Genomic DNA, 72,089 nt, shown 5'->3' with positions numbered 1-72,089 from the left:
GGTAGTGGGTTCGATCCCCGGGACCACCCATACACAAAAATGTATGCACGCATGACTGTAAGTCGCTTTGGATAAAAGCGTCTGCTAAATGGCATATTATTATTATTATTATTATATTACAGTTGAAGTCGGAAATTTACATACACCTTAGCCAAATACACTGCTCAAAAAAATAAAGGGAACACTAAAATGACACATCCTAGATCTGAATGAATGAAATAATCTTGTTAAATACTTTTTTCTTTACATAGTTGAATGTGCTGACAACAAAATCACACAAAAATTATCAATGGAAATCAAATGTATCAACCCATGGAGGTCTGGATTTGGAGTCACCCTCAAAATTAAAGTGGAAAACCACACTACAGGCTGATCCAACTTTGATGTAATATCCTTAAAACAAGTCAAAATGAGGCTCAGTAGTGTGTGTGGCCTCCACATGCCTGTATGACCTCCCTACAATGCCTGGGCATGCTCCTGATGAGGTGGCGGATGGTCTCCTGAGGGATCTCCTCCCAGACCTGGACTAAAGCAACTGCCAACTCCTGGACAGTCTGTGGTGCAATGTGGTGTTGGTGGATGGAGCGAGACATGATGTCCCAGATGTTCTCAATTGGATTCAGGTCTGGGGAACGGGCGGGCCAGTCCATAGCATCAATGCCTTCCTCTTGCAGGAACTGGTGACACACTCCAGCCACATGAGGTCTAGCATTGTCTTGCATTAGGAGGAACCCAGGGCCAACCTCACCAGCATATGGTCTCACAATGGGTCTGAGGATCTCATCTCGGTAACTAATGGCAGTCAGGCTACCTCTGGCGAGCACATGGAGGGCTGTGCGGCCCCCCAAAGAAATGCCACCCCACACCATGACTGACCCACCGCCAAACCGGTCATGCTGGAGGATGTTGCAGGCAGCAGAACGTTCTCCACGGCGTCTCCAGACTCTGTCACGTCTGTCACATGTGCTCAGTGTGAACCTGCTTTCATCTGTGAAGAGCACAGGGTGCCAGTGGCGAATTTGCCAATCTTGGTGTTCTCTGGCAAATGCCAAACGTCCTGCACGGTGTTGGGCTGTAAGCACAACCCCCACCTGTGGACGTCGAGCCCTCATACCACCCTCATGGAGTCTGTTTGAGCAGACACATGCACATTTGTGGCCTGCTGGAGGTCATTTTGCAGGGCTCTGGCAGTGCTCCTCCTGCTCCTCCTTGCACAAAGGCGGAGGTAGCAGTCCTGCTGCTGGATTGTTGCCCTCCTACGGCCTCCTCCACGTCTCCTGATGTACTGGCCTGTCTCCTGGTAGCGCCTCCATGCTCTGGACACTACGCTGACAGACACAGCAAACCTTCTTGCCACAGCTCGCATTGATGTGCCATCCTGGATGAGCTGCACTACCTGAGCCACTTGTGTGGGTTGTAGACTCCGTCTCATGCTACCACTAGAGTGAAAGCACCGCCAGCATTCAAAAGTGACCAAAACATCAGCCAGGAAGCATAGGAACTGAGAAGTGGTCTGTGGTCACCACCTGAAAAAATTGTCCTTTATTGGGGGTGTCTTGCTAATTGCCTATAATTTCCACCTGTTGTCTATTCAATTTGCACAACAAATCGAATGTGAAATGTATTGTCAATCAGTGTTGCTTCCTAAGTGGACAGTTTGATTTCACAGAAGTGTGATTAACTTGGTGTCACGCCCTGATTCTGAGGACTTGTATTTGTTGAGTCAGGGTGTGTATTTTCTGTGTTGTGTTTGCTATGTGTTAGATCTAGTATGTGTAGATCTATGTTGGCCTGTGTGGTTCCCAATCAGAGGCAGCTGTTGCTCGTTGTCTCTGATTGGGGACCATACTTAGGCAGCCTTTTGGCACCTGTTACATTTTTAGTCATTTAGCAGACACTCTTATCCAGAGCGACTTACAGTTAGTGAATACATCTTTTTTTTTTATACTGGCCCCCCGTGGGAATCAAACCCACAACCCTGGCGTTGCAAACGCCATGCTGTATCAACTGAGCTACATCCCTGCCGGCCATTCCCTCCCCTACCCTGGACGACGCTGGGCCAATTGTGCGCCGCCCATGAGTCTCCCAGTCGCGGCCGGCTGCGACAGAGCCTGGATTCGAACCAGGATCTCTAGTGGCACAGTTAACACTGCGATGCAGTGCCTTAGACCACTGCGCCACTCAGGAGACATGTTAGTTGTGGGATCTTGTTCCGTAAAGGTATGTTGTTTGTATGCTACCTTGGACTTCACGTTTCGGTTTTTGTTTTGTCGTGTGTTTAGTCGTTAATAAATATGAATGCATGTCACGCTGCGCCTTGGTCCTTCTCGTTCATGAACGATCGTGACACTTGGAGTTACATTGTGTTGTTTAAGTGTTCCCTTTATTTTTTTGAGCAGTGTACATTTAAACTCAGTTTTTCACAATTCCTGACATTTAATCCTAGTAAACATTCCCTGTCTTAGGTCAGTTAGGATCACCACTTCATTTGAAGAATGTGAAATGTTAGAATAATAGTAGAGAGAATTATTTATTACAGCTTTTATTCATTTCATCACATTTCCAGTGGGTCAGAAGTTTACATACACTCAATTAGTATTTGGTAGCATTGCCTTTAAATTGTTTAACATGGGTCAAACGTTTAGGGTAGCCTTCCACAAGCTTCCCACAATAAATTGGGTGAATTTGGGCCCATTCCTCCTGACAGAGATGGTGTAACTGAGTCAGGTTTGTAGGCCTCCTTGCTCGCACACGCTTTTTCAGTTCTGCCCACAAATTTTCTATAGGATTGAGGTCAGGGCTTTGTAATGGCCACTCCAATTCCTTGACATTGTTGTCCTTAAGCCATTTTGCCACAACTTTGGAAGTATGCTTGGGGTCCTTGTCCATTTGGAAGACCCATTTGCGACCAAGCTTTAACTTCCTGACTGATGTCTTGTGATGTTGCTTCAATATATACACATAATTGTCCTTCCTCATGATGCCATCTATTTTGTGAAGTGCACCAGTCCCTCCTGCAGCAAAGCACCCTGACAGCATGATGCTGCCACCCCCGTGCTTCACGGTTGGGATGGTGTTCTTCGGCTTGCAAGCAACCCCCTTTTTCCTCCAAACATAACGATGGTCATTATGGCCAACAGTTCTATTTTTGTTTCATCAGACCAGAGTACATTTCTCCAAAAAGTACGATCTTTGTCCACATGGCGGTTTTGGAGCAGTGGCTTCTTCCTTGCTGAGCGGCCATTCCGGTTATGTCGATATAGGACTTGTTTTACTGTGGATATAGATACTTTTGTACCTGTTTCCTGCAGCGTCTTCACAAGGTCCTTTGCTGTTGTTCTTGGATTGATTTGCACTTTTCACACCAAAGTACGTTCATCTCTAGGAGACAGAACGCGTCTCCTTCCTGAGCGGTATGACAGCTGTGTGGTCCCATGGTGTTTATACTTGCGTACTATTGTTCGTACAGATGAACGTGGTACCTTCAGGCATTTGGAAATTGCTCCGAAGAATGAACCAGACTTTTGGAAGTCTACAATTTTCTTTCTGAGTTCTTGGCTGAGTTCTTTTGATTTTGCCATGATGTCAAGCAAAGAGGCACTGAGTTTGAAGGTAGGCCTTGAAATACATCCACAGGTACAACTCCAATTGACTCGAATGATGTCAATTAGCCTATCAGACGCTTCTAAAGCCATGACATCATTTTCTGGAATTTTCCAAGCTGTTTAAAGGCACAGTCAACTTAGTGTATGTAAACTTCTGACCCACTGGAATTGTGATACAGTGAATTATAAGTGAAATAATCTGTCTGTAAACAATTGTTGGACAAATTACTTGTGTCATGCACAAAGTAGATGTCCTAACCGACTTGCCAAAACTATAGTTTGTTAACAAGACATTTGTGGAGTGGTTGAAAAACAAGTTTTAATGACTCCAGCCTAAGTGTATGTAAACTTCAGACTTTATTTTCCAATCGTTCTGTTCCGAACAGAAGCCATATTTTTGGTGGTTAGTCTGTTTTCATGTTATCTAGAGCGTTGACTGTAACTCTGCTGCTGAAAACAATTTAATGACGTTTTTTTTGCCGACGTTTATGTACACCTGTCATATTCAACGGGTGTTACACATTCGTAAATTAATCAGTTATTCTGTGCTCTGGCACACTCAGATGAGAGTGCTCTGAAATCGGAGTAGATAGCCAGAGTAAATTTACGAACACACCCAAAGTAACGGTTCATATAGTTCCTTTCCTTTCCTTTTTTTAACCTTTGAAATCAACATCGTTTTTACATTTAGCTCATTATTTTACCTCACCAATTAGCATGTTTAATTGGTCAGTTAGGCTATTACTAGCATCATAACTTCACTGAATTACAAAATTATATACTAGCCATTAGGAATATTTTTTGAACAAAAAATAACATTAGTAATCAGTTCTCTAGAAATAACGGTTATGTTCTGGAACACTAGATATCACTTTCATTCCCAGGTACTGTTTCAGTTCATCAAAAATGTTGTTCTATTTCAGACTTTCGGTTCTGTTCCCTAAACCGGTTCCAACCCCTGGTTGTAATTGCCATGTTGTCTGTACAATCTACAATGCCCTTGAACCATAGAGGAGAGGCAATGCAAATGTAACAGGTTCTGTTTCCAAATCGTACTGGAAAAGCTCACCCCATAGCATGATCTCAGCGATCATTGCCTTATTGCCTGCGTCCGTAACGGGTCCGCGGTCAAACGACCACCCATGTCACTGTCAAACGCTCCCTAAAACACTTTAGCGAGTAGGCCTTCCTAATTGACCTGGCCCAGGTATCCTGGATGGATATCGATCTCATTCCACAGTAGAGGATGCCTGGATGTTCTTTAAAAGTGCTTTCCTCTCAATATTAAATAAGCATGCCCCATTCAAAAAATTCAGAACTAAGAACAGATATAGCCCCTGGTTCTCCTCAGACTTGACTGCCCTTGACCAGCACAAAAACATCCTGTGGCGTACTGCATTAGCATCGAATAGCTCCCGCGATATGCAACTTTTCAGGGAAGTTAGGAACCAATATACACAAGCAGTTAGGAAAGCAAAGGCTAGCTTTTTCAAACATAAATTTGCATCCTGTAGCACTAACTCCAAAAAGTTTTGGGACACTGTAAAGTCCATGGAGAATAAGAGCACATCCTCCCAGCTGCCCACTGCACTGAGGCTAGGAAACACTATCACCACCCATAAATCTACAATAATCGAGAATTTCAACAAGCACTTTGCTACGGCTGGCCATGCTTTCCACCCGGCTGGCCATGCTTCCCCCCCCCCCCCCGCTTCTCCTTCACACAAATTCAGACAGCTGATGTTCTGAAAGTGCTGCAAAATCTGGACCCCTACAAATCATCTGGGCTAGAAAATCTGGACCCTTTCTTTCTAAAAATTAGCTGCCGAAATTGTCGCAACCCCTATTACTAGCCTGTTCAACCTCTCTTTCGTAATGTCTGAGATCCCCAGTGATTGGAAATCTGCCGCGGTCATTCCCCTCTTCAAAGGGGGTGACACTCTAGATCCAAACTGTTACAGACTTATATCCATTCTGCCCTGCCTTTCGAAAGTTTTTGAAAGCCAAGTTAACAAACAGATCACCGACCACTTCGAATCACACCGTACCTTCTCCGCTATACAATCCGGTTTCCGAGCTGGTCATGGGTGCACCTCAGCCACGCTCAAGGTCCTAAACGATATTATAACCACGATCGATAATAGACAGTACTGTGCAGCCGTCTTCATCGACCTGGCCAAGGCTTTCGACTCTGTCAACCACCGCATTCTTATTGGCAGACTAAATAGCCTTGGTTTCTCAAATGACTGCCTCGCCTGGTTCACCAACTACTTCTCAGATAGAGTTCAGTGTGTCAAATCGGAGGGCCTGTTGTCTGGACCTATGGCAGTCTCTATGGGGGTGCCACAGGGTTCAATTCTTGGGGCAATTATTTTCTCTGTGTATATAAATGATGTCGCTCTTGCTGCTGGTGATTCTCAGATCCACCTCTACGCAGACGACACCATTTTGTATACATCTGGCCCTTCATTGGACACTGTTGGACAACCTCCAAACGAGCTTCAATGCCATACAACACTCCTTCCGTAGTCTCCAACTGCTCTTAAACACAAGTAAAACTAAATGCATGCTCTTCAATCGAACGCTGCTGGCACCCGCCCACCCGACTAGAATCACTACTCTCGACGGGTCAGACCTAGAGTATGTGGACAACTACAAATACCTAGGTGTCTGGTTAGACTGTAAACTCTCCTTCCAGACTCACATTAAGCATCTCCAATCCAAAGTTAAATCCAGAATCAGCTTCCTATTTCGCAACAAAGCCTCCTTCACTCATGCTGCCAAACACGCCCTCGTAAAACTGACTATCCTACCGATCCTTGACTTCGGCGATGTCATTTACAAAATAGCCTCCAACACTCTACTCAGCAAATTGGATGTAGTCTATCACAATACCATCCGTTTTGTCACCAAAGCCCCATATACTACCACCACTGTGACCTGTACGCTCTTGTTGGCTGGTCCTCACTACATATTCATCGCCAAACCCACTGGCTCCAGGCCATCTATAAATCACTGCTAGGCAAATCGCCGCCTTATCTTAGCTCATTGGTCACCATAGCAACACCCACCCGTAGTATGCGCTCTAGCAGGTATATCTCACTGGTCATCCCCAAAGCCAACACCTCCTTTGGCCGCCATTCCTTCCAGGTCTCTGCTGCCAATGACTGGAACGAACTGCAAAAATCTCTGAAGCTGGAGACTCTTATCTCCCTCACTAACTTTAAGCATCAGTTGTCAGAGCACCTTACCGATCACTGCACCTGTACACAGCCCATCTGAAATTAGCCCACCCATAACCTCATCCCCATATTGTTATTTATTTTGCTCATTTGCACCCCAATATCTCTATTTGCACATCATCTCTTGCACATCTATCATTCCAGTGTTAATACTAATTGTAATTATTTTGCACTATGGCCTATTCATTGCCTTACCTCCATAACATGCTACATTTGCACACACTGTATATATATTTTCTATTTTCTGTTGTATTTTTGACTTTATGTTTTGTTTTACCCCATATGTAACTCTGTGTTGTGGTTTTTATCGCACTGCTTTGCTTTATCTTGGCCAGGTCGCAGTTGTAAATGAGAACTTGTTCTCAATTGGCTTACCTGGTTAAATAAAGGTTAAATAAAAATAAATGTAATATCGCCAATGGCGCAATTGACGAGGATCCTTTTCGGTTGCGCAACTGGTTTGTACGTTGTGAAGAGGGGCGGTCACGTGTGTTGAGGAACAGAGGACCACTGATTCGAGCCTAGTGGATAGGGACAGTCGAGGAAGCAAAGATGTTGACAGCACAGTCCCGTTTCACACACACACACGCACACGCACGCCACTTCTTTCATTGGAGATTAGATAAGACATATCAGATAAAACATATCACTATTATATTTGCTGTATAATAAATGCATTTGTTGCTGAATAATAAAATAGCCAAGCCTTTTTTGTTAAATAGCACAAAGGTCTTTACAGTCTTTATACTCTCGCTCCTTAAGTCCCAAATGGCACCCTAGTCCCTATATAGTGCACTACTTTTGAGCAAGACTGTCTCTCCCTCCCGCTCTCCCTCTCTTGTTTCCCTCAGTCAGATCGTGCTGGTGTTTCTAAATAATCCAGTAGGTGGCAGCACAAGTAAGATGTGGCCTTATCTTTACCCTGCAATTTGACACAATGTCCAGCAGAGATCAGAGTACTGAAACTTTTGACAGCTGAACAACAAGCATTATCGTAGCTTCGACAATGCAATCATATCACATTAAGATTACTTTATTGATCAATCCCACACAAGGTCCAACCGAAATGTTACTTCCGGTTTTAACCTTACCCCCTCCGAAAGACACACATACATACACAGGATTTTAGAGTGGTGCGGGGGCTGCCACACTGGGCGCCGTTGTCGTGGGTGGGTTAAGTGCCTTGCTCAAGGGCACAATGGATGTGGGCAGACCAGCGAGCAACTGCGGCCACTCATGATGTGTTAAGATTTGTTGTGGCCCTCACGTCCATCAAAGTTGCCCATTCATCGCTTAGCTAGGATAGGCCTATCTCTATACAGTCATCTATGATTTTGAAATCAACTTCAGTCGTTTGGAGAGGGGGAAGGGATCTTATTTTCCGTGGTCCAGCGTACACTAACAATTCCCCGCAGACAGTCAATCAAACATTTTGTAACGTGTCAAACATTACGTGCCATTTCTTTACCGTTCTATCCTCGGAGTGGCCGCATTGTTTGTATGAGCTAGCTAAACATTTATTCACTCGAGGTTTTCGTTGTTTCCCTTATTTAAGCAGTGCATTCTTTCTTTTCTTTCTCAAAATGGTTGGAGCGCACGTCTATCTATAATGGTACGCCGCAAAAAAAACGAATAACCTACAGTGGCACGTCACTGCAAAGGTGGAGCGCTTCATTTGACATCATCAGTGCGCCTGTGCAGACTCACTACGTACGCGTTCGACAGCGATTTCTGGGCACAGTTTTGAATTTGGTAGTTAGCTACTACGTAAGTTATTATCTATCTAAGCAGTCTATGTACACATGAAAATATATAGACTGTAGTAACTTGATTGTTGTTTGAGTTTTGGCACTTTAGGTAGCTAAATTAGCTGGTTAGTTTAGCTAGTTCCGGCCTTGTAGCTAACACGGGTATTTAAAGTCGAGCGACCCAGCTTTCAAAGGTAAGTGCATAGCTAGCTATTATATCTTATTTTTCAAGATACATAACTGTTTCACTGAGAACATAAATTATTGTGTTCATTGTTAGGTCAGGAAAGTTGTTAACTGGTTAGCGAATAGATAGTGATTCAGACATTAGCCGCAACTCTGAAAACTAGCCACCTGTTGCTAGCTAGCTATTTTGCTTGTAAGCTCCAGTACTTTTAACTAGTCTATCATATCACATAATTTTTGGGTATCAACATGCTAGCTAGCGTTGTCATTAACGTTAAAGTCAATCTTTATTCTGTCTGACTAATTGTTATTCTTATAGCTAACCAGCTAGCTAGCTGATAAGTTAGTGCAATTAGCTAGCTGGCTATCCAGCCAGGTGAAAGTCAGGTGCAGTGCACAACCCCATTTTCCAAAGCAAGTCGTTTGGCTATTCTTTATTGTCACTATAACGTTAATGACATAGTATTTAGTTGGCGCATTAGTTATTGCTGCTTGGTGATAGACCCAGTCAGTGCCCTGCTCTGGGTTGGCCCCATGTGCAAAGTGCCAGAACAACAATATCGTGTACAGAATTCCAGGTAATTGAAGGCCGAATAGACTTGACTTTTCCCACAATTTCAGACTATATTTCCATCTGTATGCCATCAAATAGGCCTAAAGCAGTTTTGCAGACACTCACAAAAGTACCAACAAGGCAGTTTTAAATGGGCTAGATCTATTTTGTCTAGTACAGTCATCAGTTGGATTGTTTTCAGGACATAGTGTGTCATCATATCAGCAGGTCAGCAAAAAAACTGATGGACCCATACAGTAACCTTGCTTCGTCCAGCAACGAGCCATTGTTTACAGATTTACATTTACATTTTAGTCATTTAGCAGACGCTCTTATCCAGAGCGACTTACAGTTAGTGATTACATATTTTTTTTATACTGGCCCCCCGTGGGAATCGAACCCACAACCCTGGCGTTGCAAACGCCATGCTCTATCAACTGAGCTACATCCCTGCCGGCCATTCCCTCCCCTACCCTAGACGACGCTGGGCCAATTGTGCGCCGCCCATGAGTCTCCCGGTCGCGGCCGGCTGCGACAGAGCCTGGATTCGAACCAGGATCTCTAGTGGCACAGTTAGCACTGCGATGCAGTGCCTTAGACCACTGCGCCACTCAGGAGTTCAGATGGCTCGTTACGGAATCTTCCGTAGCCTGGCGTCCTTGATGAACCAACCTAAACTATTCGGTTTCACCAAAATAACGTTTCCTGTCAAGAGGCATATCTAATATCTCTAGGAACAATACTTACGATTCACCTCATCCCCTTTCGTGAACTAACACTCGCACTTGACTTTGCTGATAGCTACTTTATTGAGTAAAAATGTACTTACTATGACTGACATGTGGTTGTCTCACCTAGCTATTTTAAGATGAATTCAGTCACTGTAAGTCGCTCTGGATAAGAGTGTCTGCTAAATGACTGAAATGTAAATGTTGGTTTGAAATGTCCTTCACTATCAAATAAGTGTTTAAAACCCGTTTTTAACCAGTAGAAGTGGGTGGTAACGTGGTAGCTTACGCTCACGTGACTGCATGGTCTAGAATGGACTACAGTGGCATCCCACAGGCAGAACATGGGAGACTCTAAATAAAAACATATTTTAAACGCTTATTTGATAGCGAAGGACACATTCAACATGACGAATCATAAGTATTGTTCCTAGAGATATTGGATATGCCTCTGTTGACGGGAAACTTTATTTTGGTGAATCTTAGTAGTTTAGGTTTGGTTGATCAAGGATGCCAGGCTGTAAACAATGGCTCGTTGCAGGACTAAGCAAACAGTAAAAACCCTTTGAGGTAAGCTCTTTTTCAGAAGCCCCATCTAGATGAACAACAATTTAGTTTGACTGTGTTACAAATACTTGCAACTTGAGCAATGGCTCATTCAACATTATTAGTCTCTGAAGTTTAATTAGCCTATGGCTCATTCAGTTTACTCTCTCTGGTTTCATTATGGTTGTGATTTGAATTGAAAAGAGACTGTTTGTGTAACTATATACAAAATATGATTAGGTTAAGTTGACTGTAATGTTGCTGGGCGTTTTAGTTTCCACTCATTGAGAGAGTAGAGGCGCAAATACCTCTCAGGCATTCCTTTACAGCCATTTCTGCTTGTTTCAACAAGTGTCAAGTGCCTTCAGTGCTGACTTGAGGTGGTAAAAAGCTCTGTAGAATAGGATACCTCAGGATTTGTCTGAGTTGTCAGGTTCTTCTAGAGAGAAGATGAAAGAAAGGGATTGTTTTACTACTGTTTTATCAGATCGAGATACTCCATTATATGCAAGTCAGTCATTTTAAAGGTACGGCTATTGTTTTTCTTTGTTTTATATAGGCTGCTTTAATACTTCACTACAAAAGGTGATGGAAATCTGTAGTCTAGGTTCAAGTCCATGGTTTTAGTGAGGAGATTGTAATGTATTTTTTCTGAACAGAAAATGACTGATTTCTGCACTTTCCAATTCAGGGCATGTCATCACATCCATGCTACCCGATTTAATAGGCCGACATTTAGTTAATTAGGTCCTATTTGATTGAAATGTAAAGTTAATGATGTGTTATTAATTATTGTTTGACTTTTAATGGGTACTGCACTGCTGTCAGTAGGCTATATGAATAAATTAGACCCCCCAACTCTGTATGTGGACATGGCCAGTGCTGCAGCATGAACTCAACACAATGGGTGATTGTGCGCAGCCAGGTCTTCTAAGCTCTTCCCAGCCTTGCATCATTATGTTCTGCTCTAGGAACAAGCCGTTAATAAGATGTCAGGGAGTACAGAATAAACTGCACTGGTTGTCGCTCTCTACAATATTTATGAATGGTATCAAACAATGAAAATGGAGAGCAGCTGATTTAGCACCAGAAGTAATTTTATGTAGGCATTTTTAGCATTTTAGTTCAGTTTGAAAAGTTACTTTTCAAATGCCAAGTAAAAAAATAATAAAAAATATGCCATTTAGCAGACTCTTTTATCCAAAGCGACTTACAGTCATGCGTGCATACATTTTTGTGTATGGGTGGTCCCGGGGATCGAACCCACTACCTTGGCGTTACAAGCGCCGTGCTCTACCAGCTGAGCTACAGAGGACCACAAGTACAGGTGGCATTACTAATCTATAGCCTAATAAGTAATACATTAATAATTAGGTGGGTGCTTATATTTGTCCGATCTCACATGTACAAGTGTGTATTATACACGTGTGAATTGGAAATGTTTTTTTGCATATCCTAACTCCCCCTGTGACACCCTCGGAGAGTAGGGTCACAGCCAGGGTCTGGCATTATCAACGGCAACCCTGACGCAATTAGGGTTAGGTGCCTTGTTCAAGGGCACATCGGCAGATTGTTCACCTTGATAGCTCAGGGATTCGAACTAGCGACCTTTCAGTTACTGGCCCATACTCTAACCACTAGGCTACCTGCCGCCCATGTAGGCAATGTGTGTATGTAATTAGCACAGTCAAAGGTGCACCCACACTGTCACACGCACTTTCATTTCAATGAAATTATCTAAAATATCCTGGCTGCATCACCTTACCAAACCTGAAAATCTGTCTTCCTTCACCTGTCACTATTCCTTTTTGTGTCAGGTTCTGGTTTCCTGGTATGCAAACAACCACCTAAACATATCAATAAGCACAAAGAGACAGACCTGCTCTGCTCACCCTTTGAAGTGAAGTGAAATGGCGGTAGACCGAGGTGTGTGTGTGTGTGACTATCTGTTGCATGTTCAGGCTAGGACCTGTTGTTGTGCATTATGGAGGCCTTGTCTCTGCTCTAGTTTACTCTCTGATTGGCCACACAAAGCAGCAGCAGCCAGGTGAACATTAACTCGCCATTCTGTTTCCCTTTCCTGCCTGCCCATAACAGGAGGTTGTTTGTTGCTTTCTAAAAGCTAGCCTAGTCTACCTCTCTTCAGATCTGCATGGGAGTTGAAGTAGGCTATGAGCTAGGCCCTAATGCACAGCTTGGACATTTTAGTATGGAACTGAGGGAAGCACAGGTCTTTCTCTCTAGTGAATAATTTGTGGGCAACCTCACGTTGACTTTACTCGGGAATCCATGTGAAGCTCAAAAGCATTGGCTATATACATGTAGGCCTACAAGAAATAGCCTACTGATTATGCCATTCAATATAAGCAAGCATAACAACTTGGCAGACACTTGGCAGGCTCTGTCTAATTTCACAGGTGCCTGATCCTAATGCCCTGGCAGTGGGGATTAGTTGGGCTAATTTAAGTGGTGTACAGACGGACACTGCTACAGCTACTTCTGTGGGGAATGACATCACGTTTGTCAGTGTCTACACACTGCAGTAACACTGCCAAACCAGTTAGACAGAGCAAAGCTGACCAGGTGTGAGATTGCTGCAGCTGAAACGGGACAGCCTAGCCTATGTCCTGACTGTTCTATTAATTATTTATATCTCCAACATGCAGCAGCTAAGTTAGTGTTTAGGTTAAGCAGTTCAAGTGGTGTGTTTCTCATGTTGTCACTTGTCAAGGTGTCTGGATGAATTAGTCCCTAGTGACCGTCCCTGTCCTTCTCCTTGGCAGAGATATTGATCTATAGGCTTTTTATCAGTCCCAGAGCGCTTCAGTGTTGTCAGCGCACTCTAGTACAGTACAGCGCTATACAAATCTGCAGTAGTAGTCACACCTCAACAGTCAGTCAGGCTGTTTTTCATAAGGAGTATGTTATTTTGTTTGATCTTCACTGACTTTGTTTCCCTTTTTTATAGGAATAATTCAAGTCCTTCACAGAAGTCAGGAATCCCAGCCACTACTACTGACTGGGGGGCGTTACAAGGCCAATGGTCTTCTAAAGTGAGTAAGTAACCTAGCTGTTGGCCAGAACTGGCTCTACTCAGTCCAAGTCATGCTCACTGGGCAGCTTGCCAGGGCTGTTGCCTTCTGATTGATATGTAGGTCAAGGATTTGAGTTCCTGTTTGAGATCTGGGCCACGTTCATTAGGCAAATGTTGATGAACTTTGCAGATAGAAATGTCATAAATAGAGCAGACATGAGTCCTTATTCTACATTTCAGACAGGCATGTTTGTTCTACATGACATGTAGTGCCTTCAGAAAGTATTCACACCCCTTGACTTTTTCAACATTTTGTTGTTACAGCCTGAATTTAAAATTGATTAAATTTAGATTATTTGTCACAATAATGTTAAAGTGGGATTACGTTTTTCAAGATTTTTTACAAATCAATAAAAAAGTAAAAGCGTAAATGTCTCAAGTTAATAAGTATTCAACTCGTTGTTATGGCAAGCCTAAATAAGTTCCGGAGTAAGAATGTGCTTAATAAGTCACGTAATAAGTTGCATTGACTCGCTCTGTGTGCAATAATAGTGTTTAACATGATTTTTGTATGACTACCTCATCTCTGTACCCCACGCATATAATTATTTGTAAGGTCCCTCAGTCGAGCAGTGAATTTCAAACACCGATTCAACCACAAAGACCAGGGAGGTTTTCTAATGCCTCGCAAAGAACAGCACCTATTGGTATATGTGTAAAAAAAAAAAAAAAAAAAGCAGACATTGAATATCCCTTTGAGCATGGTTAAGTTATTACCGTAATTACATTTTAGATGGTGTATCAATACACCCAGTCATTACAAAGATACAGGAGTAATTCCTAACTCAGTTGCCAGAGAGGAAGTAAACCACTCAGGGATTTCACCATGAGGTTGTATACAGAGTTCCTCACGGAGTTCCCTGAATTCCTTTCGGACCTTGTAGTCATGGCAGATAATATTCAAATTTTTGGTGACTTTTTTAAATATTCACATGGAAAAGTCCACAGACCCACTCCAAAAGGCTTTCGGATCCATCATCGACCTAGTGGGTTTTGTCCAACATGTCTCCGGACCTACTCATTGCCACAGTCATACCCTGGATCTAGTTTTGTCCCGTGGAATAAATATTGTGGATCTAAATGTTTTTCCTCAACCCTGGACTATCGGACCACCATCTTATTACGTTTGCAATCGCAACAAATAATCTGCTCAGACCCCAATCAAGGACCATCAAAAGCCGTGCTATAAATTCTCGGACAACCCAAAGATTCCTAGAGGCCCTTCCAGACTCCCTCCACCTACTCAAGGACATCGGAGTAAAAAAATCAGTTAACGACCTAACTGAGGATCTAAATGTATCCTTGCGTAATACCGTAGATGCAGTCGCACCCCTAAAAACAAAAAACATTTGTCACAAGAAACTAGCTCGCTGGTATACAGAAAATACCCGAGCCCTGAAGCAAGCCTCCAGAAAATTGGAACGGAAATGGCGCTCCACCAAACTGGAAGTATTCCTACTAGCTTGGAAAGAAAGTACAGTGCAATATCGAAGAGCCCTCACTGCTGCTCGATCATCCTATTTTGCCAACCTAATTGAGGCGAATAAGAACAATCCAAAATGTATATTTGATACTGTCGCAAAGCTTACTTTCACTTCAGCAGTGATGAATTCATGAACTATTTAGACGAAAAGATCATGATCATTAGAAAGCAAATTACGGACTTCTCTTTGAATTTGCGTGTTTCTCCAAAGCTCCGCTGTCCTGAGTTTGCACAAAACTGCCAGGACCTAGGATCAATGGAGACACTCAAGTTTTTTAAATCCTATATCTCTTGACACATTCATGAAAATAGTCATGGCCTCTAAACCTTCAAGCTGCATACTGGCCTCTAAACCTTCAAGCTGCATACTGGACCCTATTCCAACTAAACTACTGAAAGAGCTACTTCCTGTGCTTGGCCCTCCTATGTTGAACATAATAAATGGCTCCCTATCCACTGGATGTGTACCAAACTCACTAAAAGTGGCAGTAATAAAGCCTCTCTTGAAAAAGCCAAACCTTGACCCAGAAAATGTAAAAAAAATATTGACTTATATCGAATCTCCCATTCCTCTCTGTTTTTAGAAAAAGCTGTTGTTCAGCAACTCACTGCCTTCTTGAAGGCAAAAAATGTATACAAAACACTTCAGTCTGGTTTTAGACCCCATCATAGCACTGAGACCGCACTCGTGAAGGTGGTAAATTACCTTTTAATGGCGTCAGACCAAGGCTCTGCATCTGTCCTCGTGCTTCTAGACCTTAGTGCTGCTTTTGACACCATCGATCACCACATTCTTTTGGAGAGATTGGAAACCTTAATTGGTCTACATGGACAAGTTCTTGCCTGGTTTAGATCTTATCTGTCGGAAAGATATCAGTTCGTCTCTGTTCTCTGACAAATCAATTGTAAGTTTCAGTGTTCCTCAAGGATCTGTTTTAGGACCACTTGTTTTCACTATATACACTGCTCAAAAAAATTAAGGGAACACTAAAATAACACATCCTAGATCTGAATGAATGAAATAATCTTATTAAATACTTTTTTCTTTACATAGTTGAATGTGCTGACAACAAAATCACACAAAAATGATCAATGGAAATGAAATGTATCAACCCATGGAGGTCTGGATTTGGAGTCACCCTCAAAATTAAAGTGGAAAACCACACTACAGGCTGATCCAACTTTGATGTAATGTCCTTAAAACAAGTCAAAATGAGGCTCAGTAGTGTGTGTGGCCTCCACGTGCCTGTATGACCTCCCTACAACGCCTGGGCATGCTCCTGATGAGGTGGCAGATGGTCTCCTGAGGGATCTCCTCCCAGACCTGGACTAAAGCATCCGCCATCTCCTGGACAGTAAATAATAATAAATCATTGGTCATTTAGCAGACGCTCTTATCCAGAGCGACTTACAGGAGCAATTAGGGTTAAGTGCCTTGCTCAAGGGCACATCGACAGATTTTTCACCTAGTCTGCTCGGGGATTAGAACCAGCGACCTTTCGGTTACTGGCACAACGCTCTTAACCACTAAGCTACCTGCCGACAGTCTGTGGTGCAACGTGCCGTTGGTGGATGGAGCGAGACATGATGTCCCAGATGTGCTCAATTGGATTCAGGTCTGGGGAACGGGCGGGCCAGTCCATAGCATCAATGCCTTCCTCTTGCAGGAACTGCTGACACACTCCAGCCACATGAGGTCTAGCATTGTCTTGCATTAGGAGGAACCCAGGGCCAACCGCACCAGCGTATGGTCTCACAAGGGGTCTGAGGATCTCATCTCGGTACCTAATGGCAGTCAGGCTACCTCTGGCGAGCACATGGAGAGCTGTGCGGCCCCCCCAAAGAAATGCCACCCCACACCCCACCCCATGACTGACCCACCGCCAAACCGGTCATGCTGGAGGATGTTGCAGGCAGCAGAACGTTCTCCACGGCGTCTCCAGACTCTGTCACGTCTGTCACATGTGCTCAGTGTGAACCTGCTTTCATCTGTGAAGAGCACAGGGCACCAGTGGCAAATTTGCCAATCTTGGTGTTCTCTGGCAAATGCCAAACGTCCTGCACGGTGTTGGGCTGTAAGCACAACCCTCACCTGTGGACGTCGGGCCCTCATACCACCCTCATGGAGTCTGTTTCTGACCGTTTGAGCAGACACATGCACATTTGTGGCCTGCTGGAGGTCATTTTGCAGGGCTCTGGCAGTGCTCCTCCTTGCACAAAGGCGGAGGTAGCGGTCCTGCTGCTGGGTTGTTGCCCTCCTACGGCCTCCTCCACGTCTCCTGATGTACTGGCCTGTCTCTTGGTAGCGCCTCCATGCTCTGGACACTACGCTGACAGACACAGCAAACCTTATTGCCACAGCTCGCATTGATGTGCCATCCTGGATGAGCTGCACTACCTGAGCCACTTGTGTGGGTTGTAGACTCCGTCTCATGCTACCACTAGAGTGAAAGCACCGCCAGCATTCAAAAGTGACCAAAACATCAGCCAGGAAGCATAGAAACTGAGAAGTGGTCTGTGGTCACCACCTGCAAAACCAGTCCTTTATTGGGGGTGTCTTTGCTAATTGCCTATAATTTCCACCTGTTGTCTATTATTATATTATTATTATTATATTCCATTTGCACAACAGCATGTGAAATGTATTGTCAATCAGTGTTGCTTCCTAAGTGGACAGTTTGATTTCACAGAAGTGTGATTGACTTGGAGTTACATTGTGTTGTTTAAGTGTTCCCTTTATTTTTTTGAGCAGTGTGTGTGTGTGTGTATATATATATATATATATATATAACACAAATGTTCACATTTTTCTTCCACTTTGACATTAGAGTATGTTGTGTACATTGTTGAAAAAAATGACAATTTTAATCCCACTTTGTAACACAACATAATTTGGAAAAAGTCAAGAGGTGTGAGTACTTTCGGAAGGCACTGTATTTCTATCTGGGTGTTCCACAACATTTTGACCTGCTGAACGCATCCCTACCTTTTTTCTGCTCAGGTTAGTCACATGGACAGCAGGGAGGGATTCAGTTTATTTTGGTCAGGGGACTTTGTTCAGGGACTACTACATTCCAAAGTGCAGCAACGGGCCGATACTGTACCTACCACTAACCGCCCGCACATTTCCTGCCACGATATTCCAGGGCCACACCTACTCCACACAAATCACAAGCTGGGCGACCACAGCATTCTATGTTGCTGCGGTGACCGTTCAATTCTGTAGCAATCTTCGTGTGATTGGCCCTTTGTGGTGATCAACTTTGTCAGGTCCTGATCCAGCCCTTGTTCTGGGTGCGTCTGCGTCAACGAACAAACGCTGACTGTCTCTCTTTCAGTTCAAAGAGCTGCTCTGAGCCTCCCTGGATACCCACTAAAGCTGTCCTTAGCTGTGATTACAGGAAAGGTACCTAATCGCTTGAAGAGGTGATTGTTCCTGCGGGCCATATACAAAGACAGTAGGCTTTCATTTAATGCAATAAGTCACTGGCTGCACTTGGCTGTCCCATCATGCAGAATAGAGAATAACATACCTAACTGGTGCTTTGTTTATACGTTGTGTCATGTAGTAGGCTGTAGTAAAGAAACCCTACTTGATATTGCCTCCACATGTTATTGTTAATAACCAGAAGCTGTGCAGCTGGTACTGTGGTTGTAATTGGTTAACAAACATTTAGGACCTGTGATGCAACCCTGCTGGGATCTGTTCCCTAAAAGATTGCCTGGAGCACATCAAAAAGAATGGACAATGGACAAGTCAGGCACTGACTGCTTTTGGCTGGGTTAGCAATATTTGGCTTAAAAAACCCAGACAGACATTCACACTGACATTGGTTCATTCTTCCATCACCAGGGTCTCTTTCACATGGCCATAAACTGCATATTGTGTTGTCATGTGTTGCTGCCATGCTATGTTGTTGTCTTAGGTCTCTCTTTATGCGGTGTTGTGGTGTATCTCTTGTCGTGATGTGTGTTTTGTCCTATATTTCTATTTTTAATCCCAGCCCCCGTCCCCGCAGGAGACCTTTTGGTAGGCCGCCATTGTAAATAAGAATTTATTCTTAAATGACTTGCCTAGTTAAATAAAATAAATATCCATCTCAGACAGGAAGTAATTGCTTGATAGCGACAGGTGTTTACATTTGCCAGTGTAATGAAATGAGTTCTGACTTGGCCCAGCTTCACCTGCCTGGCTCATGACTAGGCTGATTAATGCACAATTATGTCACAGCTGCTGGCTCATGCTAGTCTTTTAGAAGTCCTCCTCCTTCACTTCCATCTGCTCTCTGTGACTTTGACAATCATCAATCTGAGTCTGGAAAAGCTTGTGGCCTACAACACTAAATCAATTTGTTTGGGGATGGGGAATGGAGGGAGAGGTTTTTTTCGGGGGGGTCTTGGATGGCTGAGGGGCAGCTCTAGAGGAACTGTTGGGGGGATCTTGGATGGTTGTTGGCCTGGCTGTTGGGAGCTTGGGCCTGTGGCTGATAGGTCACTGGTTCAGGTCCCCGATTTGACTTGGTGGGAGATCTGTTGACCTGCCTTTGGGTGGGGCACTTGACCCTTGGTCGCTCTGGATGGGACTCTGCTAGATGACTGAAAGTAATGTAAATGTTGAGCGGCTTCACTGCAGATAGATTGTATGTTATAATATTCAATTAAAAAAAAAACTACTTGCAACTGTCCCATGTGCCCGGAGTCCTAAATTAATCTGATGTGTGTGTGTGTGTGTGATCATGGCAGGTGTGCATGTGTTTCTGTGTCTGGAGTGGAAAGCTCAACATCGATTTCCTCCTGTCTGACCAGAGTCCATAACACAGTGAGCACCACAGGTAGTTAGCAGGCAGTGCAGCCAGAGGATCAAGGGCCATGTTCATAACTTGGGACTGCCAGGGAAGGCGATAGACTCCGATAAACCATTTTGAATATGGGGCTAGAGCTATTACTTTTACAGTAACTAAACTGCTTCTTCCTGACTCAGGTCTGTCTTAGTGTCTGTTGGGGAGATGAGAAGAAAGCACCACTTTATTACTCTGTGGCTCCTCTCCCCCTCTTACAGAATGAATGCTATGCCTGCTGGAAAGATGATGTAATGTGGTGAGAATTACTATTTTTAACCAACACTCTTATATGAGGGAAAATGACCTCTGTTAGTTATCACACACACACACAATCAACTCATTTGTTTGTGTCTGATGGTGCCTATTTTAATCTGTTGTTAGTTCTACTTCCTTTGCTCAGTTTCTTCCCCTGTTTTGTCTGATTCAGGAGCTGTTGCCTGCTGGGCTTTGGACTCTGTGATGGCAAATCAGGGTAAGAAAAGTATGATTTATATTTTTCTATGTAGGCCTAAATCCTATTTTAACACGTCATGCCATTTATTGTGTAAATGGCTTAGGCCTTATTGTCTAGGAAAATGTGAGGTTGTAAGTGGTGGTATTAGCTTTTGCCCTCAGTCAAAACATCTGAAAACCCACAAAAGACTGTTCTAATTTAGCTAGTTCTGATAAGTCTTGCATGCGATGGTGTTGTGCTTTGGAGATTACCATCAGACATGATATCAGGAAAGCCGAAAGTGGTGAGTCAACACTAATAGTGTAGAGTGGCTACGCTAGCAATACTAGGCAGTCCTATCCATTAAGGGTTGGGTGCAGCGTGACGCATGGCTCTGTTGAAACAGTCAGGGGCTATCTGATTGGGCCTGTCCCAGAGCACACACCTGTATGGGGCTATCTGATTGGGCCTTTCCGCAAGCAGAGGACACACCTGTAAAGGTTAGGAAACAGCTGTGTTTTTCCAGACTCGGTAGTTGTTGCCTGTCCTGTCGCGGACCGATCTGTTGTGTTCTGTCCTTGGATGTATTGTTGTAATCTGTTTATTGATCTATGAAAGGCTCAGGAATGGCTGTACAATCGGAGTATAGATGTGAGTAAAATGCTGTTTCTGTTGTTGGTGATTTTATGATGGTTCTGTTCTTGTGTTGAATTATGTATTTTTTTGTCTGAAGCTGGTGAACAATGTCAGTTATTTGTAAGGCGGTTTTATCTTAGACCTAATATGAGAATTGAATGAGCGAGAGGTGTGACTTGTTTGTACTGTAAGCTGGCCAACATCATGTGATGTGTGGCCTTCCTAAGCCAGGCAGTGAAAGACGTGGGGGCTGGTCTGGACAGATCAGTGTACTGGTTGCCCAACACACATTAGGCCTATAGCAGTCCACCAACCGCTCATCATGATCGACTGGTCGATCTCCAAGCCATTCCTAGTTGATTACCAAACAATTCTGTATTAAAAAAAACTACGATAAAGCCATGCGTTCCTTTTTTTCCCCGTGCTGTTGACGGTAGGTGCGCTTGATTCAGCAGCGCTAGCGCCGGGAATGCAAAGTGTTCCCATTTTTTAACCATTTCATGTGTCTGAAGGTAGAACTCCGCCTTCCCGGCAGGCCCAGAGAGCAAATCAAGTGCACCTGTAGGTCTACCGCTGGCAAATCAGATAGCTCAGATCACTGTGTCTGCACAGTTTCTTAGTGTAAAAAGAAGCCTCGAACGCACAGTAAAGTTGATAATGTGAGATTTCAAAACTTTTCAAACCGTGACTAGAGACTCAACGAATACAGCAAAGAGCTGCTGTTTTTATGAGTAAGTTAATGTTTAAGTTGTTATTCAGCATTGTCAACACTTTGTTCCACATTTTTATAAGCCATGAAAAGCGGGTTTCGATAAGCTTTTTTTAATATCGAGGAATATTTGACTTTCTCTGGTCATGGGAGTAACATGAGGCAGAATACTGTCCCCTTTTCTCAGCGGAGAGAGGAGGGACGGTGAGTCGGGTGAGAGGCAGCCTCACAGATCCTCCCTCCCCTCAGATTGACCATCAGATACAGGCCATCAGTCCAGTAAAAAAATGGCTAATTATTATGCTCATTCAGCTGTGCCTCAGTAATACAACAAATAATCTATACGAGTGTGATCGTATTCCTAACATTTTGAAATATTATTTTCAAAATGGTCTTAGAAGAACGACATTGGCAGGGCAATTCAAGCGTAGCCAATATGCAGTTATAATGTATTGGGCCTATAGCCTACTGCACAAACTACATTAATACAGAACTGTTTTTAATTGGTTAATGTTGCATAGGCTGATGTTTTTTAAGTGTTCTTTTTTTATCTGAGTGGTAGATCTCTGCTTGCATTTTGACTCAAAGCGATCTTGACTCAGAAAAGGTTGGTGCCCACTGGCCTAGAGGAACAGACACATAGTCCACTAGCTAGGACAGATTAGCCCAGATCTACTCAACCCTGTCCCTGACTGGCCTCCTCACCCTGCCTGGCCTAGTGGCCCAGCTCAGTATAAATACACCTCACTGATTTCATTTCCTCCCTGTCTCTTGAACTGTTCTCAACAGAGGTGTTTAAACCTGACTGATTCCCTCCCTGTAATAGTGGCCAGAGCTGTATAGGGCTCTGATGGGGCCTTTTATCTCAATGGTGGTGGTTTTGGCAGTGACTGGAATGTCAGTCAGTAATGAGATATATTTGTATAGTCTTATGTAAGCAATAGGAAGACTATATTGCCTTTGACTCCTCCTGTATATTGTGTGACTTGATGATTCATCAGTATTGTGAAATTTGTATTGTGTTGAGTCATGCAGTAACCTATTTTATTCAGCTCAACTGTTTTTTAATAGTAGACGTGATGAGGAAAAAATAGATAAACGTTTTCATTACCACATAATCTGATTCCTTTGATAATAGTCAATAAGGCCGCTATGGGTCCCTATAGGGACCAGCTAACAGCCAGCTATGGTTCCCAGGGTAGTGGGCCTAATTAGGACCTTTTTATCAAAAAGCTGACCTATAGCCTCGCATTCCTAACATTCCTGCCTGTCATTTCCTGTTGAAAGAGATCTGTTTCATGTCATTACCTGGTTCCACCACCTCTAGAGAGAGCTACAGTGGTGTGCACTGTGGCTCAACAGAGGCAAACAGGTTTTTGAATTGAGTAGTGTCAGATTTGAAAAGACGCACACAAACATTCAATCTTTATTTTAAGCTAAGGTCATTCACTGTAGACATTCACACACTGACTACTTCATTCAGAGCAGGAAACAGTTGCCTACTTTTATGGGTTACACACTTCAAAATAGCTACTGTTTGAAACATTGACATAGGTTTGAACTAGTGTGAAGGAAGTTATCAAACCAAGAATTGTTCCACCTGTAACTGAACGGTTTAGGCACGTGTTATATGTTCTGTGTCAACTCATTGCTTCATCGTAGTTGTCTCTGCCGTTGAGGCGCTTTACAGTGTCAACAAACAAGCAGCACATTCCCACAGACAACTAGTCTGTGAATCATTCATTTGATTATGGTGGACCTGTGTAGCTCAGTTGGTAGAGCATGGCAGTTGTAGTAGGTTTGATTCCCGGCACCACCATACGTTTTTTATTTTTTTAAAGAGGGAAGAAAATGTACGCATGACTAAGTCGCTTTGGATACTGTGGGCTCTCCTCCTCCGTGGCCAACGTGAGTAAGACATTTAAGCATGTTAACCCTCGCAAGGCTGCCGGCCCAGACGGCATCCCTAGCCGCGTCCTCAGAGCATGCACAGACCAGCTGGCTGGAGTGTTTACGGACATATTCAATCTCTCCCGAGCCCAGTCTGCTGTCCCCACATGATTCAAGATGTCCACCATTGTTCCTGTACCCAAGCAAAGGTAACTGAACTAAATGACTATCGCCCCTTAGCACTCACTTCTGTCATCATGAAGTGCTTTGAGTGGCTAGTGAAGGATCATATCACCTCTACATTATCTGACACCCTAGACCCACTTCAATTTGCTTACAGCCCCAATAGATCCACAGACGACGCAATCGCAATGCACACTGCTATACCATCTGGACAAGAGGAATTCCTATGTAAGAATGCTGTTCATTGACTATAGCTCAGCATTCAACACCATAGTACCCTCCAAGCTTATCATTAAGCTTGGGGCCCTGGGTCTAAACCCCGCCCTGTGCAACTGGGTCCTGGACTTCCTGACGGGCCGCCCCCAGGTGGTGAAGGTAGGAAACAACATCTCCACTTCGCTGATCCTCAACACTGGGGCCCCACAAGGGTGTGTGCTCAGCCCCCTCCTGTACTCCCTGTTCACCCATGACTGCGTGGCCAAGCGCACATCCAACTCAATCGTCAAGTTTGCAGACGACACAACGGTAGTAGGCCTGATTATCAACAATGACGAGACAGCCTACAGGGAGGAGGTGAGGGCCCTGGGAGAGTGGTGCCAGGACAATAACCTCTCACTCAACGTTAACAAAATAAGGGAGCTGATCGTGGACTTCAGGAAACAGCAGGGGGAGCACGCCCCTGTCCACATCGATGGGACCGCAGTGGAGAAGGTGGAAAGGTTCAAGTTCCTCGGTGTACACATCACTGACGATCTGAAGGAGGCTGAAGAAACTTGGCTTGGCACCTACAACCTTTACAGATGCACAATTGACAGCATCCTGTCGGGTTGTATCACCGCCTGGTACGGCAACTGCACCGCCCGCAACCGCAGGGCTCTCCAGAGGGTGGTGCGGTCTGCCTAACGCATCACCGGGGGCAAACTACCTGCCCTCCAGGACACCTACAGCACCCGATGTCACAGGAAGGCCAAAAAGATCATCAAGGACAACAACTATCCGAGTCACAGCCTGTTCACCCTGCTATCATCCAAAAGGCGAGGTCAGTACAGCTGAATCAAATCTGGGACGGAGAGACTGAAAAACAGCTTCTTTCTCAAGGCCATCAGACTGTTAAATAGCCATCACTAGGCGGCTTCCACCCGTATACGCAACCTTAGAGGCTGCTGCCCTATATACATAGACTTGGAATCACTGGCCACTTTAATAATGGATCACTAGCCACTACTTTACTCATCTCAAAAAATATATATATATATATATATATATATATATATATATATATATATATATATATATATATATATATACTGTATTCTACTGTATTTTAGTCTATGCCACTCCGACATTGCTCGTCCGAATATTTATATATTTCTTAATTCTATTCTTCTACTTTTAGATTTGTGTGTATTGTTGTGAATTGTTAGATACTACTGCACTGTTGGCACTAGAAACACAAGCATTTCGCTACACCCGCAATAACATCTGCTAAATATGTGTATGTGACCAATAAAATTATATATTTTATTTTATTCACACAATTCAACTCAGGCTATGTGAGTTTGGTTGTCTTTTATTATAGGCTAGTCTGTGAAGGTTGAGTAAATGCAGTTCTGTGACTGCTTAGTTTAATTAGGCTACTCGTTCACTTCGTCTTAGGCTATTCTAGCTAGGCTAGGGGAAGAAGCAACTGTTGATTCCTTCATGCGCCGCAGTCATAGTTTGAGATGGACTTTTTGCATATTGCTATTGGTATTACTTAGAGAAAACATCTGTCATCCAGCAGGGCTTATTGTATTTCATAGCAGTTTATCACATTCTAAGGTAGGCTAATGATCTAATGTTTTATATATTGCCACAGACTGAGTTTGAGTGTAGGCATTTATACAGCTCGTCAAGATTTCTTCTCCAGGAGTGATTTAAAATCAACGATAGTTTGTTAGGCTATAGGCCTAGCTATTCACAAATTGGCCTCATAGTCAACCAGGCAACGCTGACTGGTCTGGTCATTCTCAAATCTGCTCTTGATAAGATTCTCAGTGAATGGAATGTGTTTGTAGAGTCTGGGTTGTATCTTCTTGCAGACTTGAAGGGGTTGCATCCCTAGTCTATTGCACAGCCCGCTCTGGCTGATTGGCAGTAGGAAAGACATACGTTCTCCTTACCTCCCTCCCTCTAACTCACCTTATCTCTCCCTCCAGGAGCTATTTCTCCTCTCCCCCTCTCATCCTAAACAGACTGATTTACAATGAACCACACCACTCACTACTACCACAGTTCAGTACAACAGGACTGAAGAAAGATTGCTGTTCTCCATGCTCAACAGGGATTTCTGACTGACACATTAAGCACTCACTGAAATCTCCTGCTCCTTTGTTAGTTAACTTCCCCCAATAGTCCCACTGTGAAAGAAAGACCGATAGAAAGCAGAAACACCTCTTGAGGAAATGTGTGCTCCGGTGTAGAATTCAGCGTGCCCTGAGATATTGTGGTGGTGTTGATTTAGCATTGTGTTGAGTTTGGCATCTTAGGTGAGCTGCTATGCTAGTGTCTTATCTCCTTCTCAACACTTCTGTCCTCAAACTGTCCATCCAAACTAATCTATCCATAAAATAAGAAAATAATTTCAATTAACCTGTCAGCAACAGCTCTAACATTCAGCAGGCCTTCTGTACAACAACACATGCTTATAATCCTCCCTTCACTCATGGGTGGTGCACTACACATTATCGGCTATATGGTTGACTCCGGGTGTGTAATACGACACCTCCGTGACATCACATCCGCTTTGCCTGGTGCGGAGCGCCACCCTCCACCTAGACCCGTCTCACCTTCCACCACTTCTCATGTTACCAACCTCTCCTCTCCCCAGAGAGAGAGCCCTCCCCTCCAGTTACCAACCACTGTTCTCCCCAGCAGAACTGGGTTCAAATACCATTTGAATTCTCTCAAATACTGTTGGCTTTTTCTCTAGTCTGCCTGGAGTGCCAGATGGGTGGAGTTTGCACTCTATTATATTCGTCCCATTGTGCCAGGCAAGCTCAATCAAGGCCAGATAAAGTATTTGAAATGATTTCTAATAGTATTTGAACCCAGGTATTTTATCCAGAGAGCTTGCTCTCTCGCCTCCTGTGAACTTTGCCCCTGAAAAATCTGCAGTGAGGAATGACAGGCATCGGAGTCTGCCGGTATGCCGCTGCCTTATAACTGGTGTACCTTATTTATGAAGTCAGCTAGACAGACAGGAGGGAAGGGAGGAGGGATTTAGCAAACTGAGTGAGTAAGCGAGTGTGTGTGAGAGTGTGAGACCAAAACACACAGAGAAATAGATGGAAGGGCGGAAAGAAAGAGAGGAAGAGAGCGACGTGAACCAAGGGAGTAGGAGAGTCTTGGGTTACAGGAGCGTTAAGGCGGTTGGGTTTGTTGGCGAGGATCGTAGCAGGGGATCTATTTTTCCTCTGTGTCTGGATCCCTCCTCCCTGCCGTGGACCCCAGGAGAGTTAGGGGCCGGTGGGCCAGAGAGGACAGGGGCGTGGGGTAGCATGGGACAGAGTGCCAGCTATGCTGAGACAGTGCCCCAGCAACACCAACTGCAACCTGCTCAACACAACACTGGTGAGTCCAGGGACAGAACAGGAACCTGTACAGAACCTGAGGACATTAGCTTTTGTATTTGTTTTTGGAAGAGGAGTTTGTGAAGTAGCCTACTCAGTAGAGCGCTATTTGTTTGTGTTAGTGTGGAAGAACAGAGGATGTAACAGGACCTAAGGTCTCCAGCTGAGTCTTTGGAAGAGGAGTTTTTTTGTGGAATGTTTTGTAGAGTGTTTGTGTTAGCATGGAAGAGAAAGGGTAGGCGGATATGGAAGAGATGTGTTGTAGGTGTTTTTGTGTTGGAAGGAGAGAGAGAGAGAGGAGGCAGAGAAGGGCAGGCACAAACAGGTGTGAGGGAATGTATGCTGATGGAATGTGGTGATTGTGTAATTCACCAACCCACTCCGCTGTCTAAACTCCTCTTTTTCCCTCGCTGTCTCTCCCCCCTTTTTTTACGATGGAACATGGGATTCTTTATTAAAAACAGTGGAGCTTGGAGTGCAAAGGCACCAGCTGCCATTGTTTGTGTGTCTCTCTGTGTGTGTGTGTGTCTCAGGACTCCATCTCTTATTATGGCGTTGTACAGTTTGCCTAGCCTAAAGCCCCCATCGTTCCACTCCCTCTAATACACAGAGACAAACACAGAAACCTGTTTTTGCTGCTGTGGCTGTGTCTGTCAGAGGGCGGAACACATAACTGTTGGATTTGGACAACTTGACTGTTCCATAGTAAACTGTGTGCAGAGAGAGGTCTCTTGATGGCATGGTGGCTCAGTATAGTTATTTAGGCTTGGATTGTGAGTTCTAGTCAGTGAGAAGAACACATTACTGTTGGATTTAGGCCTAATTGTCGCGATCTCTGTACCATGTGGGGTGGTGGCTCATCTGAGATTGTCTTGGAGGTGATGGGGTAAAGCAGCATGCTAATTTCTGTGGACAATAGACAATAAAGTCATCTCCCTGTTATCCTGCTTCTTCTTGTGCTCAACTTTATTGGGCTTGTATTGTGGGTTTCTGATTCATCTGTAATTTAGCCCCCGTTGGTTTTTTTCCTTTGTAAAAATGTGAACCACATGACATGGTCTGGTCAGTCAGTGTTTTCTGTGTAATGTTGTGGACTTTCATAGGTTAGCATTGTTTTGTTGTGCACTGCACTTTCAACTCTTTAATAACTAAACAAATGACATGCCTTGGTTTAGCTATTTTATCTGAACAACTGGGTTTTATATTGGAGCCCGTTGGGGAATGTTAATGTTGTGTAGGCATAGTAGTAAGTATTGCGTACTTTAAACTGAGTTGGTAAAGTTATGTAATGTAGCTATTACATACAATAAACTTGTAACACATGGTGACAAATACAGTGCAGCACAGAGTGCTTTCGGAAAGTATTCAGACCCCTTTTTCCACATTTTGTTACGTTACAGCCTTATTCTAAAATTGATTAAATAAAATACAAAATCCTCATCAACCTACACACAATACCCCATAATGACAAAGCGAAAACAGGTTTTTAGAAAATGTTGCACATTTATTACAAATAAAAAAACAGAAATACCTTATTTACATAAGTATTCAGACCCTTTGCTATGAGACTCGAAATTTAGCTCAGGTGCATCCTGTTTCCATTGATCATCCTTGAGATTTTTCAACAACTTGATTGGAGTCCACCTGTGGTAAATTCAATTGATTGGACATGATTTGGAAAGGCACACGCCTGTCTATATAAGGTTCCACATTTGACAGTGCATGGGTGGTCTATGGTGGGTGGTCTATGGTGATAGGTGGGGTAGGCTTAGAGTGGCTGAGGGGTGGGATTAAAGAGTGTTTGGTAATGTATTATTGTAATGTGACTGCATTATGCAAAATGTGTATGTAAAATGTATACACTACCAGTCAAAAGTTTTTGGGGAAATAAATGGGTTTTCTTTATTTTTAAAAATTTTTACATTGTAGAATAATAGTGAAGACAGCAAAACTATGAAATAACACATATGGAATCATGTAGTAACCAAAAAAGTGTTAAACAATTCAAAATATATTTTATATTTGAGAATCTTCAAATAGCCACCCTTTGCCTTGATGACAGCTTTGCACACTCTTGGCATTCTCTCAACCAGCTTCACCTGGAATGCTTTTCCAACAGTCTTGAAGGAGTTCCCACATGCTGAGCACTTGTTGGCTGCTTTTCCTTCACTCTGTGGTCCAACTCATCCCAAACCATCTCAAATTGGGTTGAGGTCGGGGGATTGTGGAGGCCAGGTCATCTGATGCAGCATCCATCACTCTCCTTCTTGGTAAAATAGCCCTTACACAGCCTGAAGGTGTGTTTGTTCATTGTCCTGTTGAAAAACAAATGATAGTCCCACTAAGCCCAAACCAGATGGGATGGCGTATCGCTGCAGAATGCTGTGGTAGCCATGCTGGTTAAGTGTGCCTTGAATTCTAAATAAATCACAGACATTGTCACCAGCAAAGCAACCCCACACCATAACACCTCCTCCTCCATGTTTTACGGTGGGAATTACACATGCGGGGATCATCCGTTTACCCACACCGCGTCTCACAAAGACACGGTGGTTTGAACCCTTAATCTCAAAATCTTCAATATATCCCCCCCCCCAAAAAAATAAATAAATATATAATACATAATTATGGTGACTTAGCATAGTGATTGCTGGTGTTTTTAAGTTCAGTTGGAATTGATAGTTCTGGTGACCGTGATAAAGTATGATTCCTCAGTTGTTCCTGAATGGAACTGTCTGTACCCAGATGAAATATAATGTCCTGAGCTTTGCTGCGGCTACTACATTTAGCCTAGACTAACCTTGAGAAGAACTACAGTACTGTAGGGAACTGCATCTCTGAGTGTTCACTGTTTCCAGACCAGCACAATTGCCATGTGGCCTGGATGTGGAACTACAGTATTTACAGTACATATTATGCACACTAGATGGATGTTTTCAGATGCATATTGGCATTTGGTCTGATGTAATCTTCAGGCTAGAGGACACAGACAAAACAACAACTGAACGCAAAGCTCTGGTGGGATTCTTTCATTTGTTTTGTTTTTGCTGGCACTGACTGGCTTCTGTCGCTTTCTCTTTCAAACGGTTTTCTCTGGAACTGAGGTGCCCTAGCCCTGGCGCTTGCACCTGCCTGCCACAGGGATATCAACACTCCCATCTTCCCTTTCTGAATCCTGGCCCCGTCTCACACGACTTGCCATTTCTTGTGTCTCCCAACCTCTCTCTCTTTGTTGTTTTGCTGTCCCTCTCTTTCTCTCTTTCTCTCTCGTCTTGCTCTCTCTACTCGTCTTTTATAACATTATTAATTTGTTTAGCAAACACCTTTGCCATCAAATAATTGTACTGGTATCCTGTTTTTAGCATTCTTAGGTCTATTCATACTATTTAGTGGCACGATATGCCTTCTCTCTCGCTCTCTCGCTCTCGCTCTCTCTCTTTCTCGCTCTTTGAATCTGTCAAATTGCCAATCGAGTGAATTCGATCTGTTGCTCTCCACTTACCTTTGATCTCTCTTTCTCATGCCAGGGTGTTTTCAGGTAAGAGTCAGAATAGAGGGGGATGAGGGAGAGATGGAAGGAGTGGGAGGATGAGGGGAATTGAGGATGAAGTTGCAAATTGCCTCTGTCCTAAAGTGTGACCCATAGACTGGATTGGTGTGACCTCAGCAAAACAAGGCAGATGACTGTAACATATGTCTGGTGTTTTATATAGAACTCATGCTATTAAAAGCTTCCTGGCTGGTTCCTTAGGGAGTGCATTGATTGTCAGTCAACCATCAACATGCTGTATGTCCTAAGCACCGTCCTTTTGTGCAGCAAGTGTTTATGTGTGGTTGACTCATCACCTAAGAATGTGTGGATATTTCACTCCCATAATGAGTCTTCCGGTATCTATAACATGGTTTACAGCAGCATGTGATGTCATCAGCTGGAGACGAGTTATGAGTCATGGTTTCTGGGAGACTAACCTTATCCTCTCCAATGTGTTGCTTGTTTGTTTATTCTTCTCTCCGTCTACAGTTTCTGTAGTAATTATGTTTGTACTCTTGACTGTAAGTGTGATGGGCTTATGTTTGTATTGAAACAGTATTGAAACCATCCCACTCAGACTTCTCCCTACCAGAATGGAAAGACAATCTCCGTTCAATGTTAGAAACTCTTGAGTTAGAGAAGCAGCCAAAGACGTATTATCAATATACCAATATAAGAATCTCTGCCAGCTGGTACAACTCGGCAGCCAATAAGAGTGGAATTCAGAGCAGCCTTCAGCTTTAAGCCTGGCTCACAGTCTGTACTGTGGTCAAGTATAACACACACACTCTGTACTCTAACATGACAGTGGAAGGTAGCACCAACCAGCTCAGGCCTAGTTCATACTGTAACGAAACTGTTGAAGACATACTGTAGCACTGTAGAGTTAGTTGGGGCCTAGCCTATCATCATTTTCTATCCTCCTTGCTTTCATCTTATGTCTTGTAATAAGCATCATGCCACTCCCCTCCCTCCCTCTTTCCCTCCCTCTCCAGATGATGAAGTGGACTTGCAGCATAGTACGACAGGGAGCGAGGGGGGGAACTCATCAGGCGAAACCCCTCCCTCCAAACGCAAGGGCAAGTTCTCCAGCTTCGGCAATATGTTCAAGCCCTGGAAGTGGAGGAAGAAGAAGAGCAGTGAGACGTTTATCGAAACCTCAATAGGTACCTACCCTTTAGAAATGGTAACATTGATGTATGGATTGTACAGCACTGTAAGGACCTGTCAGCTGAAGTCTTCATGGTCTCAGACAAGGTTACTCATCAAGCCACCTTTGTTACGGGAAAATGAAACTTTTGTTTACTTTCAGTGTTGGAGAGGAAGATCTCGGTAAGGAGACCTCGTCAGGAGCTGATAGACATTGGAGTACTGAAAGAACTTCCAGAGAATGGTATGTAGACCAAGGCCCGTATCCACAAAGCCTCTCCGAGTAGGAGTGCAGATCTAGGATCAGTTTAGCCTTTTAGATCATAATGAATACGATTATATGGACAGATCCTAGATCAGCGCTTTTACTCGGAGATGCTTTGTTTATACTTGCCCTGACAGGCAAAGGACCTACAGAGATAATAATAATAATATGCCATTTAGCAGACGCTTTTATCCAAAGCGACTTACAGTCATGCGTGCATACATTTTTTGTGTATGGGTGGTCCCGGGGATCGAACCCACTACCTTGGCGTTACAAGCGCCGTGCTCTACCAGCTGAGCTACAGAGGACCACGTAGTAGCCTATATTTTATCAATGAGAAACAAAACTGTAGTAGGGTAACGATTTTAGAGAATGTTGAGATGTAGAGAATGTCTTTGCTGACCTCAAATTCTTTATCAGAATGTGTTTCTGTGTGACAGAGAGCAACGATGTGAACCACTCTAAAGGTCCGCTGGTGAAGAATGGCCAGCCAGTACCCATGAACGTTGACCGGGTCTCAGAGTCAGGGGTCAGGGGGTCCCGGGGGGAGCCAGGCCCAGGGCTCAACCCCACCTGGCTGCCCCAGGGAGAGGACCCCCGGCGGGGCACTGTCTCTTCAGACGACCCCCGGAGCAGGAGCAGGGTGCCCTCCGATGCCTCGCGCTCCAACCGAGCCCCACTGGACGTAGACTCGCACACCAGGATATCGGCCATAGATCTGGCAAGACGGAGCAGACTGCCCTCTGACGTGTCGGAGAGGAGAGGAGGGTCACTACCGAGAGGGCCTGCTCAGGAGGAGGGGAAGCACCGGAGAGAGGGGAAAGAGGACAAGAGAGAGGAGAGGAAAGAGGGGAAGGAGGAAAGGAAAGAGGAGAGGAGAGAGGGGAAAGAGGACAGGAGAGAGGGTAAAGAGGACAGGAGAGAGGGTAAAGAGGACAGGAGAGAGGGTAAAGAGGACAGGAGAGAGGGTAAAGAGGACAGGAGAGAGGGTAAAGAGAATAGGAGAGATCCTCGTGATGAGAGAGAAAGAAAGGATCAGAGGGAGAGGGAGGAGAGAGACCGGGAGGGAGGGGAACAGAGGGATGAGAAAGACAACAGGGAAAAGAGAGACCAGAAAGATGACAGGGAGAGGAGAGATGATAGGGTAGGGAAAGAAGAGAGGGACCGAGATGATCGAGAGAGGGAGGACAAGGAGAAGAGAGATGGGAAAGGAGGAAAATATGACAGAGAGGGAAAAGAGAAAAGAGACGACTGGAGAGATGAGAAGAGAGATGATCGAGAGAGGAGAGATGACCGGGAAAGAAAAGATGATAAGAGAATCGATCGTGAAAAGCCAGACGAAAGGAGAGATGATCGTGATCGCAGAGACGATGGGGAAAAGAGGGGGGAGGAGAGGGATAGGAGAAGTAGTCCTAGGGCTGGGAAACCAGAGACCCTCTTGAGACCTGTAGAAGGGAACCGTCCGGTGGTCAGACCCCACTCCGAGATAGAGCTGAGACCCAGTATGCAGAAGACCTCATCAGTGGACCTCCGTAGCAGGCTCCGCCCTGCCTCCGAGGCTTACCGCGGGAGCACCCTGCCCAAGTACATGCCATCTGAGGAGACCAAAGGAGGGGAGACCCGCGGAAGAGCAGGTAAGAAACTGCCTGGGGACGTAAAAGTCAATGCACTCACTTGTACGTCGGAAGGTTGCTCTGCAGTTGTGTTGAAGTTCAATAATTATTAGTGGAAAAAAGTATTTCAAAGCACCACCCCCAGTTTATTGGGCACTTTGCAAGGGCAATGTGTTACTGTCTGCTAGTTGAGTGTCTAGGATATTCTTTCCATTCTACTGCGTGTATATCTGGTAACTCGTAAATCTCCTTGTTCTCACCCCTGTGAAAGGTGTGAGGACTTGACCAGAATCTGTCTTTAGTTAGTTAATTTGTTAAAAAGCTGCTTATTGTCTAACGTTGAGTTGCAGCTTATCTCAGCGCTGTGTTCTATGTGCTCAGCACTGTACAGTAACAGTGTGTTTGTTGTGGCTGCACTTTCAGCCTCAGGGACCAGGGGGAATAGAAACACTTATTGTCCTCCTTACCGCTCTGTGTGTGGTGTGTCTCTCCATGTCCTGTCTGTAGAGTCCACTGGTGTCCGCTTCGCCCCTGGCCCCACCCCAGACCCTGACTCCGCCTTTAACTCCTCCTCCTCCCGGAGAGCGCAGCCTCCTACCAAACAGGCCATGCTCCCTCCCAAGGGCCAACCCACCAGCACCACCTCCACGGAGCTTGGCCGGACCTCCACCCCACCTTCCTCCTCCACCTCCTCTGCTATAGCGGTGGCCAAGCCACCCAGGACGGTCTCCCTGGTCATCAGTGATGACCCTCCTCCTCCTCCCACCCACTCCAGCCCCGTCCCCCCTGCGCGGTCCAGCCATGTACCCCCATCCTCCACCACGGGGGAGTCGGCCACCCCTCCCCCTGTACCCCCCCATGCCAAGCAGCCACCTGTACCCCCACCCAAGCCCTCCAACCGGAACAGCCAGGCCGCTCTGCTTGGTGAGTTTACCCTGCCTTTGCTCCATGTTTGTACTGCTGTTTAGCTCCATAATGTACTGGTTATAATTGTACTACGTAGGTTTATGGATGAGTTAAGTCCTGTACCCTTCAAGTAAAGTGTTACAATTACGTTTGACCTTTTTGAACCCAAAGCAATGACTCTGGTGTTTCTAAGTGGCCTTTGCTGTTTCAACAGAATGTGTCCTCCGGCAGTATAGTGGTTACTCTCGATGCGTACTGAAACGCAGGGTGTTCTATGCAGTACCTAGGCCTTTTCTCAATTGGATTTGCTAAACTCCTGCATCCTCTCACATCCTTTTGAAAAAGGTCAAAGGTAATCGAGGAGAGGTGGCGAGGAGAGGGAACGTGGACGAAAATGCGCTTGTATGAAATTACTGTCCTCCACTCGCATCAGGCAAATTACGTTTACAAGGGTGGATCCCAAAATAAATGTGTAAAGTGAAATTAAGTTGTGCACAACATTTTATAGATAAAACGATAAGTAGCATATCGTTTTTAAACGTTTGCATCCTTTTCGCCTTCGAGAAAACAATGGGGTGTGGCAGATTTCAAAACGCTTCCGTGAAGGACTCGTGTAGGGTACACTTGCGCTTCCTCGCCAAAAGGAGACTATCGAGGAGGGGAGGACCATCTTCTGTTTGCCTACTAACGAATTGACACTCTCCTCGAACACTCATCAGTTTCCTGGTCACGGAGGAGAGAGGACAGACTTTTGTCCAAACAAGAAAAGGCCCTAGTCTGCAGTTTGTACAGCGAGTCTCCAAAGAGAGGGGCAGGCAAGGGCTTGTCTTTGCCGCGTTTATGCAAGCACAACTCTCTCACACACACACACACACACACACACACACACACAACGCCGTGCTGGTACTCCTCTGACAGGCCTGGAGCAACTCCAGAGCATCCAGGGCTCTGATTGGCTGCCTCAGTATTCCATGTCCTCTGCCCAAGCTGCCCTAGGTCTGGAGCCCATTCCAACAGTCTGTATAGTAACAGTGGTTGTGACACAATTAGAAAAGTCCTATGCCATTCTGAAGGCATGGTCCTCATAGATACGTTACTCCATTTCACGCTCGCACACTGTATACATACAATGGGGAGAACACGTATTTGATACACTGCGAATTTTGCAGGTTTTCCTACTTACAAAACATGTAGAGGTCTGTAATTTTTATCATAGGTACACTTCAACTGTGAGAGACGGAATCTAAAACAAAAATCCAGAAAATCACATTGTATGATTTTTAAGTAATTAATTTGCATTTTATTGCATGACATAAGTATTTGATACATCAGAAAAGCAGAACTTATTATTTGGTACAGAAACCTTTGTTTGCAATTACAGAGATCATACGTTTCCTGTAGGTCTTGACCAGGTTTGCACACACTGCAGCAGGGATTTTGGCCCACTCCTCCATACAGACCTTCTCCAGATCCTTCAGGTTTTGGGGCTGTCGCTGGGCAATACAGACTTTCAGCTCCCTCCAAAGATTTTCTATTGGGTTCAGGTCTGGAGACTGGCTAGGCCACTCCAGGACCTTGAGATGCATCTTACGGAGCCACTCCTTAGTTGCCCTGGCTGTGTGTTTCGGGTCGTGGTCATGCTGGAAGACCCAGCCACGACCCATCTTCAATGCTCTTACTGAGGGAAGGAGGTTGTTGGCCAAGATCTCGCGATACATGGCCCCATCCATCCTCCCCTCAATACGGTGCAGTCGTCCTGTCCCCTTTGCAGAAAAGCATCCCCAAAGAATGATGTTTCCACCTCCATGCTTCACAGTTGGGATGGTGTTCTTGGGGTTGTACTCATCCTTCTTCTTCCTCCAAACACGGCGAGTGGAGTTTAGACCAAAAAGCTAAATTTTTGTCTCATCAGACCACATGACCTTCTCCCATTCCTCCTCTGGATCATCCAGATGGCCATTGGCAAACTTCAGACGGGCCTGGACATGCGCTGGCTTGAGCAGGGGGACCTTGCGTGCGCTGCAGGATTTTAATCCATGACGACATGGTGTGTTACTAATGGTTTTCTTTGAGACTGTGGTCTCAGCTCTCTTCAGGTCATTGACCAGGTCCTGCCGTGTAGTTCTGGGCTGATCCCTCACCTTCCTCATGATCATTGATGCCCCACGAGGTGAGATCTTGCATGGAGCCCCAGACCGAGGGTGATTGACCGTCATCTGAACTTCTTCCATTTTCTAATAATTGCGCCAACAGTTGTTGCCTTCTCACCAGCTGCTTGCCTATTGTCCTGTAGCCCATCCCAGCCTTGTTTAGGTCTACAATGTTTATCCCTGATGTCCTTACACAGCTCTCTGGTCTTGGCCATTGTGGAGAGGTTGGAGTCTGTTTGATTGAGTGTGTGGACAGGTGTCTTTTATACAGGTAACGAGTTCAAACAGGTGCAGTTAATGCATGTAATGAGTGGAGAACAGGAGGGCTTCTTAAAGAAAAACTAACAGGTCTGTGAGAGCCGGAATTCTTACTGGTTGGTAGGTGGGTTGGTAGGTGATCAAATACTTATGTCATGCAATAAAATGCAAATTAATTACTTAAAAATCATTCAATGTGGTTTTCTGGATTTTTTAGATTCCGTCTCTCACAGTTGAAGTGTACCTTTGATACAAATTACAGACCTCTACATGCTTTGTAAGTAGGAAAACCTGCAAAATCGGCAGTGTATCAAATACTTGTTCTCCCCACTGTAGATACAGTGGACATCTGGTTGACAGTTGTGTACAGCAGAAATGATAGTATTCATTATGTGGATCTCCTCCCTGATAAGCTTTCTGAGTCTGAATTCTGATTGGCTGCTACACTGACACACACACCTCACGATTCAGTTCTGCACACTCAGCAAGTGTTAAAGCCTGCAGCTGATGTTATTTTCCCTGCATGTCTCCTGGCTAATCACAAGTGTCATCAGTCAATGGTTATACAACTCTGTCATTGGTCATATACCATACAGGATCCACAGAATGCAAACATCCATTCTGTCACTGCAAGAGAGCAGCGGTTTACGTATCATCACAGTATATGCATACGATAGGCCTACGTCCTCACCAGCCTGTAAACAGACAATCATGATGCCTGGCAGTTTTCTATATCCGAAGTCTATCCTTAGGTTAGATATAGATATATATTAGGTTAGATATTAATTCAGGAAACAATCTGCCTAGCTGGGCAACAGTGGCCAATTATTCAGTGTCCCACACCTTCAACCAGCCTGCTGAAGGCCTTGACCTCTGACCTCACATCTCTGGCAGCGTCCACATTGAACAGGGCCTCCAGGGTCCACGGTCCCCATCCTCCTCACTACTGGACCAGCTGGAGAAGGCAGGGGGAGCTGGGCCTCTACCTCTCCCTGCCCACCTACCTCCACTGTCGACGGGCTGAACAAGCCTGCTCAGGTACCCTGTCCTGAGGGGCACAACCCAAGCCTGCCATGCCACGCTGTGACGCTGTCCATCCATGGGCTTAGCACTGAATAACCATAACCGCTCCACAGCACGTGTTGTGGCACACCACCAAGTCTGATGGGTTAGTCTGACAGTGCATGGCACTGGAACAACGGATTAACTGTTCCCCATTCTGCCCATAGCAAGTGATGTGATGCACCACCAGCATAGATTGATCGTCCCCCACTACTTCATTCATTGCATGTCGGATTGAGTTGTGGCTGAACTGACTGAATGAACTTGACTTGGCTGGAATGAAAACAATGCATGGAAGTTAGGCTAACTGCCAGGCAGTGTGCCCCAGCTTGTTGAATGTGTCTTCTTTGACTTCAAAGAGAGGTCAAGAGAGACTGCTGAGACGTGTGAAATGACTTCAAAATAATGGATTCCGACTAATAAAATGCTTTTCAGGTTGTTCAGGCTTTAATACGGCACTGAATGATTTCCATCTGAACCATAGGATAAGATGTAGGCCATGCTGCTAATATCTAGACCTGATATCATCATGCTTTTTAAAATATATCCCATCCATCCACAGGTTAAACATGCATTGTGCCTTCATGAAACTAAACAACTAAACAAATCCTTTAACCAGTTTGCTTGAGTGTGAATGTGATGCTTTGATGCCCTCGCTCTTTCCCTCTGACCTTCTCTGTCAGTTCTGTCCTTGTAAATGACTAGTATTCATTCTGTTGTGCATTTTGTTCCATAGCAGAGCTCTCTCAGGCTGGCAGTGGTGTCATCGTGTTTCCTGCCCCCACCAGGCGCTCTCCACCCACTCCGCCCAAGAGGATGACCCCCGTCACCAAGCGCCACTCTGAAGACCCATCCCCTGAGGCAGAGACCTCCGGCCCCTCTAGTCCTGTCCCAGTCCCCGTCCCCGTCCCCGTACCTACTGTCCCCTTACCCACCAGCACAGACCGAGACGACAACCGGGACACCCTCAGGGCAGTAGGCCTCCAACTACCCACCTCTGACCCTGCACCAGCACCCCGACCTCTGTCCCATATACCCATGTCCGCTCCCAGCTCCCACCCACCGCTCCCCAACCCTGCCTCCGTCCCCCTCCCTATATATCAGAAGGACCCTCCCAGCCCCACCACAGAGCCACCCAGCCACCCCCCAGCCTCAGTCCCAGCCATCCCCCTGCACATCCTGATCCAGCGGGCCCTGTGCTCCCCCAGCCCGGCCCAGGCTAACCCAGACGGATCCCAGAGAGCCCACTCCATGCTGTTTGAGTCCCCTCCAGAGTTTCTCACTGAGGCTGGAGTCCGACGCTCTCTACCCATCACCATAGAACCCCTCAGACTGTGAGTACACTACTGAACTTATCATACTTCCATAATGTCACAGCATGTCAATTAACCACAATACAAACTGGAACAATATTTACGTTGAGCTAAAAACGTGGCTCCAATCATTACAATAGAAAAAGACAAGTACTGTATATTCATACTTCAAACCCACTTGATCACACTCTATTCAAGAGTCAGACTCAATTGTTGACATTTCTCCCTCAATCTCTCTCTCGCTCCCTCTCTCCAGACCTGAGGATGATGACTTTGACATGCAGGAGGAGTTGGAGAAGCTTCACCCCAGGCGGATGCTGCCCCCCCAGCCCCCCAGGCAGCTTGAGCTGGAGCCCAGGAGCAGGAGGGTTCTGGTGGGGGAACCCAGGGTCAGTGTGATTCCAGAGGGCCGGGGTCCCGGAGACAGCAGTGAGGAGGAGGATGAGGAGACAGACTCTGACGGACCCATCCTCTACAGAGATGACGATGAAGACGAGGACGAAGAGCCACCAAGTAAGTCGATCTGAAGTCTGTTGATAATATCACATGGGTCTGGTGTTGATTTAGTTAGCAGATCTGAAGTCTGTTGATAATATCACATGGGTCTGGTGTTGATTTAGTTGGCAGATCTGAAGTCTGTTGATAATATCACATGGGTCTGGTGTTGATTTAGTTAGCAGATCTGAAGTCTGTTGATAATATCACATGGGTCTGGTGTTGATTTAGTAAGCAGATCTGAAGTCTGTTGATAATGTCACGTGTCTGGTGTTGATTTCAATCTCAGAAGTCAAATTGAAAGAATGAAAAAGTACAATACTATCAAGGAAGGCCCTTTCATTATTAGTAAAAAATTCCATATGAGCCTGTATCTATCTTTATATTTTCTTCCTTCATTGTATGTATTTTACTACCGTATTTTCCGCACTATAAGGTGCACCGGATTATAAGGCGCACCTTCAATGAATGGCCTATTTTAGAACTGTTTTCATATATAGGGCGCACCGGATTATAAGGCGCATAGAATAGAAGATACTGCAGTCAAACGTTTGACTGGGGTTGCGTTATGCATCCACTAGATAGAGCTGTGCTAAAGGGAATGTCAACAAAACAGTCAGATAAAGTCAAACTTTATTAAGCGTTCTGACAACTCCGTTCACTCCCATGGTAACGTTGTTCAAACGTTAATGTGCATATTAACAATATCTCCCAGCCTTGCTCACTCTTCTCCCAAACGTGGAGGGGAACTTTTCCCTGATTCAGTAAACACGTAGTAAAAGAAACAGTCTGATACCACTAAATCAAACGTTAGTGCATAACTCAACATTGTTCAGTTACGTATAACACGTAAAGCTCACTTTTTCAGTTCATTCCCCGTCCACGAATCCCTCGAATTCTTCTTCTTCAGTGTCCGATTTGAACAGTTGGGCGACTACGGCATCCAACCTGCCCGGCTCCCTCTCGTCATTATCCGAGTCAGTGTCGCTGCTGTTGCCTGGCAGTTCAGAGATTATTCCTGCCTTTGTGAAAGCTTGGACCACAGTTGAGACCGATATATCAGCCCAGGCATCCACGATCCATTGGCAGATAGTGGCGTAAGTCGCCCGGCGCTGTCTCCCCGTCTTGGTGAACGTGTGTTCGCCTTCTGTCATCCACTGCTCCCACGCAGCTCGCAGTCTAGCTTTGAACGCCCTGTTGACACCAATATCTAGCGGCTGGAGTTATTTAGTTAATCCACCCGGAATGACGGCAAGCTCCGAATTAGTTTGCTTCACTTGTTTTTTGACAGCATCGGTGATATGGGCGCTTGGAGTCGTAGATCAATAAGGACGAAGCTGTGTGGAAAAAGCCACCCGGTCTCTTGATGTAAATTTCTCTCAGCCACTCACTCATCTTTTCCTCATCCATCCATCCCTTCGGGCTAGCTTTGACGACGCCGGCTGGAAAGTTTTCTTTTGGCAAGGTCTTCCTCTTGAAAATAACCATGGGTGGAAGTTTCTGGCAATTAGCCTGGCAGGCGAGAACTACAGTGAAGGATGACTTCTCATTCCCTGTGGTGCGTACAGACACCGTACTGGTCCCCGTTTTCTCCACAGTGCGGTTCACGGGAATATCAAAGTCGTACTGAAACATTTCATTATTATTAAATTGTTTTTATTGGTTTTTCATACTGAAACATTTTGACAGAGCGCCTTGAGCACCGTGTACAACCAGTATGGATCAACCAATTAACCAATTGATCCATATATAAGGCGCTCCGGATTATAAGGCGCACTGTTGTTTTTTGAGAAAATTAAAGGCTTTTAAGTGCGCCTTATAGTGTGGAAAATACGGTACTTGCAGGTAAAGCTAAACCAAATGTAGTGTAAACTGAGTAGTTCACAATGTGCAAACGTGATGTAGAGCAAAGGTATATAGCCCCAGGTTAAACTGTGTGTCTGTGTTTGTCTGCACCACCCAGGTGCCTTGGCCAGCCGTGTGACGAGGAAGGACACCCTGGCCCTGAAGCTGGAGAGACAGCAGGAGAGAGAGGAGCAGGAGGGAGGAGAGGGACAGGATGGAGTCGGCTGGCAGAGCAAGGAGCAGTGGGAGGCACTCAGGAACAAGATCGGTACCACGCTCAACAGGTAACTACATCTAGTTGTGTGTGTGCTCCCTTATCCTGAACGTGTGTGTGGTCACTTGTCCTGAACATGGTGTGTTTCTTTAATCAGGAGGTTGAGTCAGAGACCCACAGCAGATGAGTTGGAGCAGAGAAACATCCTTCCAGGTAACACTCTCTCTGTCAATTCTATTTTATGTCTACATTTCTGTCCGATTTTATTATAGTTTTCCAGTCAATATCAACTTCATGCTTCATTCATGTCCCCTCTGTTGCTTGAATGTCCTTTACGTCTAGATAGACAAGCATCTCTCTGGTTTTACATGTAACCAAAACTGTATCTAATACAGTGTGAAATGTCAATGTGTTGTAGACATCTGCCATACATCAATGTCTGTCTGCCCTATAGATGCCCCCTTGTGGTCTGTAAGAGTACTTCCATACAAGAAAAGCTATGCTTGCGTCATGGTGCAATTTGACCATTGCACTTGTTTGTTCTTGAGTTTAGCATTGGGACCAAAACGGTAGAGTGCCAACACTTTAAGAATTTTTGATCATATTTCCAAAATGTAAAGTTTTCACATGTCTTATGGTTATCCTCAGAGTACTCTGAAAGCACTACTTAAAAGCTTTGTCCTTAGACATCTCTTTAAAAGGACTACATAATGTGCAGAGTGTGTCTAAGACAAAGGACTTGCTTGTCCCAGAGAGGGGAAAGACTGATTTTAAAACGACTCCCGTTAGTAGACGCCAGGAGAAGCTCAGGGCCAGGATCAGTGCTGGTCTAGGATCAGGTCACCCCTGCCCATATAATCATATTCATTATGATCTAAAAGGACAAAAGGATTCTAGATCAGCATTCCTATTCTGAGATGCTTAGTGAATATGGGCCCTCGTCCAGTCTACGTCTGTCTGTCTGTCTGTCTGTGACTGACTGACTGCTGTGTTTCTGTTCTGCCTCTGATGGAATGTCTTGTCTTATTGTAGCCAGGAACGAAGCTGATATCAGGGCAGAGAGGAGTGAGATCAAACGCAGACTCACCAGAAAGGTTCGCCTGATACACACACTGCAGGATGGAAACGCACACAGATACAGTACACTAACCTGCATATACACACACACCACACACACACTGCAGAATGAAAATACACATAGATACAGTACACTAAACTGCATATATACACACACACACACACACACACACTGGTGACAAAACAATCATACACAGATACACAAATAAAACACTCCAATATAACTAACCACCATAAAGTCTTTATCATTTTAGTTCGACAGTCACTCAGTGTGTTTCCTCTCTACATCCCACCCAGCTGTCCCAGAGGCCCACTATTGCAGAGCTTCAGGCCAGGAAGATCCTGCGTTTCCATGAGTACGTAGAGTGTACCACGACTCAAGACTACGACCGCCGTGCAGACAAACCCTGGACCAAGCTCACTCCCTCTGATAAGGTGAGACTCAGTTAAAGGGCAATTTCATGTTAATAATCTCCAGCACCAACCCAACATCATGTGAAACTGGCACGTTTCTATGTTTTGTGGAAAAAAATGGCAGAAGATAGGTGTTTCCAATGACATCATCAGTGTGTATCATGTGATTTTGACCAATTATGAGTAGGCATTGCCTAATAATTGCCTAATTGTCTACTAATTGGTTGATGTCATTAAAAACAATTAAGCAGGTAGATCTGCTTTTAATATTGCAGATAGATTGTAGCTTCCATCAATGTAATTGTCTGCATCATTTCCAATCCCCCATATATTTTTTTGTAAATATATATATTTATCTAAGTAGCCACCCTTTGCCCTGATGACCGCTTTGCACACTCTTGGCATTCTCTCAACCAGCTTCATGAGTTAGTCATCTGGAATGCATTTCAATTAACAGGTGTGCCTTGTTAAAAGTTAATTTGTGGAATTTCTTTCCTCCTTAATGCATTTGAGCCAATCAGTTGTGTTGTGGCAAGGTAGGGGTGGTATACAGAAGATAGCCCTATTTGGTAAAAGACCGTCCATATTATGGCAAGAACAGATCAAATAAGCAAAGAGAAACGACAGTCCATCGTTACTTTAAGACATGAAGGTCAGTCAATACGGAACATTTCAAGAACTTTGAACGTTTCTTCAAGTGCAGTCGCAAAAATCATCAAGCGCTATGATGAAACTGGCTCTCATGAGGACCGCCACAGGAAAGGAAGACCCATAGTTACCTCTGCTGCAGAGGATAAGTTCATTAGAGTTACCAGCCTCAGAAATTGCAGCCCAAATAAATGCTTCACAGAGTTCAAGTAACAGACACATCTCAACATCAACTGTTCAGAGGAGACTGCGTGAATCAAGAAACCACTACTAAAGTACACCAATAAGAAGAAGAGACTTGCTTGGGCCAAGAAACACGAGCAATGGACATTAGACCAGTGGAAATTTGTCCTTTGGTCTGGAGTCCAAATTGGAGATGTTTGGTTTCAACCGCCGTGTCTTTGTGAGACACGGTGTGGGTGAACGGATGATCTCCGCATGTGAATTTCCCACCGTAAAGCATGGAGGAGGAGGTGTTATAGTGTGGGGTTGCTTTGCTGGTGACACTGTCTGATTTTATTTAGAATTCAAGGCACACTTAACCAGCATGGCTACCACAGCATTCTGCAGCGATACGCCATCCCATCTGGTTTGCGCTTAGTGGTACTATCACTTGTTTTTCAACAGCACAATGACCCAACATACCTACAGGCTGTGTAAGGGCTATTTGCCCAAGAAGGAGAGTGATGGAGTGCTGCATCAGATGACCTGGCCTCCACAATCCCCCGACCTCAACCCAATTTGAGATGGTTTGGGATGAGTCGGACCACAGAGTGAAGGAAAAGCAGCCAACAAGTGCTCAGCATATGTGGGAACTCCTTCAAGACTGTTGGAAAAGCATTCCAGGTGAAGCTGGTTGAAAGAATGCCAAGAGTGTGCAAAGCTGTCATCAAGGCAAAGGGTGGCTGAAGAATCTTAAATATAAAATATTTTGATTTGTTTAACACTTTTTTGGTTAGTACATGATTCTATATGTGTTATTTCATAGTTTTGATGTCTTCACTATTATTCTACAATATATTTTAAAAAGAATTGAATGAGTAGGTGTCAACTTTTGACTGGTAGTGTATTTGTGTGTGTGTGTATATATGTATGTGTACAGTGGGGAGAACAAGTATTTGATACACTGCTGATTTTGCAGGTTTTCCTACTTACAAAGCATGTAGAGCTCTGTAATTTTTATCATAGGTACACCTCAACTGTGAGAGACGGAATCTAAAACAAAAATCCAGAAAATCACATTGTATGATTTCTAAGTAATTCATTTGCATTTTTATTTGATACATCAGAAAAGCAGAACTTCATATTTAGTACAGAAACCTTTAATTGCAATTACAGAGATCATACGTTTCCTGTAGGTCTTGACCAGGTTTGCACACACTGCAGCAGGGATTTTGGCCCACTGCTCCATACAGACCTTCTCCAGATCCTTCAGGTTTCGGGGCTGTCGCTGGGCAATACGGACTTTCAGCTCCCTCCAAAGATTTTCTATTGGGTTCAGGTCTGGAGACTGGCTAGGCCACTCCAGGACCTTGAGATGCTTCTTACGGAGCCACTCCTTAGTTGCCCTGGCTGTGTGTTTCGGGTCGTTGTCATGCTGGAAGACCCAGCCACGACCCATCTTCAATGCTCTTACTGAGGGAAGGAGGTTGTTGGCCAAGATCTCGCGATACATGGCCCCATCCATCCTCCCCTCAATACGGTGCAGTCGTCCTGTCCCCTTTGCAGAAAAGCATCACCAAAGAATGATGTTTCCACCTCCATGCTTCATGGTTGGGATGGTGTTCTTGGGGTTGTACTCATCCTTCTTCTTCCTCCAAACACGGCGAGTGGAGTTTAGACCAAAAAGCTCTGTTTTTGTCTCATCAGACCACATGGCCTTCTCCCATTCCTCCTCTGGATCATCCAGATGGTCATTGGCAAACTTCAGACGGGCCTGGACATGCGCTGGCTTGAGCAGGGGGACCTTGCGTGTGCTGCAGGATTTTAATCCATGACGGCGTAGTGTGTTACTAATGGTTTTCTTTAAGACTCTGGTCCCAGCTCTCTTCAGGTCATTGACCAGGTCCTGCCGTGTAGTTCTGGGCTGATCCCTCACCTTCCTCATGATCATTGATGCCCCACGAGGTGAGATCTTGCATGGAGCCCCAGACGAAGGGTGATTGACCGTCATCTTGAACTTCTTTCATTTTCTAATAATTGCGCCAACAGTTGTTGCCTTCTCACCAGCTGCTTGCCTATTGTCCTGTAGCCCATCCCAGCCTTGTGCAGGTCTACAATTTTATCCCTGATGTCCTTACACAGCTCTCTTGTCTTGGCCATTGTGGAGAGGTTGGAGTCTGTTTGATTGAATGTGTGGACAGGTGTCTTTTATACAGGTAACGAGTTCAAACAGGTACAGGTAATGCAGGTAATGAGTGGAGAACAGGAGGGCTACTTAAAGAAAAACTAACAGGTCAGTGAGAGCCAGAATTTTTACTGGTTGGTAGGTGATCAAATACTTATGTCATGCAATAAAATGCTAATTAATTGCTTAAAAATCATACAATGTGATTTTCTGGATTTTTTTTAGATTCCGTCTCTCACAGTTGAAGTGTACCTATGATAAAAATTACAGACCTCTACATGCTTTGTAAGTTGGAAAACCTGCAAAATCGGCAGTGTATCAAATACTTGTTCTCCCCAATGTATATATGTATATATGTATGTGTGTATATGTAAACAGTGGGGGGAAAAAGTATTTAGTCAGCCACCAATTGTGCAAGTTCTCCCACTTAAAAAGATGAGAGAGGCCTGTAATTTTCATCATAGGTACACATCAACTATGACAGACAAAATGAGAAAAAAAATTCCAGAAAATCACATTGTAGGATTTTTTAATGAATTTATTTGCAAATTATGGTGGAAAATAAGTATTTGGTCAATAACAGTTTCTCAATACTTTGTTATATACCCTTTGTTGGCAATGACACAGGTCAAAAGTCTTCAAGGTTTTCACACACTGTTGCTGGTATTTTGGCCCATTCCTCCATGTAGATCTCCTCTAGAGCAATGATGTTTTGGGGCTGTCGCTGGGCAACACGGACTTTCAACTCCCTCCAAAGATTTTCTATGGGGTTGAGATCTGGAAACTGGCTAGGCCACTCCAGGACCTTGAAATGCTTCTTACGAAGCCACTCCTTCGTTGCCCGGGCGGTGTGTTTGGGATCATTGTCATGCTGAAAGACCCAGCCACGTTTCATCTTCAATGCCCTTGCTGATGGAAGGAGGTTTTCACTCAAAATCTCACGATACATGGCCCCATTCATTCTTTCCTTTACACGGATCAGTCGTCCTGGTCCCTTTGCAGAAAAACAGCCCCAAAGCATGATGTTTCCACCCCCATGCTTCACAGTAGGTATGGTATTCTTTGGATGCAACTCAGCATTCTTTGTCCTCCAAACACGACGAGTTGAGTTTTTACCAAAAAGTTCTATTTTGGTTTCATCTGACCATATGACATTCTCCCAATCCTCTTCTGGATCATCCAAATGCACTCTAGCAAACTTCAGACGGGCCTGGACATGTACTGGCTTAAGCAGGGGGACACGTCTTGCACTGCAGGATTTGAGTCCCTGGCGGCGTAGTGTGTTACTGATGGTAGGCTTTGTTACTTTGGTCCCAGCTCTCTGCAGGTCATTCACTAGGTCCCCCCGTGTGGTTCTGGGATTTTTGCTCACCGTTCTTGTGATCATTTTGACCCCACAAGGTGAGATCTTCCATTTCCTAATAATTGCTCCCACAGTTGATTTCTTCAAACCAAGCTGCTTACCTATTGCAGATTCAGTCTTCCCAGCCCGGTGCAGGTCTACAATTTTGTTTCTGGTGTCCTTTGACAGCTCTTTGGTCTTGGCCATAGTGGAGTTTGGAGTGTGACTGTTTGAGGTTGTGGACAGGTGTCTTTTATACTGATAACAAGTTCAAACAGGTGCCATTAATACAGGTAACGAGTGGAGGACAGAGGAGCCTCTTAAAGAAGAAGTTACAGGTCTGTGAGAGCCAGAAATCTTGCTTGTTTGTAGGTGACCAAATACTTATTTTCCACCATAATTTACAAATAAATTCATTAAAAGTCCTACAATGTGATTTTCTGGATTTTCTTTTCTCATTTTGTCTGTCATAGTTGACGTGTACCTATGATGAAAATTACAGGCCTCTCTCATCTTTTTAAGTGGGAGAACTTGCACAATTGGTGGCTGACTAAAATACTTTTTCTCCCCACTGTGTATATATATATATTTTTTCCTTTATTATTTTCTGCTAACCCTACCACCCGTCTCCTAATTGGAGTAAACCAATGAACAACAACACTTAGGCTTCTACTTCCAGCTTATACGTACTATATACATTTAATGGACACAATCTATTTAACAATAGTTATATTTTGTTTGTTTTTAGTTCTGTCCATCCAGTTTGATTTCTATTTGCTGTTTCACAAAAGTTCTGAACCTATATACATTTTAGACACAGTATATTTTACATTTGTTATCTTGTTGTTATTAGTCCCACCCTTCAGCTCCATTCAACCCCTCCCATCTATCTCTTAACACCATCCATATTGAATTTATATTTGCCATATATTTGATGCTTCACAAAAGTTCTGAACTTTTCTATTCCCATAGTTTCTACGGTTTGTAAATTAAAGAAAATGTTTTGCTAAAAGTATTATTATATTATTAATCGATTGACTATGACTTTTCAAATCACCCGGTATTGCTATCTGCAGGTTTAGCTCCAGGTAAATGTAGCAATTCTTCAGTCATTCCTGGACCTGTGATCAAAAACAAGCTACCTATGGACAGTACTGAAAAAAATTATCTAATGACTCTCTCTTTGCAGAAAAATCATATATATATATTTATGAACATTTTATTGGTAGCAAGAATTTTGTATAATAATTCAAATTGAAAAATTCGAAGTTTTGAATCCGGTGTCGTTTTGTGCCATGGAATCGGTACATCGAAAATCTCTTCCCAACTATTTTGCAATCTATATTGCACAGCTGTCAATGTTTTGGTCCTTAAATGAAACGGGTATATATTTTTATTTATCACAATTTTCATTAACCAATTTTGGTCTTTAATGCAGGTCCAACAGACAAGTTCATTACTTTTTCCCCCCTTCCACTTGCCTCTTCCATTTTTGCAGTAATGCTGCAATTAGTTGGTTGTAATTTTGGGTAGAGCAGACATTTCCATATATTTTTGTTAGCTGCATGTGTGACAACTCCACCAGTCCTATTGATGATATCATTTTCAAAGATTATACCTTTTTTAAACATTTTATCGAGAAATAGTTTTTTTTATCAATTAGTATATTTGAATTTAACCACTTTGTTGTATTATTTGTTCTGTCTTTTCTGGTGGATTAAACTGAAATGTCATATTTTTTTTTACTTCAAAACATAAATGCACTATTTTCATATGTTGATGTTGAAGTGGTGCTGGAGATGATGAATATGAAGTTGTGAAAGATTTTTTTTAAATGGTAAGAGTGCTCTTCAACTGTGATATAGAGTCACGGTAATAACAGCCTGTCACACACTTTTAAACATTTGTACCTTTATTTATACCGGGAAGTCTTCTGAGGTTTAAACCTCTTTTCAGAATGAGAGATCCTTTACCATTTCAGCAGGGTTTTGAATTCTAGACATATACTGTGTCAAACAAAAATCCCAAGAATGCAATATAATCGCTGCTTAATGGCTGTGCTGAGTTGTCCCCAGGATATTACCTGGTCCAGTGAAGCTAGGAGAAGAGGTTGAAACTGAAATGATTGCATACTTTCTGCTATTCAAAGGTTTGAAATCTGTGACCATTTCTTAGATGAAAACTGAGGTCTTATAACATTTGCTGTTTTGTTTTTTAAAGTTACAGAACTTTTATTGACAAGTTAAAATATTGAAAAGTTAATATTTATGATTGGATGGAAATGTTGAGGTGCCAGGATTTGGATACGAGGCAGGATTTGGATACGTGTGCTATCGCCAATATGTCTGACTCAGCTGGAGAGAAGAGCAGACACGGTGGCTTGCTTGTCAATTAATTATCATTGAAAAAAGCAGGAATTCTGAAGTGTAGGCACTAATCGTTTGATCTGTTTGTCTGTACTGAACAGTATTACAGAGTAGAACTGCTCTAGGTTGTTGCTGCCGGAGCGGTGAGTCAGGTGGTATGTGATGCAATCTTCCCTCTCTATTATTTTATATTCTATCTAGGCTGCCATCCGCAAGGAACTGAACGAGTTCAAGAGCTCTGAGATGGAGGTTCACGAAGAGAGCAGGATTTATACGAGGTTAGTGTCCTATACTACACCAATATCAATAAATGATCTTATCAATTGTTCAAAATGACTCCTCAGATTTTGCTGAACACTTCAACATTTCTTCCAACTGAATATTTTATTTACTTATACCCAGACCGGGACTCCAAACTAACCAGGATTTCTCTAAAACTTTTGTAAGTTGCAACCCTATATCTTCCTAGCCAGTGCACATCATGACTTTCCTCCATCCTCACTCCTCAGATTCCATCGGCCTTAGCTGTGCTCCCTGGCCTGGCTGCAAAAGAAGCACTTAAATGCAATACGGAGCCGGGGGTTTGCAGGACTGCAATATGGAGCGCACAGACCCCCTGGTGACTGCAATATCCACAGCCCCCTGTCCTGGAACAAGCCTGTTCCTCTCCCAGAAGGCACACTATTGATGGCTGCATCTGAAACAATGGACTATGAATCAATGGATGTGGTCCCTTGGTCGATCCAGTCGTTGTTGAAACCCCGGACTAGAGGTGAGGCCCATCGGTCCAACCCCTCGAATATGAAACCATGGGACTACTGGTACTACTGTACTCCAGCGTTGATCTGCCTGACAAGACGACCCACAGGGGGAGCAGGAGGAGGAGAAGGAGTGGTTTAGGCCTATTTCAGAGGCCATTTTGTAGATTCCCTGTGCCAACACTGTGACTATTACGACAGGAAGGACAAGAGGGACAGACAGAGATTGTGAAAGAGAATGCCCTGTTTTTTTCATCACATCATCTACATTCTCTCTGTCGCTCCCTAAGGCAAGAATGTTCCCAAGAGGCCTTTCTGTACCTGCTTCATAGATTTCCCTCAACACTTTGCCCTATTTTTATTTGAGAAGAGGAAAGAATTGTATACGTATTGATTGTTGATCATGATGATGGTCGACATTAGTACACAGTGGTACTAATGATTTAATGTCCAAATAAATGAGATACTGAACTTTGTTAGATAACATGACACTGGTGAAACCCTCCATGTGTGTATGGGTACCCACTGGTACCGGCCTTATCTCTGATGGGACAATACATGTAGTGGTACGTTAACTGTACAGAGGAAATGTGAAATGGCTATAGCTAGCCTACATATATCGGTGACGGGTTTAATTAAAGTAAAACTCAAATGTAGCCTCTACTAGTCCGCTTACTAGCTGTGTTACATAGACCTTCATCTTATTCAACATAGCTCCTTTCTCCCCAAATTGTACAATTTGAAACGTTAGAAATAATATAATTTAATAAGACACAACATAAAGCTTACATACACTATACTTATTTCACGGATGGTGTTGAAAGACTGCGGCAGGAACATATATTTTACTTCACACGTTTTATGTAACTTTGTATGTATGTAGGCCAATGGTTGGCCTCAGCTGTATAAACGTATCCTGTAGATTGATTTAATTGACTTTATATTAAATACTCTGTCTTCCTAATGTTAACAAAAAAATGTTTTAAATGTAATTAAAGTATTACAACAGTGCTATTTTCTAATAATGTTACAGAAATTGGTACAGAAAGAGTTCCCTTATTTTACAGATGTTTTTTATAAAGAGGTCTTTAAAATGATTTGCAAACCTACTGTATAAATGAATGTTCAACTCGCACTCAAATTAAAAGAAAAATGGTTTATCATAAAGAATGTTGTCAACTTGTCATTTTCCCAAACATTTGCCTTTTAAATAATACTCCAGGTGATGGCAGTATTACACAAACTGTATAGTGTGAATGTATCTTGTAACTCTTCTATTCTGGGTGGAAAATACAGGGCAAATGTGTGTGTTGTTTTGGGTCAACAATAGCCTTAACTATTATGAATCTTTCCAATCGTCATACATGCAGATGAGAAGTGTAGCCTACTGTGTAGCCTAACTATGGCAATAGAGTATTCTTCGACCGTTGGTGCATGGGGATATACAGCCTTCCTCGATCAGACGTGTTATATCATACAGCACATCAAGCCCCAAGTTATATCGGGTCCTATTCGCTCCTCTCTTCTGCCTTTGAAATGCTAATTATGATGTCACGTAACAGAAACACATTTAATGTGTCCACTCGACCTCATGTTAGTTCTTCTAAGCCAATTAGCTGTAGAATATTATTATGCCAGTTTTTTAGCAAAGTGAATTAATATCTAATTATCTTCCACTTTCTTACTTTATTGCCGTTCATCTTTGCTGACGTATTCTGTTTTTGTTTAAAAAAAAATATTTCATTGAGTCCTTAGACTATCAATTGTGGATAATGTGTTCCACCCGTAATAGCCATCAGTGGGTCCTTACCAATACCGACGTCATTCAAAACCGCTGCACCATCGGGAGTATCTTGACTGGCTGCATCACTGCTTGGTATGGCAAATGCACGGACCTCGACCGCAAAGCACTACAGAGGGTTGTGCTGACAGCCCAGTACATCACTTGGGCCGAGCTCCCTGCCATCCAGGACCTCTATATCAGGCGGTGTCAGAGGAAGGCCCAGAAAATTGCAGAAGGCTTCAGCCACCCAAGTCATAGAATGTTCACTCTGCTACCGTCTGGCAAACGGTACCGTAGCATCGGCTCTCGGACCAACAGTCTCCGAGGTAGCCTGTACGGAAAAAAAAGTATAAATGTATGCACTCACTACTGTATGTCGCTCTGGATAAGAGCGTCTGCTAAATGACAAAAATGTGAATGTAAATAGCTTTTACCCCCAAGCCATAAGACTACTAAATAGTTAATTAAATGGTTACCCTGACTATCTGCATTGACCCTATCTTGCACTTTAGGCGGGTTGGCTGACAATGTCACGAAAATGATGCACGCGCATCGATGAGGCAGAAGGCTGTGTGGTGTTATGATTCTGAAAGGGCAGATCTCAAGAAACAATGGCAAGAGGCTGTGGGGAATCTTAGGTGGCTCGTTTTAGCTCGTTGTGTCTTGTTACTGATACCATGACTTGTTTTGACTCCTGTCATGTCACGCTAATATGGCAAAAATTTGCTAGCTAACCAACAACTGTAACCATGTATTTGAGAGAAGTGCTCATTGTGCAAATGTATTTGTTTTTCATAAATATTTGGAGAAAAAATATAGTTTACATATTGTCAACAATCTAAGCCAGCCCCATAGTTGCGCATGCGTCAGTTTTGTTGCAACCAACATAAATTTAACTCTTTGGCCTGAATGCAAAGCACTATGTTTGGAGAAAACCAGGCACAGCTCATCACCCGTCTAACACCATTCGTACTGTGAACCATGGTTGTGGCAGCATCATGCTATGAGGATGCTTTGAATGAAGCCAAATACAGGCAAATCCTTGATGAGGACCTGCTTCAGAGTGCAAATGACAAACTGGGGCGAAGATTTGCGTTCCAACAGGACAACGACCCAAAGCATACAGCCAAAGCAATGCTGGAATGGCTTCAGAACACAAATGTGAAAGTCCTTGAGTGGCCCAGACATTAATCCCATTTAAAATCTGTGAAAAGACTTGAAGATTGCCGTTCACCGCCGCACCCCATCTAACTTAACAAAGCTTGAGAAAATCTGCAAGGAAGAATGGGAGAAAATCCCCAAAACCAGATGTGCAAAGCTGATATAGACATACCCAAGACGACTGAAAGCTGTAATCACTGCCAAAGGTGCTTCTACAAGGTATTGACTCGGGTGTGAGATATTTCTGTAGTTCATTTTCAATAAATTTGCCCAAACTTCTAAAAACATGTTTTCACTTTGTCATTATGGGGTATTGTGTGTAGGTGGGTAAGAAAACAAATGTAATCAGTTTTGAATTCAGGCTGTAACACAACAAAATGTGGAATAAGTCAAGAGGTGTGAATACTTTCTGAAGGCACTCTACACTGACACTCACACAAAACCCACATAAGCATACACACACACATTTACACATCATTTGCTGCTGCTGCTACTGTTCTTTATTTTATTCTTATCTATCCTGAAGCAAAGTCACTTTACCCTGCTTCATGTACATATCTACCTCAAGTACCTCGTACCGCTGCACGATGATCTGGTATTCCCTGTATATAGCTTCATTATTGTGTATTTTGTTCCTTTTGTCTTACTATTTATTTTGTTACTGCATTGTTTTTAAGGGTTCGTAAGCAAGCACTTCACAGTTGTATTTGGCGCATGTGACAAAATGTAATTTGATTTGAAACAGCAGGTTCTAGAGAAGACCATGTTTTTCACAGATTGGTAAGGCTTTGTGTTCCTGTTATGTTACTTCCATTGAGTCTGTTGTTGTAGAGCTTAAAGGAGGACTCCTACAGCACATCTTAGCTGTTAAATCCATCTACCAGATGTGATCATACAGCTTCAGGCTCTGAGACAATCGGTGCTAGCGATAGCTCTGTAATAGTGATTGCAACCTATTATCCCCCCCTTCAAAAGAGAGTTAAAAGGATGAATGATAATCTCTGTCCCAAATGGCACCCAATACCCTATATAATGCGTTACTTTTCACCATTTGGGACTCCGCCAGAGACTCCACTCACTGGTGTATAAAATGGAGAGTAGAGTACTTATCTGGGGAGACAATAAAATTGGCGTTTTTCCTATTTTGTTGCATTACAACCTGTAAATTAAATTGTTTTTTATTTGGATTTCATGTAATGGACATACAGAAAATAGTCCAAATTGGTGAAGTGAAAATAACTTGTTTCAAATCATTCTAAAAAATTAATAACGGAAAAGTGGTGCGTGCATATGTATTCACCCCCTTTGCTATGAAGCCCCTAAATAAGATCTGGTGCAACCAATTACCTTCAGAAGTCCCATAATTAGTTAAATAAAGTCCACCTGTGTGCAATCTAAGTGTCACATGATCTGTCACATGATCTCACACCACTAAGCAAGGGGCACCACCAAGCAAGCGCGGCACCATGAAGACCAAGGAGCTCTCCAAACAGGTCAGGGACAAAGTTGTGGAGAAGTACAGATCAGGGTTGGGTTATAAAAAAATATCCTAAACTTTGAACATCCCATTAAATCCATTATTAAAAAAATGGAAATAATAATGCACCACAACAAACCTGCCAAGAGAGGGCCGCCACCAAAACTCACGGACCAGGCAAGGAGGGCATTAATCAGAGAGGCAACAAAGAGACCAAAGATAACCCTGAAGGAGCTGCAAAGCTCCACAGCGGAGATTGGAGTATCTGTCCATAGGACCACTTTAAGCCGTACACTCCACAGAGCTGGGCTTTACGGAAGAGTGGCCAGAAAAAAGCCATTGCTTAAAGAAAGAAAATAAGCAAACACGTTTGGTGTTCGCCAAAAGGCATGTGGGAGACTCCCCTAACATATGGAAGAAGGTACTCTGGTCAGATGAGACTAAAATTGAGCTTTTTGGCCATCAAGGAAAGTGCAATGTCAGGCGCAAACCCAACACCTCTCATTACCCCGCGAACACCTTCCCCACTGTGAAGCATGGTGGTGGCAGCATCATGCTGTGGGAATGTTTTTCATCAGCAGGGACTGGAAAACTGGTCAGAATTGAAGGAATGATGGATGGCGATAAATACAGGGACATTCTTGAGGGAAACCTGTTTCAGTCTTCCAGAGATTTGAGACTGGGACAGAGGTTCACCTTCTAGCAGTACAGCGACCCTAAGCATACTGCTGAAGCAACACTTGAGTGGTTTAAGGGGAAACATTTAAATGTCTTGGAATGGCCTAGTCAAAGCCCAGACCTCAATCCAATTGAGAATCTGTGGTATGACTTGAAGATTGCTGTACACCAGCGGAACCCATCCAACTTGAAGGAGCTGGTGCAGTTTTGCCTTGAAGAATGGGCAGATGTGCCAAGCTTATGGAGACATACCCCAAGAGACTTGCAGCTGTAATTGCTGCAAAAAGTGGCTCTACAAAGGATTGACTTTGGGGGGGGTGAATAGTTATTGTTTGTTTCACAATAAATAATATTTTGCATCTTCAAAGTGGTAGGCATGTTGTGTAAATCAAATGATACCCCAAGAGACTTGCAGCTGTAATTGCTGCAAAAAGTGGCTCTACAAAGGATTGACTTTGGGGGGGGTGAATAGTTATTGTTTGTTTCACAATAAATAATATTTTGCATCTTCAAAGTGGTAGGCATGTTGTGTAAATCAAATGATACAACCCCCCCCCCCATTTCCACCATTTCCAGGAGCCAAGAAGGTACAGTGGCTTGCGAAAGTAATCACCCCCCAAAATCCATTTTAATTCCAGGTTGTAAGGCAACAAAATAGGAAAAATTCCAAGGGGGGTGATTACTTTCGCAAGCCACTGTACCTTCTTGGCTCCTGGAAATGGTGGACCTTTCCAAGCTCCTAAGACAGTAAGCCTGATGTGCTGTGAGATTTCCTTCTGGGTTCCGAGATTATGACATTTTAACAACCCAATACCTACCATAACACTGACCCTACCTTTCCCTATTCAATGGACTGACAGACACAGGGATCTCTCTCTCTCTACCATGTAATCATTTTTTGTCATGTAGACTACTTTAGGCTTAGTTCCCCGTGACAGACGTTTGATTCTGGGTAACGAGACTAGTCTATTGCACAACAGCCAAATGGAAGGTTCTGAAGTGTAATTACAGTTATTCTACTGAGCTGAATGTCAAATGGCACTATACCACTACTTACTAGATCACAAAACACCCACTTATCTACCGCATCTACCCATCTATCTATTTCTATGTATTTGTTCACTTTAGTAAATTCTACTGTACAGAACAATCTTGATCATGGATCTTAATTTTGGGGTCATTTTGCTCCAAAGTAAACAAATTAAATAAAACTATGAATTTTCAATACATTGAATCCATGATGCTCGTGGTATAATAAAATAACTTAGCGGTCACATTTGTGACCAATGGGAAAATACAATGGCTCTAATTTATTGGCCATGTAAAGACCCATAAACTAAATTAATGTAATAACTTAACAAATATATAATGTCAATAGGTTTGTTTAGTGTCTCTTGCACAATGGTAGTGAGTTTGGATGAATAGTCACAATGGTAGACATGGTTTATCAGAGTATTGGGACATTGCCATAGGTGCAAACCTGGTTCGTATGGGTATTTGGGTTGAGATATGCAGGCGTAGATCTGGTTTATGTTAGTATTGGGACTCAGTCAAAGGTGTAGACCTTGTAGGAGTACTGGAGCTGCAGTGCAGGGGTAGAACAGGTTTACAGTTTGAGTTTTCAGGCTTTGTCACATTAGACCTGGCTTAGTTGACTTATTGGGTTCAAGCACAGGTGCAGACTGTAGGTATGTAAATTGGACCTGAAGTACAGGTGTAGACCTGGTTTTTATGAATATTGGGGCTGAAATGCAGAAGTACACATATTTGTATGTAGTAGGAAACTACTATATGTACTATTAGATGTCTACTAACAGCTCTCTGTGTCATCATTGAGAAGGCCAAACGGAGCCGTTGCTATGATACTCAGACACAGAGGGCAAAAATTATGAGGAGAGTGAAGAGTGACCACAATTACTGACCACAGCAACACGAATATTGACCACACAACAACTGAACCACACATCTACAGACCACAGCTACTGACCAAAACAACTGACCACAACCACACAACAACTGACCGCAAAAACACAACTGCTTACCATATCTTGTGACCACAACCACACAACTTCTGACCACAACCACACAAATTCTGACCACACAACTACTGACCACTCATCTACTGACCACAACAACTGACCACAACCACACATCTAGTGACCACAACTACACAACTTCTGACCGCAACCACACAACTTCTGACCACATCGTGACCACAACCACACAACAACTGACTGCAACCACACAACCTCTGACCACACAACTATTGACCACTCAACTTTTGACCACAACTGCTGACCACAGCCACACTGCTACTGACCACAACCATACTTCTGACCACAACCATACAACTACTGACCACAACCACATAACTTCTGACCACAACTACACTACTACTAACCACATCTAGTGACCACAAAAACATAACTACTGACCAGAACCACACTATTTCTGACCACAACCACACGACTTTTGACCACAACTGCACAACTACTGACCACATCTAGTGACCACAACCACACAACTCCTGACAACAGCCACACAACTTCTGACCGCAACCACACAACTGCTGACCGCAACCAGTGACCACAACCACAACTTCTGACCACAACCACACAACTACTAACCACAACCACAAAGATAATTCGTAGAAATCCAAATAACTTCACAGATCTTCATTGTAACGGGTTTAAACACAGTTTCCCATGACTGTTCAATGAACCATAAACAGTTAATGAACATGCACCTGTGGAACGGTCGTTAAGACACTAACAGCTTACAGACGGTAGGCAATTAAGGTCACAGTTATGAAAACTTAGGACACTAAAGAGGCCTTTCTACTCACTCTGAAAAACACCAAAAGAAAGATGCCCAGGGTCCCTGCTCATCTGCGTGAAGGACTGCAGATGTGGCCAGACGGACAGCTGATCATCCTCGCAGTGGCAGACCACGTGTAACAACACCTGCACATGATCGGTACATCCGAACATCACACCTACGGGACAGGTACAGGATGGCATCAACAACTGCCCGAGTTACATCAGGAACGCACAATCCCTCCATCAGTGCTCAGACTGTCCGCAATAGGCTGAGAGAGGCTGGACTGAAGGCTTGTAGGCCTGTTGGAAGGCAGGTCCTCACCAGACATCACTGGCAACAATGTCGCCTATGGGCACAAACCCACCGTCACTGGACCAGACAGGACTGGCAAAAAGTGCTCTTCACTGACGAGTCGCGGTTTTGTCTCAACAGGGGTGAGGGTCCGTCATGGTCTGGGGCGGTGTGTCACAGCATCAACGGATTGAGCTTGTTGTCATTGCAGGCAATCTCAATGCTGTGCGTTATAGGGACGACATCCTCCTCCCTCATGTGGTACCCTTCCTGCAGGCTCATCCTGACATGACCCTCCAGCATGACAATGCCACCAGCCATACTGCTCGTTCTGTGCGTGATTTCCTGCAAGACAGGAATGTCAGTGTTCTGCCATGGACAGCGAAGAGCCCTGATCTCAATTCCATTGAGCACGTCTGGGACCTGTTGGATCGGAGGGTGAGCGCTAGGACCATTCCCCCCAGAAATGTCCGGGAACTTGCAGGTGCCTTGGTGGAAGAGTGGGGTAACATCTCACAGCAAGAACAGGCAAATCAGGTGCAGTCCATGAGGAGAAGATGCACTGCAGTACTTAATGCAGCAGGTGGCCACACCAGATACTGACTGTTACTTTTGATTTTGACCCCCCCTTTTGTTCAGGGACACATTATTCAATTTCTGTTAGTCACATGTCTGTGGAACTTGTTCAGTTTATGTCTCAGTTGTTGAATCTTGTTATGTTCATACAAATATTTACACATGTTAAGTTTGCTGAAAATAAACGCAGTTGACAGTGAGAGGACGTTTCTTTTTTTGCTGAGTTTATAATCAAAGTACTACTTTTTAAACTTATTTCACTACCACAAATCTTTTTTGGGAAATAGCTATAGCAAGCCCCACAACTTTACTTGTAAAGTTACCATCTACGTGCAATCAATATTGGGTTAGACATGCAGTTGTACACCTGGTCTATAAGAATATTGAGGCTGAAGTACAAGTGTACACCTGGTTTGTATGAATGTTGAGGCTTGGGCACTGGGGTACACCTGTTTTATATGAGTATGCCCATGGATTTACCTAGTTTGCTGCTCATTCAAATACTTTCTGGCAGCAAGTTTGCAGTAGGAAAAAAGTGAAGGGGTCTGGGGCATGTTATACCACTGTACTATGAGTTTACCTATTAAACTATTAGCATATACAGGTCAGAGGTCACAGGACTAAGATATGCAAATAACAGGGTGTGGGTGTGCAGCGAATAGCTGGATATAGGTTACTGTTGGTGACTTGGGGAATACAGGCCTAAGGAAAGTGGGTAACAGGGCTGAGATAGGCAAGTAACAGGGATGAGGTGCATTGGCAATGAACTGGGGTCTATGAGTAACAAATAGGGCATTTAGGGCTAGGATATGGGTGTATTGGTACTTGATTGTATCAATATTAGGGTATTGGCATGTGGGTTCTAGGGTTAGGGCATGGGGGTAATTGGGTTTAGGTGTGTGGGTAAGTGGGCTGAGGTATATAGATATTGGGCTGCGGAATAGAGGTAAATGTCTGTTAATTTTATTATAGGCAGAGCAGTGCATGTTCCCATCAGTCACAATCGTGACTGAGAATAAAATCTACTTTTTTTTAAACTTACTTTTCGATATAAAAAAAGCATTATGGATTCCATGTTAGGGTCACTACTGGTATAAGATTTGCATAGTGGCATGTCTGGGAACAAATGGGTTAAGATAAATATACAAATGTGTTTACAAGTAAATGTACTTACCATATTCCGTATTTGACGGCCAAGATGAAGCCCAAAGCCGAAAAGTTTAACTGTTTCATTAGAACTACACACATGAACTACAACTCCCACCAGCTATATACTGTATGTCTCACTTTCGACAGCTTGCCAGTCTACAAAAAAAAGTGTAGTTTATTTTTCTTTTCAAAAAGTACTGGCTGGCAATGTTCAGTCAAAAAATGTAAAGCGTAATCTAATATAAAACTCAAATGTTTTGGCCATTGAGTCGGCCATATTGGCACTCCCTAGTAAGAGCAGTGTTCCATAGGAATGAATGGAATTCTACAGTATTTCAATTAAATGTTTCAAGGACAAAATTACCTGTATTTAAGTATTTTTTGTTGTAGTGGGGACAGTAACATTAGTACTCACAATGTATTAATTTTTTTATTAAGGAAAATAGTTTTATATTTGACTCTACTGATAGCTACATTATTGAGAGAAATGTACTTTCTATACCTGTGATGTGGTTGTCCCACCTAGCTATCTTAAGATTAATGCACTAACTGTAAGTCGCTCTGTAAATGTAGAAAAACGTGTTAAAAAACAAATGTAGACATTAATAAATGCATTTCTATAGCTTCCAAAATATTTGTTACAGTTGAGGGATGCCAAGTTGCCTGCCCAGTGGCTTCAATACAGCGCCACCTTTCAGTCATCCAGGGTTTATACACATTATTGTTTCTTACCTTCCTGTGAGTCGTCAACTCGAGCAGGCACTTACAAGCTAACAAAGCTGCAGGAGTTGTAGTTCAAATGAGACTTAAATTTTTTCTTGAGCGTCAAATATTTTTGATGAAATGTAGAGCAAATCAATACACGAATATTCATATATTTGTATATATCTTAAATGACCTTGTTTTTGTAAAGTTGATTATATAATCTTGAAGTCCATTAAAGAGATTATGGGACACAGCCAATGATTTATGTACTGTATAGCCTACTCTAGATGACCGATACGGGGCACTGTGTTATAATAATAATAATAATATGCCATTTAGCAGACGCTTTTATCCAAAGCGACTTACAGTCATGCGTGCATACATTTTTTTGTGTATGGGTGGTCCCGGGGATCGAACCCACTACCTTGGCGTTACAAGCGCCGTGCTCTACCAGCTGAAGCCACCGTGCCTCCATCTTGGCTCAGAGGCTCAGGCAACTACCGAGAGTGATGAAAACATAGGAGGCAACACTTCTGACTTCCTGTAATAAATGTTTGATATTATTAAACACAAGCTTAGAGTAAGACTGTGAAGTGCAAGTATCCAGGTCAGGCTTGCCCTCAACACACACTCAAAGCCACGAGAAGCCTTGAGAGCCCTCGGAGTCCTCAGAACACCTCAATATGTCGGAAGCGTTCCACACAGCCTCTCAATTTCCATCACTCCATCCCTCTCCCTGAGCTATACCTCCAAACAGCCTCTCAATTTCCATCTCTCCATCCCTCTCCCTGAGCTATACAGTGCCTTCGGAAAGTATTCAGACCCCTTTACTTTTTCCACATTTTGTTAGGTTACAGCCTTATTCTAAAATTGATTAAATAGTTTTTTTCCCTCATCAATCTACACACAATACCCCATAATGAAAAAGCAAAAACAGGTTTTTAGAATTTTTTGCTAATTTATTAAAATAAAAAACTGATATCACATTTACGTAAGTATTCAGACCCTTTACTCAGTACTTTGTTGAAGCACCTTTGGCAGCGATTACAGCCTTGAGTCTTCTTGGGGATGACGCTACAAGCTTGGCACACCTGTATTTGGGAAGTTTCTCCCATTCTGCTCTGCAGATCCTCTCAAGCTTTATCAAGTTGGGTGGGGAGTGTTGCTGCACAGCTATTTTCAGGTCTCTCCAGAGATGTTAGATCGGGTTCAAGTCCGGGCTCTGGCTGGGCCACTCAAGGACATTCAGAGACTTGTCCCGAAGCCACTCCTGCGTTGTCTTGGCTGTGTGCTTAGGATCGTTGTTCGGTTGGAAGGTGAACCTTCGCCCGAGTCTGAGGTCATGAGCGCTCTGGAGCAGGTTTTCATCAAGGATCTCTCTGTACTTTGCTCTGTTCAACTTTGACTCAGTCCTGACTAGTCTCCCAGTCCCTGCCGCTGAAAAACATCCCCAAAGCATGATGCTGCCACCACCATGCTTCACCGTGCCAGGTTTCCTCCAGTTGTGATGCTTGGCATTCAGGCCAAAGAGTTCAATCTTGGTTTCATCAGACCAGAGAATCTTGTTTCTCATGGTCTGAGAGTCTTTAGGTGCCTTTTGGTAAACTCCAAGCTGACTGTCATGTGCCATTTAATGAGGAGTGGCTTCCATCTGGTCACTCTACCAAAAAGGTCTGATTGGTGGAGTGCTGCAGAAATGGTTGTCCTTCTGGAAGGTTCTCCAATCTCCACAGAGGAACTCTAGAGCTCTGTCAGAGTGACCATCGGGTTCTTGGTCACATCCCTGACCAAGGCCCTTCTCCCCCGATTGCTCAGTTTGGCCAGGCGGCCAGCTCTAGGAAGAGTCTTAGTGGTTCTAAACTTCTTCCATTTAAGAATGATGGAGGCCACTGTGTTCTTGGAGACCTTCAATGCTGCAGACATTTTTTGGTACCCTTCCCCAGATCTGTGCCTCGACACAATCCTGTCTCGGAGCTCTACGGACAATTCCTTCGACCTCATGGCTTGGTTTTTGCTCTGACATGGGACCTTATATAGACAGGTGTGTGCCTTTCCAAATCATGTCCAATCAATAGAATTTACCACAGGTGGACTGCAATCAAGTTGTTGAAACATCTCAAGGATGATCAACGGAAACAGGATGCACCTGAGCTCAATTTCGAGTCTCATAGCAAAGGGTCTGAATACATTTCCATCTCTCCAGCCCTCTCTGAGCCAAACCTCCACACAGGTTCTCCATCTCTCTCTCTCTCTCTCTCTCTCTCTCTCTCTCTCTCTCTCTCTCTCTCTCTCTCTCTCTCTCTCTCTCTCTCTCTCTCTCTCTCTCTCTCTCTCTCTCTCTCTCTCTCTCTCTCTCTCTCTCTCTCTCTCTCTGTCCCTCTGAGGCTCCCCCTCACCTTCCATTGTCTAGTATCCTGAGCTGTAGCTGGTATAAACACAGCCACCACTGGCCAAGAGCAGCGATCACCGTTAGACAGCAATGCCAGAGAGAGGGAGTGTGTAAGTGGGAGAGTGGCGGAGCGAAAGAGATGGAGCCTTGTTAGACCTACAGTACACAATGTAATTACAGTCTCGCATCAGTGACTCAATCCCAGAGCTTCCCCTGAGGAAGGGACTGTAGTTTCTCAGACTCCTCTCTGGATGATTCAACAATGTACCCCTGTCCTGTCCTCTCCCTCCAAATCCATCTCTCCTCCCCTAAACACGGTCCTCCAGCCTTCCCCTGCGGTGGTGTTATGGGAGGCCTGATGTCTCCACAATGTCTTCATTAACTGCATCAATAGCAGTGTTTTGCAGCCAGTGGACTTGATGCTGTTGGGAAACAAGTGTTTGATGCCATCAGAGAATGACCTGAAACTCCTGCTCTGTGGTAATCCTGAGAGACAGACCATAGCTCACCACTGGAGAGGAAACAACTTAATCTCTCCATGGATCTGATGAATAGCAACACTCAAACCTCAGAGGGCAGCTAGGAGAGTTATTACTGTATAATAAAATAAGGATAATAGGGATCTGTGATTGGAGGTTGTGATTGGATGCTTGTTGGGAGTTGTCTGTCTAGTGGATTAAACTGAATCCATACCCTTTCCTACTCTTGAGTCCCTGGCTGCTGTTCCATGAATATTGAATAGCCTCTGTGGAGGAAGACGCCGTAAGTAGGGCAGCTCTGTTCTGTTCAGAGACTAGCTGTTTGAACTTTAACACGGACGACAGGAAATCCCTCTTATTTCCCCAAGCTGTATCCCATCTCGAAAAATACTGAATTTACCTAGACTCAGGTCAAATATTCACTATCTCCCTGTTAGTGACTTTACTGTGAACACTTGTTCTAAGATCAGAGTTAGACACTACAGGGGGCTAACAAACAATTTTTCCATTAACCTCAATCCTCCACTTCAAATCAGCCTCCTCTAGCTTCACGCTAAATGCTTTTTATGATTTCCCCCCTTTATCCTCTTATAAAACAATGTTTACCATGAACCCCCCTGTGTCTGCTAACTGCTAGCCTCTAACTGCTAACTAGCGCTCCATAGCATTGTGTGTGTCCCCTATTCCCTTTGGGCCATGGTCAAAAGTAGTGCACTATATAGGGAATAGTGTGCCATTTGGGACACATACATTGTTGACGGGTCCCTCAGTCCCCTGGGTCCACCGGCTCTCCCTTCTGGCCTGTAAGTGAATCTTCAGAGTGCTACCCTCCTTCTCCTCGCTCTAGCAGCCTCCACTGTGAATGTAGCAGTAATTAACAAAATGCTGCCGCCATGCTTGGCAGTCTAAGGCTAATTAACTAGCAGAGCTATATTGAGTTCCTTATCCATTCCACTAGGAGTTTATAATTAAACAAATTAATAAATGCAACTCGACGAAGAACAACAAAAAAATTCACAAAGGAACAAAAAGTTTGTCAAAGTTGTTAATTTGCTGTCATTGTCAGGGTGGCGGCTGGTGGCGGGTGGCTCGGGAGATTTGGCTAGGTGAGTGGTAACATATTATTAATACGACAAAAAGAACAATAGAATTTAGACCCATTCTGTAGCTTGATTTTTTTTCTCATATCATAGCTTTTCTTCTTTGTGGTTTTATGGTGATCATATGCCCTCTTCATGCTGTCCATTATGACCCTGCTTTGGTGACATCGGTAGGCTTCTGATACCTGACCTGACCTTTGAGCCACATCAATAATCAATCCATCAACACCTTTTCATCAATAATTAAACAAGATAAATCTAAGGTGTGTATTGGCAAAGCTGTATCTTATTAAGCCCCAAAACATGATTCAATCTTTATTTTGTCTCCTCGAGCTGAAAAATTAGGAACAGACCACACTAAAGCTATTCAAGGGGATAGGAGGTTAATTATTTAAGAGGAAATGTATCTGTGTCATGCAGAATGTGCCACTGCTGGTTTTGGCAGGACCTCTGAGAACCAGGGACTTTTAAGATGGTTTGTTTATGATTATGTCTATAATTCAGATATGTTTACATACATTTAGCTCAAACATCCACAGTGATTATGTTATCAGAGTAGAAAAAACTCAATCTCAAAATGAGTATTTTTCTAAAAGTAATTGCAGCAGACTTGGGCCTACACAAAGTGATAAAAACATAATTGGTTATTACTTAATGTGTTATTACAATATGTTATTGTCTACTTATATCCCCTCTTTTAAGCCCTAGTTCAGAATGGGAACAGTGCGTCCCAAAAGGCATCCTACTACCTTCATAATGTGCTACTTTTGACCAGAGCCCTGGTAAAAATTAGTGCAATATATCGGGAATAGTGTGCATTTTGTTACATAGCCTGAGATTACTTGAAGTTAAATGGTAGCAGGGAGAGGAATCACCACTTACAAGCACTCAAGCAGTAAGAGAAAAAGGCCAGGTTACTTTCTAAATGTAATCAGTACAGTTACTAGTTACCTGTCAAAAATTATAATCAGTAATGTAACTTTTGGATTACCCAAACTCAGTAACGTAATCGGATTACTTTCAGTTAATTTTGGATTACTTTCCCCTTAAAAGGCATTAGAAGAAGACAAAAATGATCCATCAAACGTATTTGGTGTGTTGTGATAGTGGTCTCTGACTTGTGGTAAAATTTAAACTTGCTGCTGAATTGAATGTCATTGAGAAAAACAGAAAGGTGTCAATGTATTTTTTCACAAACATCCTTTCCGAATTTAAAAGTAATCCAAGAAGTAATCCTCTGGTAATGCCTGGTTGTTCTTTAAAAATACTTTCCTCTCAATCTTAAATAAGCATGCCCATTTCAAACAATTCTGAACTAAGAACAGATATAGCCCCTGGTTCTCCTCACTGCACTGAGGCTAGGAAACACTGTCACCACCGATAAATCTACCCCCCCCCCACTTCAGCTGATGTTCTGAAAGAGCTGAAAAATCAGGATCCCTACGAATCAGCTGGGCTAGACAATCTGGACCCTTTCTTTCTCAAATTAGCCGCCGAAATACACCAAGTCACTTGGCTCTGTCATATCCTCACATGGTCTCTCCTATCATTGCTACGGAGACGACACACAATTCATTTTCTCCTTCCCCCTTCTGATAACCAGGTGGCGAATTGAATCTCTGCATGTCTGGCAGACATATCAGTGTGGATGTCGGATCACCACCTCAAGCTGAACCTTGGCAAGACGGAGCTGCTCTTCCTCCCGGGGAAGGACTGCCCGCTCCATGATCTCGCCATCACGGTTGACAACTCCATTGTGTCCTCCTCCCAGAGTGCAAAGAACCTTGGCGTGACCCTGGACAACACCCTTTCGTTCTCCGATAACATCAATGCTCTACAACATTCACAGAGTACGACCCTACCTTACACAGAAAGCAGCACAGGTCCTAATCCAGGCACTTGTCATCTCCCGTCTGGATTACTGCAACTCGCTGTTGGCTGGGCTACCTGCCGGGGCCATTAAACCCCTACAACTTATCCAGAATGCCGCAGCCTGTCTGGTGTTCGACCTTCCCAAGTTCTCTCATGTCACCCCGCTCCTCCGCACACTCCACTGGCTTCCAGTTGAGGCTCGCATCTACTACAAGACCATGGTGCTTGCCTACGGAGCTGTGAGGGGAACGGCACCTCCTTACCTTCAGGCTCTGATCAGACCCTACACCCAAATGAGGGCACTACATTCATCCACCTCTGGCCTGCTAGCTCCCCTACCTCTACGGAAGCACAGTTCCCGCTCAGCCCAGTCAAAGCTATTCGCTGCTCTGGCACCCCAATGGTGGAACAAGCTCCCCCACGACGCCAGGACAGCGGAGTCACTGACCACCTTCCGGAGACACTTGAAACCCTATCTCTTTAAGGAATACCTGGAATAGTATAAAGTAATCCTTCTACCCACCCCATAAAAAAAAGAAGATAAAAAGTGGTTGTCCCACTGGCTATCATAAGTTGAATGCACCAATTTGTAAGTGGCTCTGGATAAGAGCGTCTGCCAAATGATGTAAATGTAAATGAAATTGTCGCAACCCCTATTACTAGCCTGTTCAACCTCTCTTTTGTAACGTCTGAGATCCCCAGAGATTGGAAAGCTGCCGCGGTCATCCCCCTCTTCAAAGGGGGTGACAATCTAGATCCAAACTGTTACAGACCTATATCCATCCTGCCATGCCTTTCGAAAGTTTTTGAAAGCCAAATTAACAAACAGATCACCGACCATTTCGAATCCCACCGTACCTTCTCCGCTATGCAATCCGGTTTCCGAGCTGGTCATGGATGCACCTCAGCCACGCTCAAGGTCCTAAACGATATTATAACCGTGATCGATAAAAGACAGTACTGCGCAGCCGTCTTCATCGACCTGGTCAAGGCTTTCGACTCTGTCAACCACCGCATTCTTATTGGCAGACTAAATAGCCTTGGTTTCTCAAATGACTGCCTCGCCTGGTTCACCAACTACTTCTCAGATAGAGTTCAATGTGTCAAATCGGAGGGCCTGTTGTCTGGACATCTGGCAGTCTCTATGGGGGTGCCACTGGCTTCAATTCTCGGGCCGACTCTCTTCTCTGTGTATATCAATGATGTTGCTCTTGCTGCTGGTGACACTCGGATCCACCTCTATGCGGACGACACCATTTTGTATACATCTGGCCCTTCATTGGACACTGTGTTAACAAACCTCCAAACGAGCTTCAACGCCATACGACACTCCTTCCGTAGCCTCCAACTGCTCTTAAACACTAGTAAAACTAAATGTATGCTCTTCAACCGAATGCTGCTTGCACCCGCCCACCCGACTAGAATCACTACTCTCGGCGGGTCTGACCTAGAGTATGTGGACAACTACAAATACCTAGGTGTCTGGTTAGACTGTAAACTCTCCTTCCAGACTCACATTAAGCATCTCCAATCAAAAGTTATATCTAGAATCTGCTTCCTATTTCGCAACAAAGCCTCCTTCACTCATGCTGCCAAACATGCCCTCGTAAAACTGACTATCCTACCAATCCTTGACTTCGGCGATGTCATTTACAAAATAGCCTCCAACACTCTACTCAGCAAATTGGATGTAGTCTATCACAGTGCCATCCATTTTGTCACCAAAGCCCCATATACTACCCACCACTGTGACCTGTACGCTCTTGTTGGCTGGTCCTCACTACATATTCGTCGCCAAACCCACTGGCTCCAGGTCATCTATAAATCACTGCTAGGCAAATCCCCGTCTTATCTTAGCTCACTGGTCACCATAGCAACACCCACCCGTAGTCTGCACTCCAGCAGGTATATCTCACTGGTCATCCCCAAAGCCAACACCTCCTTTGGCCGCCATTCCTTCCAGTTCTCTGCTGCCAATGACTGGAACGAACTGCAAAAATCTCTGAAGCTGGAGACTCTTATCTCCCTCACTAACTTTAGGCGTCAGTTGTCAGAGCAGCTTACCGATCACTGCACCTCTACACAGTCCATCTGTAATTAGCCCATCCAACTACCTCATCCCCATATTGTTATTTATTTTGCTAATTTGCACCCCAGTATCTCTATTTGCACATCATCTTTTGCACATCTATCATTCCAGTGTTTATACGAAATTGTAACTATTTTGCACTATGGCCTATTTATTGCCTTACCTCCATAATGTACTACATTCGCACACATTGTATATATATTTTCTGTTGTATTTTTGACTTTATGTTTTGTTTACCCCATATGTAACTCTGTGTTGTTGTTTTTATCGCACTGCTTTGCTTTATCTTGGCCAGGTCGCAGTTGTAAATGAGAACTTGTTCTCAACTGGCTTACCTGGTTAAATAAAGGTGAAATATATATATTTTTTAAATCTAGTTTTTCAAAAGTATCTGTAATCTGATTACCATATTTTTGCTGGTAACATAACTGATTACAGTTAGTTTTTTTTGTAATCGAATTACATATATTTTTTTACCCAGTACCCTTGAAATGGCAATAACCTATTTTTAAGACGTTTCAAGGTTTATTGCTTCCTCTATCATATGCAGAGAGGGCCATCAGCTCTTTGTAGAGTAGAGTGTGTTTACGAAGCAGCCAGTGGGTTTGAGTTGTGACTAGAACTGGTTTGGCCTTGTTTGTTGTCTGGATTGGTGTCTGGGTTGGTGGGTGTTTTCAGTTTTGTGTTTTTTTACAGTAGCCTTGCTCTCTGAACATTGAGAGAGAGAGAGAGAGAGAGAGACTGTAGACTTCTCTGTGAGTTGATGGGGGAAAGTTGCTGTGTAGACGGCTGTTGTGACACAGCGTGACATCCCTGACAGACTGTGGAGGCAGTTGACGAGCGGGACTGACATAAACAGGCGGAGGCATGGTGCGCGTGTTTGTCTCGGTCACAGCGGAGCGTAAGCACACACTGTGCCATCACAGCACCCGTGAATCGATTGACGCTTTGACTCGACCACACAATATGCCACTCCGCCTGTCTCTCTGGCAGGAGACGTCACCGGGGCTGGACAGCCCAACACCAGACATCTGACAGGTTAAAGCTTAGTAAAGGCCCAATGCAGCCATTTTTATATCAATATCAAATCATGTCTGGGGAACAATTAAGTACTTTACTGCAATTGTCTTCCATTAAAATGGTCAAAAAGAAAAACGCCTTTAAAAATATATAAATGACTGACAAGAATCCATCAGCCATATGACTCCAAATGTTCCAGACCCTTAGGAGAAGCCCTCTATAACCTCTGTTCAGTATAATGACGACTGTGGGAAGACACATTTCTTTCTCAGTCTTTAGTTCCTCTGGCAGAGAGAGAGAGAGAGCGCTACATTTGATCTCAGGATGACAAATCAGAGCAAGATTACTGAATGTAAGTACATTATTTACCTTCAGAGGTGAATATATCAAACCAGTTGAGTGATATTTTTTCTGTTGTTGTGCACTCTCCTCAAACAATAGCATGGTATCTTTTCACTGTAATAGCTACTGTAAATTGGACAGTGCAGTTAGATTAACAAGAATTTAAGCTTTCTGCCCATATAAGACATGTCTATGTCCTGGAAAGTTTGCTGAAAACAGTCATGCTAATCACATTAGCGCATGTTAGCTCAACCGTCCCGTATACGGGACACCGATCCCGTAGAGGTTATGTAACGATCCCGGCAGTCTGAGTCGGGTCCTGTCTGTGGACTAGTTTTTCTGCTCGTGATCTCCAGTTTCCCGAGGGTTCTGGAACGCTCCGGGGAGCTCTCTTGGTTTCCGCACCTGCATCCCATCAGCAATCTGCACACCTGGTCCTGATCATCACCCTTCTTAGGCTCTGGCCTAACATCCATTCCCTGCCGGATCGTTAGCCATGAACAGTAGGTTTACCAGAGTATCAGTCTTAGAGCTTCTAGCGTTAGTTTTGTTGTTTTTGCACCTTGTTGGTTTGTTGTTTACTTACCTCCGTTTTGTTCCATCTGCAGTCACTCGTCCGGAACCTTCATCCAACCTCTGCCTGGTGGTCGGCGGCTGCCGAGCCATGATGGGATCAACCACTGCACCCCCAACAACTAATCAACGCCGCCCGCTCTGTTCCCTGGATTATTCAGCATCACTCTTGAATTTGTAAATAAACACTCACCTTCGTTTCAACTTACCTTGTCCTGGTCTGCTTCTGGGTTCTGGCTTTGTAACTCGTGACAGGTTAAGCTATGGTAAATATTGTATGCATTATATGGATGTAAAGGCCAGTTTTTGTATGTGTTAGAGAGGGGACATTTGAATGTGTATG

The 72,089-nt window shown here is 43.9% G+C and overlaps 1 protein-coding gene across 1 annotated transcript; it reads left to right on the top strand.

Moving 5' to 3' along the window:
• Nucleotides 1–27,073: 27,073 nt before the first annotated feature.
• LOC121572555 (phosphatase and actin regulator 4A) lies at nt 27,074–52,412 on the top strand. Its single transcript, XM_041884603.2, has 15 exons — nt 27,074–27,489; nt 32,016–32,186; nt 32,333–32,413; nt 32,875–33,266; nt 33,549–34,068; nt 34,555–34,971; nt 38,256–38,399; nt 39,160–39,757; nt 39,993–40,249; nt 42,195–42,360; nt 42,448–42,503; nt 43,323–43,384; nt 43,665–43,802; nt 50,686–50,762; nt 50,994–52,412. Exons 1-15 carry the CDS (start codon nt 27,204–27,206, stop codon nt 51,007–51,009), a joined length of 3,381 nt encoding a protein of 1,126 aa, XP_041740537.2. The 5' UTR covers nt 27,074–27,203; the 3' UTR covers nt 51,010–52,412.
• Nucleotides 52,413–72,089: the final 19,677 nt, after the last annotated feature.

The sequence above is a fragment of the Coregonus clupeaformis genome, chromosome 8, assembly GCF_020615455.1.
Source record: "Coregonus clupeaformis isolate EN_2021a chromosome 8, ASM2061545v1, whole genome shotgun sequence".
In the NCBI taxonomy this organism is placed as follows: domain Eukaryota; kingdom Metazoa; phylum Chordata; class Actinopteri; order Salmoniformes; family Salmonidae; genus Coregonus; species Coregonus clupeaformis.
Note: the sequence above shows the minus strand (reverse complement) of the source record. Positions and strands in the feature narration are given on the sequence as shown.

Coding starts and splice junctions, on each gene's coding strand:
- LOC121572555 (XM_041884603.2), top strand. CDS start 27,204: ATGGAAGGGCGGAAAGAAAGAGAGGAAGAGAGCGACGTGAACCAAGGG. Junction 27,490..32,015: donor ACCTGCTCAACACAACACTG/GTGAGTCCAGGG, acceptor CTCCCTCTCCAG/ATGATGAAGTGGACTTGCAG. Junction 34,972..38,255: donor CAGCCAGGCCGCTCTGCTTG/GTGAGTTTACCC, acceptor CATCTCTGGCAG/CGTCCACATTGAACAGGGCC.